The sequence below is a fragment of the Elaeis guineensis genome, chromosome 7 (assembly GCF_000442705.2).
Source record: "Elaeis guineensis isolate ETL-2024a chromosome 7, EG11, whole genome shotgun sequence".
NCBI classification, from domain to species: Eukaryota; Viridiplantae; Streptophyta; class Magnoliopsida; order Arecales; family Arecaceae; genus Elaeis; species Elaeis guineensis.
Window position 1 is genome coordinate 92320754 of NC_025999.2, and position 71149 is coordinate 92391902.

Genomic DNA, 71149 nt, shown 5'->3' on the forward strand with positions numbered 1-71149 from the left:
GAATTTCTACTTGTTCAGTATGGTCACTCATTAAATCACAGTTGCACTCAATTCACATTAATATAGCAAAAAATAAGTCTGAAACCCAAAAATGCATATCTGGATTCTCCACCCTGCTCTTTCTTTCTAATGGTGAAGAATGGGTCCGAGTAAATCGTAACAGTAGCCATGGTAGGACAAAAGACGATGATCCAACATTGCAACACTGTATATGCAGAAGATGTGTGCAGCTGAAGTCCAGCCGAATTCTACTGGATTCTAATTTTCTGCCATGTACACGTATAAGGACTGGTACAATTTGTTTAGTCAATGAACAGACAACTGAAATCAATCAAAATAATATGATCTGTAACCTTCTATCATTCATGCATATACCAAAGCAGGACAATAATTTGCTAGGTAACAATTAAAGCTTCTGGTATTGATTTTGGAGGGTGATGAAGCTTAACAAGGTATTACTACAATGCAGGGTCCTTGCATAGTCAAAATTAGTTGGTCTCTCCACCTACAGACTTTTCATTTAGGTTACATTCAAAGCTCAATCAGTAGAAAGGAAGGGAGAGAAAACCCAACTTATCATTAGAAACAAATTAGAAAGCATTTTTTAGTTTAAAGGGGAAAAAAAAATCCATACAGTTTCATGGAAGATTGATGCAAGACTTGAGCCAAAATTAACTACCTTATTGAGGAAGCCATCATAATGGAAGCTGATGAACAATCAGTCAAATCTACCACTCAAAGATTCCTTTGGATGATGTAACCCCTCATTTATGAATTTATTATATTCAGTGAAGTAGTAAATCAGTTGGACCTCTAGAAGACCCTAAACGATTAGCTGACAAAAGAACATTAATATGCGCATATCAAACATGACCAAGGTTCCTTCGAGACTGAGCAAGGTTGCCTGCATCTGACAATAGAGTCAGACCAGCAATGATTCCCGTCAAGATGAAAGAGGCAAGTTTCATGTTTTATTCACGAGAATCATTGTCAAACAATTTGGATTCATTCCATAAGTCCAGCCAGCCTTTTGTATATTTGAAGTTTCAAGGTTATCCGAAATTTATATTTCATATTAAAAGCTTTGCTGGACATTTGAACAGACAATGCAACCTAATTGGGATCATGAACTTATGGACCATAACTTATAAAAAGATTCTATCAAATAAATTTTTATAGTTTTCAGTAATCATTTATATCCCCCTGCTTTTTTTTTTTTTTAATAATTCTTAAGGATTGCTTTATAAGCACCCTATAAACCTTGAATTACCATGGCCTCTTTTTGTACAGTATTTGATGAAGCCAATGAAAATGCCTAGGTGCTCCTATATGCTCTTTAGGGTCTCCTGCTGAAAATATTTCAAACCTGACCAAGTATGAATAATTGCGTTTCTCCTGGCTCAGACCACAATTGATGAACTACATCACATCTAAATCCTATAGCAAGCTCAAATACACAGCTTCCATTATTCCAATCACTCTTTAAAATCCATCCCTTTGTAGCATGAAGCTTCTACATAGGGTGACATACCCACTTCAGAATTTTTTCAGAAACCTAACAAGGCATTCAGTTCAAACTTGTATGGTCTCTTCCAGGCAAATACATGTCCAGTGTCATCCATAAATAAGGGTAAGAAATTAAAACTTTCATATACTAAAATTGCCCACGTTTGTTACCATAAATATGAGTGCTATCACCCTAAATTGCCCACATTTGTGCATTCTTACCCTCCTGCTGAGAAAAAAGAGATGCACCAGAAGACCTCTTGATCTCTGAATGGAGTCAAGATGGCCTGATCAATATAAATGGATCCAGGTTCTTACAGCTTCTCAAACACCTTTCAGAAGAATCCACTAACTGGTCCAAAATTCATCTCCAGTAATTTTTCAACAGCACACTTTCGAGTCTATGGAGAAAAGCCCAGTACTATCATAGACTACATGCTGCAAACAATCCTCCTCTCCCTTCTTATTTCATTTGTAATAGAATATCTTCCCTTCTGTGTTTCCCTGTCATTCATTCTGAATTTACTTGCTAAAAAACACTTTTCCTCTGTTGCTCACTAGCTTCTATGGCCAACATCAGGAACTCTTTCTCAAAACAGGACAGCTTCCTGGATGAGAAATAAAGTTACAATACTTCCAATACCCCACTTCTTTGCACCTAAGGATGTGATGATAATAGAGACCAGTGTAGTGGGATTATACTAGACTTTGGAGAATTGTTTCAACTTTCAACTGTTGATTCAAGAGGCTGTTCTTTGCAATCAGATGAAGGATACTGAAGTTAATCAGAAACACTGAATATGGAAAAGGGAACCTATTAGGAGAACAAACAAAAGTTCAATCATCTATATGTAGAAAATGCAGAAATTGTATGCACTAATGGATTAACGACAAGTGGTTAAGCTAATAGGTTTGCTCCTACAGAGATGTAGGAGAAAATTTCCCCTATTAATGCTATGTGCTAAGTTGATGGCTCCTACGGGAATGACTGCAATTTCCTCAATAGCATCCTTTTAGTGATTCTTTAAGGAGTCTCCGAATCTTCGAAGCCATATCAAAGAAACTATTTTGGTCCATTACTTTCACAATAACACTACAGAATTAACACCTTTTAAAACAATTATGTGTACGTTTGAAGATTTGCATTAAGGAATATGGGAAGGATGAACATGTACAGTTGATACCAAGCTAGACCTATTATATTCAGTATGCACAGCATCAATCTTAAAGCAATCCCACTACAGTGATTAGCAAAGGCATCAAAATCTGAACCATCCCTCATTTCTTCTCGTAGATGCCTGCATAATATGTGACAGTGTTGAACCTCATGGTTTAAGTATTTAATTATTCGGTCAATGATCAGGGGAAAATTCTGGAAATCTTATTCCTCAAGGTTTCAAACCATCTAGGAGAACTAAAGGGGACGAAATTGTGGATTAGCTAGACCATGACGATATAAGGCACACATCCATTAGCAAAACCCCAAAATTTGAGGGCATTTCAAAGATGATGACTTGGGGGATCTCACACGACTCTCACATGGTTTATTTCCCTGGATCAGGTGTGTCACAACTTAGCACCAAATGTATGTGTTCTTTGGAGGAGCAGGGGATCTATCACAAAACCTTAGTCATGGATCTCAAGATGAAACCCTCTGAGAATCCTACAAGAAAATAAATATTTCTTTGCATTATCCATTTACACCCTATCTCTTGGAATGCCAAGCACAAAAGCAGGTTGTAAGAATGAAATGAATAGAGCAATATACCAACATCTAGCTCTAAAATATAGCATTTTCATTAACATCCTTTCTCTTGGATTGTCAAGCATGAATGTAATCACTCATTGAGTAAAGCCACTCACTGCCTACTTCACATTACTCTCGTGATGCACCCAGAACTGCCTAGATTCTTGGTATGGTAACCAAAATGAATGAAAACCAGTGTTAATTTGCATTAACCATGAAGCCCTTTCACAACCATTTGGGGAACTGAATTTCATCAGTGTGCAAAAAAAAAAAAAAAAATCTAATGTCATCTTTACGTATATCAACGTTTCAAAAAGAAACCCAATAAGCAAGCTGCTCATGGAAAGATCATCCAATCAAAAACAATCATGTAGTATTATCAAAGGATATAAAGCTATAAATAAGAAACACAAATACCATTTTCAATAGGCAATATGAAAATTTCTGAGCAACCAACACCAGGATGACAAGAATATGAATCATGAAAATCCAAGAACATCCATCCATCATAGTAGATCTTCAAATGATGCAATGGCACACTTATTAGAGAATAATTGAGACATGGTAAAAATTTCAGACCTTGGGGAAGAAAAAAGATCAAGCAAAGGATAATGTAGCCAAGAAGTACAGAAGTAAATCAGACAGCCGTTAACATCATGTTACAAAGATCATATGAAGACTTCTGGAAGACAAGAAGGGCAAAACCCATTATCTATGAACCAGCACAAATAAATAGAAGAAAAGCAGCCCAAGAATTATTGAACGGAGAATTTAGACCTCCCTCTCTACTTCTGGTAACGGGCCACCTCGGCGTCGTTGGGGAAGAATCCCATGAGCCGCCCGGCGGAGTTTTGGTAGGCGTACATGAAGCCGCCCATCAGCCCGATCAGGCCGCCCGTCACCATCGAGGGCCCTCGGATATTGGGCTTGATCCCTGCACGAACGAGAGCAATCATAAAACCCTAAGCATTAACCCTGGGAATAAAGATTGGGGAGGAAGGAGGAGGGGAGAGCGGACCGGAGAGGTAGCCGACGGTGACGGAGACGCCGGTGATGGTGGAGAGACGGAGGTAGTCGAGGGCGTTGAAATTGGCGACGGTCTTGGTGAAGGGAGGGTTGCGATCCACCACCGGGTACTCCGGCTTCACGGCCGCCGTTATGTCCGTATTCATCTCTCCTCCGGCCGCCGCCTACCCTTCTTCCTTTCTTTTGCCCAATCCACTGCAGCTTAGAAGGACCTGTTACCGCTGCTAAGTATGCTACCATGTATTATCTACTACATATACCCAGAATGAAGATTGGCATTTTTATGCATCGGATATAAGTAAAGATGATATATAATTATTTTAAAATTTCTTTCTTAATGTACACTAAAAACTTGGAAGAAAAAAAATCATATCTTATACACCGTATAAGATTTACATTAACGATGGCAATCTTAATATGGAAACTTAGCCAATATTCTTCGTTCACCGTATGGATGCCGGTATTAATGGTTGGACTTCTTGTTCAACCATTTAGCTTTAGAGAGTTCTTCGTATGGATATCGGAATTAACATTAGTTATTATTAAAATTCACTCTTTAATATATAAAAAATAATTATTAAAAATTATATTTATTATAATTTGTTATACTGAATTTTGAATATAATTGAAAAGCAGGAGAACAAGTCATATTTATCAGCCATCTTAAAAGTTTAAAAGTTCATTGGTTAGTGTGCAATCAAAATTTAGCTATTAAAATATTTTATTTATTATATTTTATTATATAAATATATTATATTTCTAAAATAATTTAAAAAAATAAGAAAAATTTGTATCACAAGTATCAGATGGATTATGTGCTAGAATATATATAAAATGATGCAGTACTTGATTTACCATATTGAGATAAGAAATTATTGACTGTTATGACTAACTAACGAATAGAAGGTTAGCTTATACCCCATGTGGACACCAATTTTAATAACAAAATATTTGATTTTTCTTATTGGTTAGCTTGATTATTCTGATTAGTTGGCTTGGAATTTGAGGAACTACGTCCCTTCAGTTTTCAAGTCTTGATTCATTGCATCAAATTTGATTCTCTTCGCATTGGCCTCAGCTGATCATTTTTTCTTCCTATGAGATCCGGATCAATCTATTTAAAAAATAATTTTGGATACTTATAAACAAATAGTCTTATCTATTTATAATCTATTATTTTTGATATTTGGACCGTGAATCTCATAAAATTTTGAGTCCAACCATCAAAATAAATCCTAAATGTTATCCTATTTGTTTCTATGAGAAATTCTTTGTGCACTACGGGCGGTGTAGAAAATTCGACTTGGAGCGCACCACTTCATGTGATTAGTTCACGTAGTCACCACTTTTCAACGCATATTTGATGCTTGCAGTTTCATTTTTTTCGTTTAAAAATTTTATATGACAAAAATATTCCTGTCTTGTGAAAAAAATTACGACATCCTGTGGCATATTTTTACTTCCTATATGATGTCATAATATGACTCAGAAAATTATAATATCCTGCATCAAATTATGACTTTTTACATGCATGATGTCATAATATGATCTAGAATGTCATAATATAACCTAGGATGTCATAATATAGAAGGGGTATTTTTGTCCAACTACTTTTCAATGTGTATTTAATGGTTGCAGTTTTATTTTTTTATTTAAAAATTTTGAATGATGAAAATATCTCTATTTTTTAAAAAAAATTATGATATCCCGTGGTATATTATAACATCCTGTGTTAAAATTATGATTTTCTGTACGCAAGATGTCATAATTTTTTTCAAAGAGAAAAAATATTTTCGTCATTCAAAATTTTCAAATAAAAAAGTAAAGCTATATATATTAAATACGTATTTGAAAGTGATGGCTACATAAATCAACCATATAAAGCAGTACTTTTTATATTGAATTTTCTACAGCATCTGCGATGCACAAAGAATTTCTCTTGTTTCTATTGTATCCCTTTGTTTTGCCTGATTAGCTGAGGAATAGTTGGAAGAAGGGGAGAGAAAACCATGCATGGATTATATACTAGTTGCTATTATGTGAGTTTGGTTGGACCAACTTGTCTAGAGCTAAATTACGTCCGAGCGATCGACTATGGTAAACCATTAGCATGTAATCCAGTCTAAGAATATAAAATTATAGCCAATAAGTTTATTCCGTTAGAGTTAAAATAATGATACTTCTCCGTCTTCATATGCAAATGTATGTGGCCCATAAATGTCTCATGCATGGTCATCATACCATGTCATGCTAGCATATAAATTTACACGTGGATATACATAAGAGGGATCATGTAACATACCTGAAGTACTATAACTAAAAAACAATTAAAAAGTACATACACATAATTTTGTTTGTCGAATATTTTTCACAAGAAAGTAGCAAACATTTCTTAAAAAAAAAATCATGGTTATCAACGATGAAGAAAATTATCGAGACTCGGATGCACGATGGAACACTAAAATTTGGAAACAATTGTGCCGTTAACTGCCAATAAAAATGATAATTTTCAAATAGATTTCAAAATTTTTATTGGATTTGTTGAAACGCATATATTTATTACGTCTAATGGTTAATATTGAATCGATTGAATATCGAATTAGGACCGATAAAATATGATCCGATCCATCAATTCAATCCATATTTGATCTATCATAAATAAATTTGAATTTAGATTAAATAGAATTGGATCATAAACAAATCGATTCATTTAATCTATTTAATATTTAGATTGGATTTGAATTTCAAATATCTAATCTATTTAACCTATTTAATATTCAAATCGAATTGAGTCAAATAATTTATTTAATATATTTAATCTATTTAATTCATGTAAAATATATTTAAAATCTACTTAAGCTATTTCTGATTCATTTAATCCCACCTGCTTAATCTGTTTAATCCATTTAACATAATTTAATTTATTTAATAAATAAATTAAAAAAATCAAATCAAATAATTTATTTAATAAATAAATTAAATTTAAATCTAAATTTTTAATATATTTAATAAATATATTAAATTTAAATTAATAATTTATTAATTCGATCTATCCAATCTAATTCAATTGCCACTCTTTTACCGAATCTGTGGATCTAATTCAATTGCCACTCCTGGACCGAATCCGTTTCTATAGAGCTGATAGGCTTTCTCCCGCTGTCGGTCACCTTTTCTTTTAACGTTGCCTCTCTCTGGAGCTCATAAAGGGCAGTGTCGTGCATTCATAGGTGTTGCTTAACTACTGCATGCGGTCCAGGTATTAATTAGATAAATCTCTGAATAGATTCTTGTCAGATTCTGATTCAAGTATGTGGCTTTAGATATGACAAGGGACCCTCTCCTGACGCTAGAATTTATCCAATGTTGCCGTGCCTCCTGGGAGGCTCACCAACTCTATTCAGAAGAGATGGTGCTAAGAGAAACCAGTCCACCTGACAAAAATACGACGGTCACTCGCGCATTCATCGCTGGGTGGGTTAGGTATCAATATTGTATTATAATCTTGTCACCTTTCAGAAAAAAGTCATGTATACAAGCCCTGTAAAATAAAATACTAAGTCTGGACCATAAGCACAAGAAGTTTCCCTACATTCCGCTACTTTGATAGAATATCAGGTTCAAACAGACTTGGGGATGCTATCCTAACCGACTTGAGACTTATGAATGGCACCAAGCCTAAAAGTGTGGCCCATCAGGTTAGGTCTGTTCCCTCGTTGAACTTGGTCTAAAAGAGGCTTTAGTTCAGATTGGCATAAAAGAGGTTAGGGCTATGGTCCCACTTCCTTTTCTCGAGCTTGTTAATCGAAGACCAATAACCAACCCTAATCTATTAGCTGCTTATTGTTTACTGTTAACACTTTAAGAGCTCTTACCTCTAAGCCGGGATCTGCTTTTTAGTTGGAACTAGTGCTGTTTGATCTTACTTCTTTTTACAATACAGAAAATCAAATCAGTCAAACCAACAGCCCTAGATAAAATTTGTAATAACCTCTCAAGACATCTTTATCACATTATAAACATATAGTTGGAACGCCCATATGTGAATAACTAGTTCTATGCATGTCCAACTCATGCAATTTATTCCAAAGGAAGAAATATTTGGTAGAATTTTTGAAAAGAGAAAGCATCTCATAGCTGATTGAGCTTCCATCAATTACAATTATTTGGTGCAAATTTGATGAATTTATGAAATGTGCTTTCCTTCTTTCTTCAAGGGGTCTATGGGAAGTGGTGACTCGAGATACAGCTGACAGAGGTGGTTGGGTGTCACTAGAAGGGAATTCTTCTACCATATCTATCAAACCAAGAAAAGGAGAGGGACAACAATTTTGGAGATCTTAGTGGCTGACATTTTTTGATTATTGGATACAGATTGTGCTTCATTGGGTTCTCATATCTGCAATGAAGGAAATTGTCTTGCTGATTGTTGATTGGTTAACTAAAAGGGCACATTCTTATCATGATCCATTGTTGTGCGATGATAATATATTTTCGAGCTCCTGGAACTAGTTCAAAATAGCCGACAACTTTTTCTAGATTAAATCCACGAATAAAATTTCTACCGCTCACCTAAAAAGAAAAGGAAATGATTTTATACATATAGCAGTTCTAAGGGTCACGAGCCCACTTTACAAAATTTAATTTAATTTGTTCTCTTTTGAGAGTTCTTTTTCATTTTTTTTTTTTTTGTTTGATGAATGTTTTTGCATGTCTAAGATATTATTATCTAATATACAACATCATTGTTTAAATATAAAAAGGTAATAAAACTTTCGTAAGCCATTGCTTGCGGTATGTTTTAAGCTAATAAAGATCCCCAGAATGCATCACAAAAATAAAAATGACAACAGGCTTGAATCTTTTAGCCAAATAATTGTTCTTAAATTCATCATCAGTGGCCTGAAAGAAAGTGGGACTATAGTCTTCATGATGACTTTTAAAACCGTGGTCCAGTCTCACTCTAGAAGCTCTGTTTGAACTCGCTTTATTGTTACCATCCCAAGCTGGTCAATGAGTTAATGCGCCTACAATTTAGGTTCATCAAATTGAACAATTTTCTGCCATAAATATCTTGATATATTTTTGAGGTTCTCATAGTCTCCTGGTTGGAAGTAGACAACTTTTCAACATCCTTGTATGTGATTTGAATGTGTCTTTCCCGCATCATAAATCTCCCAATTGCCAAGAAACCACCGCTAGCGGGAGTCATTTATTGTTTGTTTATCAGTAGTATTAGTCAGGATTACATAAGCAGCAGGGGTAGCTGCAGGAGTGAGGGCTGAGGGGTGCATTTTTCTTGATAGCCATCCTCTCATGAGGTACCATCAAAGGCCGTCTCAATCTCGAAAACTTATATTTTATGTAGCATGCATTATATAGCTATACACGTCGCTAATCATAACTGCTTGTTTCTGTGAAAACATAGGCGTGCACGCTATCAACCACAAATATTTATTCTTGTGAAGATTTGAATGCTCGATGAATGAAGTTCATAAAAATAAATGGCTTTAATTAATTGTGTGCATGATGTACCCACATGTATGCAGTGTAGAATATAATTTCTCTTAAATTCTTAGCATCTAGGCTTTTCTTTTGGGATCCAAGAACGTAGGCTCTGAGCAGTGACACACCAATAGTTTTAAGGACCTAGTACTTAGCTTAGCTTTGAAGTGCATGGCTTCAGATCATAAGACTGATAAACATTTATGGCTGCATATAAACTTAGCGATGGGCTCACCTTCTACATCATCTGCACGAGATTCCATGCAAAATACTTCGTGCCATGAGCATCGACTTAGAGCACTTGAATCCACAATCCTCTTACAACAAGTAAGGCTTCAATCTATTAATGTTATGAATTGTGATTTTTTATTTTCCTCAGAAAAAATAATGGTGGGGTCATCGCATCCCGAGATGGAACGCAGAACAAATTCCCATCGTCATGCACACCTTGTGCTTCCATCAACATAATTTGCTACTAAATAATGGTGGGTTCGTCAAGATCCAAAGAATACGAAAGAGAGTGACCCTTGTCCAATTGCAGATTTCTTTCTAAAATGCTCGCGTAAATGATGCTCTCATATTTCCGTCCAGGAAGATTCCAAATATTTGAATGTCCCACTGCGTTCTTCAATTACTTTTAACCAAAACGGTGAACACTTTATCGTTTGCTCATGGAAATAAACTGCAATGATCGGCAATTTAACCGAACCCTGAATCCATACTTCCTCCGAGTTTATGATTTGGCTCTCAAGAGTTCGGCCATGGACATCTTGCCACAGGGTAGCATACCAAATACCTACCTAAGCAAGATTTTGGTAGCCCCTACAGGTACCTTAGTTACGGACGGCTGAGGGTCTGTATGAAAAATCCAGAAGGATTGAGCTGGATTTCCTATAGAAATTACATATGTTAGTCTGTCCAGCTCCTTTTTTTTTTTCCTTCCTAAAGGTCCATCCTAATCTTGATCTAAATCTTATCTATATGCTTGTTGGACTGCAAAAGATCTTTTTCTATTCCACATAATTTGGATTGGAGAAGGATTGGGTTGATATAGGCCTCATTTCAATAAGCTATAATCCATGATCCAATAGGAAATCTAGTCCAATTATGTTGGATTTTCTAAATAGATTTCGAGTAATTTCGGTGTCTCTATTAATGGAATTAGACTCTCCTATATATAAATCACAAGAATCATCTGAGGGTCTGTTTGATTGGGATTAATCTGATATGAAAAAATAAACCTTATATTAGATTATCATATCTGGTGTAAAAAATAAAAGAGAGATGGTAAAAAAATTGATGGTTCTATGCTTATTTTCTGAAGAGAGAAGATAAAATAAATACTATGAAAGATTGGTATTTGATAAATTTTTTAGTGATGGTAATCCATACTTGACAAAAAAATTTCTAATAGATCATGGATACAGAATAAGATATTGATGACAATAAAAATATCAAAATATAATAGCTCATAAAATAGAATATAAATATATTTATTGAATTTATTTTGATGTTTTTCTAAATTTATTGAATAAAGAATTTTTACAAAAAAATTAAGGTATAAGTAGCATTATGCAAAAGGATATATGATTATATTCTTTATATAAAAAATGAGTGCAGATAATGTAATTTTGATATTAAAAAATTATTTTATATTGATAAATATGTTTATAAATTTCATAATATTTTTATACAAAGTTACCTCCAATCAAATATAATAATTTTTTTCAGTATTATTTTTTAAAGTAATTGTTTCATCAATCAAACATAGTTAAAATTATTTTTTTAATATTTATTTTTAAATAAATAATTTTTAAAATTTATTAAATTATCCAATAATGTAGTATAATCCCAACCACACAGATCCTCAGTCTCCTTAGCAACAAATTACACTGTTAAGCAACTTTTTAAGCCGGGGGACAGGGAAGCAGTCATGTTGATGATATCAATCGCATGTCCAATGCCACTAAAACCGTCCTCCTCTTCTAACCACTCAGATTCCATGCCCCTGGACGTACGCCTAATTAGGCGAGCACATTAAAATACTACGGCGAAGACTCTCTGGTCCAAAATAAAGGCTGCAATGGGTAGTTGGCCGCTTTGAATAAAAAAGCCAGTGCTTCAGCCCAGAGTCTAAAGATAATCCTGACATTCCGAGATTTTGAGGGTCCCAATCCTTTTTCTCGGTACAGCACTCCTATGCCTTTGCTCGGCCGCTTATAAAAGGGCCCCATTCTCTCCGTGACTCCACAGGTATTTGAGCTCAATCCCCTTCCCAAAGCTCTTGTTCTAGCCGATAACTTCGTTGCAAGAGAGATGGCTCAGGGAAGGGGCAGTGCGGTGGCTCTCGGGTTGGCACTGCTGTGCCTCCTCATCCACAGTGAGATCGCCGAGTCGGCCACTTATAACGTGGGGGATAGCCGGGGCTGGACCTTCAACGTCGTCAATTGGCCCAGAGGGAAGCGTTTCAGGGCCGGCGATGTGCTCGGTAAGTGTTCACTCCATAAGACTGCTTTCAAGGACTTCAATTTCCACATCATAACGTTTTGACTTCAAAACTTTGGAATATTGAGAGAGAAATTTTAAGGTCTCGAAAGTTTGAAAAAAATCATAAGATCATAAGTAAACAAGTTTTGTTTTGTTTTTTGTTTTTTTTGTTTTTAATGCTATTAAAAAGCATCATGTGAAAGTAAGTAAGCAGATATTTTCACGTTCATGATACTTGGGTCGTATGAAAGTAAGACCGAAAGTAGTATTATAAAATTGACATAAGTAGATATTTTCACTTGCATGATACTTGAGTCATATAAAGTAAGAAACAAAGTGGTATAATAAAATTTACTTTGAAAAGCATGCAAAATCATAAACGATTTTGGAGTCACTCGCACTCCTTTCGCTTCCTTTTCTTTTTCTTATTTTTTAGAAAAAAGAAAAAAAAAACACCTTCTTTAAGCCTCTTCTTTATTTGTAATATAGCAACTTGCTAGATTGATTTCATCCTAGATCCATGGTGAATAGATGGTTGATGGTTTTATAAGTTGCTGTTTACTTGGATGTAATGGGTTACTTATATTCTTTGTTCATGGTTGGTAAAGTTTTCAAGTATAGTCCATCAGCCCACAACGTGGTCGCCGTGAGTGCGGCCGCCTACAATCGCTGCTTGACGCCGAGGGGCTCGAGAGTCTTCAGGTCAGGGAATGATCGCATCACGCTCGCCAGGGGGACGAACTACTTCATCTGCAGCTTCGCGGGCCACTGCCAAGCAGGGATGAAGATTGCAGTCACAGCTGCGTAACAATTTTAGTCCAGCGTTATCTAATTGGTAGTAGTATGCTGATATGTATGAGAATGGGGACTAGTATTGATGAGGACTATGCTGTAAGACTCTGGGTTTTAATGAAATAAAGTAGTTGCTGGCTCATCAGCTTTGTTTTCTGCTCTGCCTTTCATGAAAATTTATTGTCTTGTCTGTTGGTGAGATTGGACTTGATGAGATTTGTGGTAGCATAAGCTCTACATTTTGTCTTTTCTTTATTTTTATTATATAAAAGGAATTTTGAAGGGAAAATCTGATATTTGAAAAACACATTATTTTATTTAAAAAGTGAGAGTGAATTAAAAAAAAAAAAAGATAAGTGAATTGAGGAAAGAAAAAATAGTCAGATGTGGTTGATTGGGTCTGATCTTTCTTCATTACATTTTTAGTGGATGTAACTGTCAGGACGGAGTGGACTTCTTTTCTGTAGAACAGGGGATGGTGGAAGAGTTAAGGCAGTAGTTGGAGATAAAAATTGCAGGGAAAATGCCTTAGAAATGTACTGTAGATATGACACCCGAAGGTCCCTTGTCTCCTGATGAATAGGGTGTCTTTTTCTTGATCCTGTTTTATGGGGTCTAAACTCCAACTATTGAATAAAATCATATAACTGGATTCCAAACGAAGGGTGAAGGAATTGCTGACATCACTGCTACGGAAGCATGATGTTTAACTGTAATTACTTGCCTGACATCCACTTGATTTCATGACTTATAATTCAATTTTATGACTCCTAAACGGTGATCTCTGCTATACTACTTTATAGAACAAATGTCCTGTGTCGCATGATAACTACAAAATTAAATGCTAATTATAAAGTTAAAAAGAAGGTTTAGGAAGAGTTAAGGATCAAATTACGCTTTGAGAACTACAATAGGACCACCACCACCAGAAGAATAGAACCATGAACTTCTCTTATTTATAGTATATAAATGGCTTATGTCAGATGACAACTATAAAATTAGATACTACTTGTGGATCTAAAAAGAAAGTTTAGGAAGAGTTAACGATGAAATAATTTTTTTGGGAAATACGACGAGGACACCAGTATCAGAATGGAACCTGGACCTGGCGAGGAGTGCCGATCAGCAACCTAAAATTGGAAAACTACCAAAAAAAGGAAAAAAAAACAAGCCAAAATGGGCTGGTTAGCAACCAAATAAACAAGGTTTGTTCTTAAGCTGGCCCAATCATAAGAGCCTTAAACCGGGACCAGGTCATGTCATATAGGATTGGTGGATTTTTTGTTTTTTATGTTTTTTTAAGTTTAAACTTCTCCACGAATCAATTGTTTAGGGTTGGGTCTGACCCAAAAGCTTCTGACTTAGGCCCCTTTTTTTTAGAGCGTAGCCTTTAGGTGAGTCCAATAACCTGTGGGCTCCGTTCCTCCAATAGGGCTCCACCGGGATTTAACAAACTAGAGGTTTTTGTAACCCGGCCACAAACACACACACACACACAGAAAAAGAAGAAGAAGAAGAAGACGAAGAAGAAAAGAAAAAGAAAAAGAAAAAAAAAAAAGGAAAAAGAAAACAGGGGTCTAAAATGCAATAAATTGGTGAATTATGTATGAATCGAAAAAAGGGGGAAAAACGAAATTAAAAAGAACCTCGGACACTGTATCAAATACTATTTTAATTTCAGTTTACATGCCATAATACAACACAAAGCATCATCTTTCATCATCAAATTACGATCACAGAACACCACCAAAACGAGCCACAACTAGCTCATGCTAATCAGTTAATGTAAACCAAGAATGTTGATCCCAAATGAAACGGTGCAAATGGTGAGGCCCGACAGTGACATCAGACCAAAGAATGGCACGATTCTGAGTCCCCTGATACAAGATGAAACATGCCAAAAAATTAATAATAATAATTAGACAATACTAGGGGAGAGAAATGTCCAAATTACGAAGTTGGTCAGGAAAGGAAAGAATAACTCACAGCATCTTCAAACGATTCTCGGGAATTCCACTGGAATAGCCCGTGAAATAGAAGAAGCGAGCGATGGTGTAATCAATTCCAAATCCAGCCGCAACGAGGGGATGCCGAAGTCCCCCCAGGAGCAGCATCGCAAAGAACACCGGCATCAACTCCAGCGAGTTCTGATGTCCCCTCTGTCCAAAAAAGACGAGAATAATTGAATCAAATAAGCCAAATTACTTCCCCCTGGTGCAACCAAATAAAGCCACTTATCTCGGCCAATAGCGAACCTGAACGCAGTTGAAGAGCTTGGCATCCTTGTTTTCGGACTCAATGGCATAAAGGGTCGGATAAGGCACCTTGTACCTGAGGACCAATTAACCGGATTAAATGCTAGTAGAAAAGCCAGACCAGAATGCTTAACAACGATTGAACAAATTAGAAACATTAAGAAAGAAGGAAATTAAGGAATACTTAATCCGGGCTCTGCCAACTTTGGAGGCCATCCAGGAGTTTAGGAAGGTATAGAGGACAAGCACCAGCACCACGTATCCGTATTCCCTGGGCAACTCCATTCCTGCCATTTGGTCTCTCGCTGTAGCTCCGTGTTTGCTGCAGCGCCAACACCTATGGCTTTCTTATATAGTGGGATCACATACTTAAGAGAGAAGGAATTCAGAATAAATTATGTCCTCAGGATGGAGAGTTGAGGTGGCTGCAAAACTGGCTTGCGCTCCAAGGAAATTTGACCAGTATATGGTATTGTACAAGTCAACGGGTCCATAGGAAAGATTTTAGTGCTTGGGTACCTGGAAGATAATTTAAGGACTACAGGCTAGTTTAATTTGTACGGTTTACTCCTGGAGAATTACTTGTGATAGGTTATAAGAATCAGGTGTACGACTAATAATTCAACTGTAGTTGGGAAAAATGACTGTAAACTGAGGGCGCACACATACTTTGAATTGGACTGTTGGGGACTGGCCAACAGTCAATGGAGAGGTTAGGCATGGTTGATCATTTCCAAATCTGACTTTAGGGGAAAAAACCTTTGAGGAAGGTATGCAATCGAAGATGCAAAAGATAACCCCTCCACCAAGGTAGAAAGCAAATAAGAAGGAAGAGAATTATAATGACCCATAACCTCACTCAAAAAGACTGGTCAGAAGATATCCATTCAAATCTAATCATTAGCATTATGATCTGTCAATGGTTAGATTTAATGAGCCTATGCTGCAGCATCCCCAAATTCATATAAACTATGAACTGAGTTCACTTTGATACCATGCAAAGTCTCGTTCCAAAAAAACTAGTCAAAAAATATTATTTGGGATCTTTAGTCTTATATAATTATCTAAATTTTATCCAATACATAATCAATATAGAACTAAATATATATCCGCATAAATCTTGTATATCTATGCAGTGCATGATATAATTGAAATAGCATGAAAGAAAAAATTAATAGGAATCAACTTAGCAATGCACTAGGACCGACAAAATATGATCCGATCTGTCAATTCGACTCGTGTTCGACCTGCTATAAATAGATTTAGATTTAGACTAAATGGATTTGGGTTATAAATAGATCGATCTGTTTAACCTGTTTAATATTTGAGTTAGATTTTAGTTTTAGATATCTGATCCGTTTAATCCATTTAATATTCAGATCGGATTAAGTCAGATAATCTATTTAATCCATTTAAAATCTATTTAATCTGTTTCTGATCTGTTTAATCTGACATGTTTAACCTGTTTAATATGTTTAAAATATGCTTAACCTGTTTTTGATCTATTTAATCCGATCTATTTAATCTATTTAATTTAATTTAACTTGTCTAATAAATGGGTTAAATGGATCGGATCGAATTATCTGTTTAATAAACAGATTGAATTTAAATTTAAATTTTTAATTTATTTAATAAATAAATTAAATTTAAATTGATAATTTTTTGATCCAATCTATATTGGCTACATCCGTAATTCACTCCCATTCAATTGCCATCCCTATAATGACCTACAATGACCTATTTAATGACCAGATCCGTTTAATAAATAAGTTGTGGGCCGTGGCCCTCCTTTTCTCGATGGAGATTCTAGATTTGAATCAGGGTTAGACTTTTGGATCTGGATAATTAATGTACTCCCTCCCCTCTCTCTCTCTCCCCCATCACCGTACCCATACCACCCCCTCTCAAAAAAAAAAAAGTCGCAAGTCTTGTGAACAATATCAAATTGTGATGAAGTTTCCTGCTTTTTCCTTGGAATAAAGATCCACCAAGAAGCATCCTAATTTCATACAGTACATCAAGATAGCTACAGCTTAAAGAAAGTCAAAGAATGTAAGATTGCATTTAAGAGTATGAAAGATTTTCTTCTATAATTTCAAATATATTTTTTATTTCATTCGATAACCATGTTACAATGTGTGTGTATATAATATCAGATTTGATCTTAGATTTAGATCGGGTCTAATTTTTAGACTTGACCTAACCCATGGGTCTTTATATGATTTGGATTTTTTTTGGTGAGGTTGGATTGGATTTGGGATGCGTCAAATTAAGTTGGGCTCATTTTTTATTGATCCAAATTAAATCCAGATGATATATTAGTTTGGTCAGCTGGCCTCCAAATTTAGATTAGACCTAACTTTTGAACCTGACACAATTTATGGGCCTTCAAATATGGATCGGACCGAGTCAAATTGGTAAGATCACGGGTGGGCCTGATCGACCCTATCTTCACACAGTAGTGGTGGCGCTGGCCCCACCTAAACCGCCACTGGTTTCTACGAATCTGCGCTCCGACGCTTGGAAGCCTCTGGAGTCTAAATTTCCTCGCATTTTACGCCCACCTTTTAAACCCTTCCCCACCGTGGATTCGCTTTAGAGATAGGTTGGGGGGCGGCGACAGAGACAGGGAAGACGAAGAAGAGCAGAGATTGCGGAAGAGATGGCAGTGAGCGTCGAGATCCCGAGGGAGTACGGATACGTGGTGCTGGTTGTGGTTCTTTACACCTTTCTCAACTTATGGATGAGCTTCCAAGTCGGCAAGGCCCGGAAGAAGTAATATCTCTCATTTTTTTGGAATTCCCCACTCAAAACCTGCAATCCTCTAATTTTTATGCGTGATTTGTTTTGATTGATGCTGTTATTCGACTCCCTTCAGGTACAAGGTGTTTTATCCCAACCTCTACGCGATTGAATCCGAGAACAAGGATGCCAAGCCCTTCAATTGCGTCCAGGTCGCTATACACCTCCCTCTCTTGCTCGCTTTCCCTGTGAAAATTGATCCATCTCCTAATCGAAGACTATATGTGATGTTTGGCAGAGGGGGCATCAGAACTCGCTGGAGGCGATGCCGGTGTTCTTCGTGACGCTGTTGGTTGGCGGGGTTCAGCACCCTATAATCGCTGCTGGGCTGGGTGTCCTTTATACGGTCGCCCGATTCTTCTATTTCAAGGGTTATTCCACCGGAGTCCCAGATAATCGTCTCAAGATTGGGTACGTGGATTTAACCTCCCCGGTCTCTTCCTTTCTTTCGCGCTGTCATTCGATTTTAGTATTATCTTGGCTTCTGTTCTCAGGGGATTTAACTTCTTGGCGCTGTTCGGGCTCATAATCTGCACCGCTTCGTTTGGAATCCATCTGCTCATCCGAGAAGTGCTGTGACGTGGGTGAGATAGATTTGGTCTGTGCTTTGGTTCGCTTTTTTTAGCTTGTGTTCATGACCTCACCATGGGCGAAAATAATGGAGGCTTGGCTAAACTAGGGGTGTTGCGATCGGTTTTAAAGTATTAGGGGACTGTAGATTTCTTTGGCTTTGCTTTCTGCGTATTGAAGTTATGTTTCAAAATAAATTGCGGCCTTCCATAAGAGCGGATCATTCGGAGTAAAAAATTATTGGCAGTCCTTGCACAGATTTTTTTTTTTTTTTTCCATGTTAAAATGGATGGATACCGATGGCGAAAATCAAACCGAAAGTTTATCCACAGTCGTATGTGGTGGGCTAAAGCTTGTGATGCCGGCCACTGTTAACTTTTTGTCAGGGGGCCCGACTTCTGTTCGATCTTTGGTTGCTGAGAAGACTTGCTTGCGTCCGGCATCTCATGTTTGGCTTTTTATTCGTACCACGGTTAGCTGCGTCCTCTATGTTCATTTCCTTTTTGGAGAAGCTTGGCGTAGTACTGATTCCAGATTTTCCACATGGTCGATTAGGCAGGGTGGTTTTCTTTTCGTTCTCTATTTGGTCGTCCGTATAGGATCCAATGATGCATAAAATTACCGGGTAGCTTTACAGTGCTCGTGAAAATATATTTTTTCATGGACAATGAGCCCTGGATGATTACTCAAAACAAAGACAATAAGCCCTGGATGTGAGGGTATCAAGCAACCTACTAATCTATTATTGTGCCTATATGTACGCTACAAAAGATCGATTGGCATTCCAATATCGTATACCAGTTTGATAGTAGTACGATATGGTATGATCAGTACGTACCGGTACTGATTTTACTGCATTCTCTGGTATCAAGGTTGGCTTTGCAATGAATAAAGGTCTAATAGACTGCATCTGATATGCAGACCTTTTCTGACCCAAGTCTAAAATATTCCTCTGTTACAGTAGGAGCCTTTTGTTGATAGTTTGTATGTGCTTTATTTGTTTTCCTGAGTGATGGATGAAACATTAAATAAATTATAAGCTGTTGAACCCTAAGAAAAGCTTTACCCAATGCATGAAATGAACTTTCAGCAAACATTCCAGTCATACGTTTGTACGTTCCCAATCCCCTGCGTTCAAAAGTCTCTTAGGCCGTGGCTCCTTTTTGTTGAGGGCAAAGTTCACAAATTGACACCTGCAGTCACGGAAGAATGGACTAGTCTATTCTATCTCCAACCGGGCTAATTCTTGCTGAGATAACGGAAAAAGCAGGAAAGTCCAATCCCCTGATTTCATTTCAGCACCGCTAAAGTCTAGTTTGTTGGGCCCGCCTACTTTGCATTCAAGGCAATGCACATTTTGGACAAAGGTAACAAAGTTGCAACGGCAACAAAGATATGCATTAGAACTTTTAGATTTCATAATTCCCAAAAGGGAAAAAAAGTCAAACATATTGATCTATTGATGCCATGGAGTCAACTTTAAAGTCCAGCATTGACAGAAAAGCAAATGAACAATGGATATAACTTCAGATGACGATGAGTCGCTCTCTGCTTTCAGATCTTTGCACATTCAAAATTTCAGTAGAAATGAAAAATAAAAATACAATTCCACAGCAACCAGTGGTCCAGTACGGTCCCGAGATGAAGGAATAAGGAAACCAATTTAACAAGCTACGTTAAACATATCTACTTCTGAAAAGTGATGCTGCAGGGTTGTCACGAACAAAGCAATATAGCCATAAAATAACCAACAAGAATGGGAATATATAATCATAAGCCCCAGTAGACATATCTGGCCTCTCCTTGGAAGAGGTTGCGTTTGTCTTGGGCGGTGGGGATTTAGAGCTGGGATATCGCTAATTTACCTTGGATGGTTCTTCCCTCCAAGTTAAATTACCCAGGTCTAAATCCCCTGCAAGGTAAATAACTAACAAGCCCCTCTTTGCAATTTCATGTTTCTTCAATATGAACATCTACAATAGACTCTATTATGTTAAAAGGGATCCCTTCACATAACCTCCATTCTGGGGACTCTCGTTCCTCTTTTGTAACCATGTTAGACAATGAACCCTCTCATCATTATCATGACTGCCTCTTGCCCTCACCTTGTATAATCTCGCTCATTTTTGCATTACATTACCCTCTATTGCTGCAGATCATACACTTTCTCAAATGTGACAATACTTGACTCTACTCTTCCCAGGTTAATTAAACATCCACTTCAGACCTCAGCATGAGCTGAATTCTTGTAGTCTAACAAATAGACAAATATTTCTGCCAGACATGATGAAGTGTTCTTTTTTTTTTTTTTTTTTTTTTTTTGTGGCATGCAGGGTGGGGTAAATGAGCCTATATGTTCACTATAATAGAGAGCAGAATCCAAAACTTTATCGTCAGAGAAATACATATGGTCTATAATCGCTAAAACAGAGCAACCTAAAGATCCCCTATATGCGCTACAGGCTCAGATAGCCAGAACACTGACCGAATGTGGATTTTGTGCACAACCCAACCATACCAGCTTGGCACCGGAACCCAACCACTTACAACAAATCTAGAGGCTGCTCGTTGCCAAAGCATCGGTGGGAAAGATTGGGACTTCAGTTTCCAAAGATCTCCTTACATTAACCAGAGACTATCCTATCACATGGAATTCTTTTGTATCCTTATATTTTATGGGAATGGCGGCCTGGCAACTCGAGCCTGATTTCTATCAAATCTTATGCGCTCAGCAAGCAACAAGAAGAGGAGGGTGGATGTGAGAGTCCCCAACCAGATCAAACGGAGTCTTTTTCTCCCACTCATTCATTCCCTCAGCAGGAGGCGCGACGAAGGGTTGAGCAAGCATAACTGAAGATTCTGTCGCGGGAACCGGACCACCCTTTCCCATCCGCGAGTCTTCTTCTCCCACTCATTCCTCTCAGCAGGAGGCGCCACGAAGGGGTTGAGCAAGCATAACTGAAGATTTTGGCGCGGGAACCGGACCACCCCTTCCCCTCCGCTTTCCCTTCTCAGTTGAGAGTTGGCAGGAAAGATAAGTCCCACAAGGACTACAAAAAAATTATTTAATTATTAATATATGTTAGGTGAACAGTAATCGGTGTCAAGTCCAAGGGTTCCCTCTCCTTCTCCTTCCTTGCATCACTTCTTGCATTTGTTATCTCCGTGCTCAGCATGATCAAGAAAATGAAATGATGGAAAAATTAACACTTCAAAGAAGAGGGTCTACAAGACCATAAGCACAGGCAATGACAACCCTCACCCCCAATTTGTTTTTCAACATAAATTCAACCGGCTTTCTGCAGCAAAAACTTTAATGAAAGCTAGAAAGAAAAAACATCCAGCATCTGCCTTAATTTGATCGTACTTATTTCATAAAGCGAAAGCGAAAGACGACAGAAGTGAAGCTCTAATAAAAGCTATAAAGAAAAACATCTGGCATCTACCTCAATTTGATCATACTTGTTATATAGAGCAGAACAAGAAAGAAATGGTAAGCTTGTTACCAAAATAAATAAAACTGGTGCCCGCGCTGCTGCTTGTATTTATTTTATTTTTTTAACACAACAACGCGTACTTCTTTTTTTTTCCCAAAAGATAGCCTTAAGCCAGGCTGACTAACTTTTACTAGCTTAGGCTACTCAACCCTTCTAATCCTCGTCGGCCTTGCATCCTTTAAAGCATGTCATTGCCACAAAATAATTGGTATGCTAATAATTAAACCACCAGGATAATTACACGAGCACAACTATACTACTTCCAGTGAGAGTAAGACAAATGAAACCAGCAATGACAATACTAGAGTCAATAACTGTTGGCGCGTCCTGCCCTTGGAGGACGTTCGGGATTCAAATCCTGGATAATTTGCTAACCTATTAAATCTATGAGGGCAATGAAAACACAAGAACATACAATTACACCTGAAATAATGCATAATATAACCAGAAAACAAATGACATGTAGAGAAATATCTACCAACCAACAAACTCTGAAACACGCCCCCCAGCCAAAAAAGGGTTAGCAACTTCTGATGCGCAATTCTGACTCAGGCAGCAGTCTAGTAGCAGAATATTACAAATCTCAATTAATATAATAACTTCTTGAAGGAACAAACGACCAATGCCATCCCCTCAGCTATGGATATCCCTGCTTGCAGTCAGTGCGTATCCCCTCCCCCAATCATTCACTTCTAATACTTGGAGATGTTATAAAGGAATATTTACACATGAAGTTAAAAAGGGCTTTGGGAAGGGACAATCAAAACCAACGCCTCCGTGAGTGATTTTTTTCTGTGATCCAACTGAATTAGCCATGAAATGAAGTTCTGAATTAACTGGTATTTATAATGACTTTATCGAAGTTTGCAGCCTGCACAACAGAAAGCTGATTTCAGTGTCCTGCATTAGTTGGGTACACCATCTGGCTGATGAGGCGGCACCACAGGATGCCGTCTTTGCCGTTCACGGAGGTAAAGGACAGCGAGGAGGCATGCAAAGAGGGTTAAAATAGTTGCATTGCCTTCGTCCATGAGTACTTCCTCTACCCATGCTTCAACTCTTGGATAGACCTCAGGGAGTGAATCAATCAACTTAACCTGAAACACAATAAAAATTCCTGATAGCCTACGAGAACATAGAATGGCCCTTGAAGCACAAGATACACCACTTCCTTTCCATAAAAAGAGAACTGCACAGCTACCACAGATGCAGATCAGCACTACTTTTTTGCATCTAATAATGAAATTAATCATAAAAGATCGAAAAGTATATAAATGCATTTTATTTTAGTAAGTGAACAGCTTTTTTGGTTCTCAGAATATTTTCTAGTTCCTATTGAAAAGTGAAGTCAATCCCAACCATTAAACAAATGATTTAACAGCAGCACCAAAACTACTAAAACTACTCGTACACGTAACTACATAATGTGGCACTTTTCAAGCACGAATCTCTGATTGATACCTAATTTTCTGCCAGTACACAAATGGGCACAATATGACAACTCAGAGTTGCATTGTCGAGTTACATGTCTTTGACATTCAATTATCTTGCTGAAGGCCGATACAAACTAGGAATCTCTCAAGATTCACACAGAACATGCAAATCTAAAGCCAACCTGAGCTTTACCTAATGGTGATAACAGAGATCCATTAAGATTTTGGTTCCAATAAGCAATAGTTGGTCTACTGAAGTCCAAAACCCAACCAACAGTCCAGTTTCTTAGGTGAAAGACAGACCTAGCATCCTTTCCTTAAGTAGCCAAAAAAGGGCAATTATATAGTACTACTTCTAAATCGAACCAAGAAACATAGACACCTATATGTTAATAAAAAACATAAGCTCCTAAGAGCTTTTATAAAATCATATCCAGATGACCAATGGTACCAGTCCTTGACTTAAGTAGCTAATTGCAGAGGAGGTTCAAAAGGTGCAACAAAAGAAGCTTACCAGGAAGCTGTCAGCATGGTTCTTTCGTAACCACAAGCTTGTAAGTGCCAACATAACAGGCAACTTTGCTGCAGGATCAACCTCAAGGGCCTGATCGTAGTACCTTTTTGCCAAATGAAGATCAAAAGGAAGTCCTTGTCCATGCTCATGCATGTATCCCAGATTGAACATAGCCTGAGCATTGGATTGTGACTGCGCATGCATGTATGCCTCTGCTGCACGTTCATAGTCTCTCTCAGTGCCCTGCAACAACCAAAACAGAGAAATCAGAGATGAAAGTCTGCTGAATATCTGATAACAAGTTGGTACTATATCTATTGCATATCCCACTATACCACTAGATTCTTCTGATTGGGGGACTGATAATTATAGTGCAAATCTTATATCGGAATGAGTGCTCAGTCAACAAACAGCTTTTCAATGGATTTGGTCCTGTTATCAGAAGAATCAGTTTTGCTTGGAAATGACAATAGTTTAGGGCTAAATAACAAACGGCAGGTTGCAGACATGGTTAGAAAATAGTAAATTGAACTAGATGAAACTGGCCTCAGACCCAACCAAGCCAGGCCTGTCAGGGGTTACGTGCATGTCTGAGAGCAAGCAATTCAGTAGCGATTAGGGCTGAGTCTGGACTGGACCTAGTTCATCAAGCTTATGTCCCATCATACTACATTCTTTATCTATGAGCTTAATCATTAAATTAAGCATGAGCACCACAGCTAAAGTACACTTCCAAGCCTGGGCCATGACAAGCCAAGATTCAGTACCCAAAACCCAGAAACCGCAACCACTGGCAGCCACAATAAATATGAAATTTAATTATGAAGCATTTACTATTCCTCAGCTAATCTGATCTCACCAATGTGATTCTGGTACAAAGCCCATTCAAAAGATGATATATAGACAAGAAGCCTGTTTCACATATTGTTAACTATGGACACCAGCCTTCATATTTATTTATTCAGCTGTAACATGGCTTTGGACCATGTAATTAAAAAGGCACTTAAGCACAGTTGTAATGAGCACTTCAGAGCTAACAAGGCTATGTCAAGTGAATACAACATTTTACACAGACCATCTTAGGAAAGCAAGAAATTATATTAGCACTCCTCAAGTACATAATTTAATAACCATTATCAAGCAATACATACCCGGCCATAGTAGTAAGCATCCCCAATCAACAAAGCAGCATGTTCATTACCCTGCTCTGATGCTTGCCACCACAAAGAATGTGCATGGAGATGCCTCTCTGAATCCGTACAAAAGCCAGATTCTCCCATGCACATGCTTTGTTCCCCATATTTATCAAGGATCCAAGCAGCGTTGCTCTGTGCCACCTCATATCCCAGCTCTGCCATCCTAGAATATAACAAGAGCGCTTTTCCCACATCACCTTTCAAGTATGACTCTAGGGCCCATCTTGACAAGGCGCTCCAAGGTCCCCTTTCTGCTACCGTTTTGTACAATAGTGTAGCCTGGACCCAGAGGAAAGAAACAAATCAATGATGTAGTACACTAAATCAAGAGCATGTGTCACAAGAAGAAAAATCCACAACTGTGATTGGTGGGAGTTGGGAATAATTTTATCTTGCAACAAGTCAATATCAATTGTAAGAATCACAAATAATGGAGTAATAAATAATTGATAAATAAGAAAATATTTCATATATTAAATCTATTTTTTCTTGTCTAATTCTATCAACAATTTCAAACATTAGATTGAAGGAACTGGATGCATGTTATCCAGTACCTTAAACAAAGATTAAAATTTTTTACTCTTGTTTTTCAAAACAAATATGAAAAAATATTAGACTCCAGGTCTTCATAATTCTTCAAAATATGTCACTTCAGTGCTACAACTACGGATGACAGCAGCACCAGAATTTGATATATGAAAAATAATATGATGGTGTCATTGCAGAGGGCATTTAGTAGCTGACATAACATTCCATCTAAAACAGTTACATCACATCCGCAGGAAACACATTTCCTCATCCATAGTTGTCCCCCTTGAATGCACCAGGAATATCAATGCAACTGGTTTTCTTGAAATAGAAATTCTCAGAGATATTTCAAAAACTAATGTCAAACATTTGCATTTTTTGGGGAAAAAAAAGATGAATGTAAAAAGATGGTGCATTCATGATGTATTTTAAGTTTTTAACAAAACAAATCCTAGATTTAAATCTCCACTGTTTGTTAAAAACAAAAGTAAAACCAAATAGGCAGCCATGTACCTAAAAAATAATAACAACAATAAATTTTCAGAGATTGAATTGGTAACATATGTTAATCAAATAAACCTAGACTTAATTTGCACCATTAATTCAATTAAATAAATCCTAGTACTCAAACTTAATTTATAACTATGCATTTTTTTAAGAAATGACAACACAAACCTAATCCTGTCTTAGCTTTTTAACTTGGTCAAAACAAGCCTACTTAGTGTATTGATACATTTAAAAGATGCATCACAATGCTACAACCAATTATATATAATCTAGTTGAAGACATGTAGGTAGCCACAACACCAAAACATATAGCTTTATTTAGTTCAAAGCTGAGGAAAAAAAAAATAAAAATGAAATCGTAAACCTAAGGACTCATCTAACTCTAAGCTACTAACCAACCTATGATACATCTCACAGGACCAAACTTCCAGGTCATATGTACACAAGTTTAGAATAAAGCATTTGGTTTCATTTATTCAACAATTTAGGCAAGAGCTAAAAGGCAATGGAATAATTATGTCCGATCAAAAACCAAGGATCATTTCTTATAAAAGTAGATTTCAATTGCTAGAGACAAGTCTTTTTTAAAACAAACAAGCCTAGATTGAATTGTTAATATATTAAAGACCTTATTTTTGGTACATGCAAAAATTTGTATTCTGAAGAGCAGAGGGAAAGTGTTCAAGGAGCCATCTCAGAAAATCAAATTTGATGTCAGGCTTGATGTTCGATGCAAATATAAGACCCTCTTCCACCATCCTTTTGCTCCTTTGTTCTTGTTGAATAAAGATGTGTATTCTTTTGATCATTCATACTTCTCAGTTTGATGGAAACCGAAGAAAAAATAGAATAAAATATAGATTGATGTCCATATTGGTTTAGGACATCTCCTACCTAGAGATCAAATTTGAACATAAATGGACACTGTCAGTAGGGCTAATGCTGACTTTGGTGTAGCAGCAATTGAAGATTGCTTGTTGCATGCTAAAAGAGGATGCAATGGATGAAAGAACCAGTGCATAAGGCTTTCCAATGGTCAATGCAGGCAATACAGAGCTGAATATGAATGATTGGTCAATATATGGCAGTGTAGTTGGTCCACATCCATCCAATCAATGAATATAAGGAGCAAGTTGAAGCCTAAATCTGCTTAAACAGTTCAGATTTAGTTTAATCTTGAGGCTTTTGTATCTAATTGATTGTGGCAGCAGTTTAAGAAGTCTTTTATTTTAAAAAGGGGTATTTACTGTCAGCACTATTCATGCTACAGTTCAGTGAACAACGATGTCCAATGAAAGCCTTTTCTTTACTACATTAGTGTTGTCCTGGTCTACATCAATTAGTCATGGTTCAAGTTGTTTAGTTTTCAAACAAAAGTTTAGTTTTATTTGGCTTACCAAAGAAGTCTAGTTTATTTGAATCCCAAGATTGTCTGAGTCTAAGACCCCAAAATAGGAAAGGACAGGGATTGGCTGGCTTTGGAGTTGAAAATATTAGGCTTCCAGAGCATTGTAAGCAAGATGTCATTGAGATTCTTTTTATTTTTTAAAGGCCCAGTATGGCAACTATTCCTACTCTTCTCTTAATTCTTCTTATTCTCTTATTTCTTCTCCTCATTTCAACTATATTTCTCTATTATCATCTTTTCTACTTGAATTCTTTTTTTGCAGGTTTAATTTGCACTTTAGATCAAATCTTTGCAGAACATAAAATCAGATCTGTTGAAGCATCTTCCTTCTCAATTTCATTTATTTATTGACTGCCATTATTTCCTCCCTAATATCTGTTAGTTCTGTGCTGCAATCAAGCTTGATCTGATCTAAATTACTCTTTTTTCACTTCTAATATCCTTGAACCTAAACATTGATTTCTGTCCTTAAGTTCACCTAATTTGACATTCTCAGAGCCCTCGTAACCTTGCCATGTTTTGACAGCTTCCTATTTACACCATAGAAACCCTAGTACAGCTACACGAGCTATCCTTATCTCTTCAGATTAGGAATCTATTCAGATATGTGCTTTTCCCAGTTTAAGGAATCAAGCACTTATTTTTAATCAAGCCTCAATAAATCCTCCTCTTTTTGGCCTGCCAATGCTTATATGCTTGAAGTCCTCCATCACTACGATCTAGACAAGAAAAATATACGAATTAAAACATAATAGACCCAGATGTTTGTAAACCACACATGATAATAGCACGTTATATCATGCCATGAATTCCATCCATTTTTGGGCAAAATTGCTGCAATAGGACTGGACCTGCTGAAGCTGCCAAACTAAAACTCATATGGCTCGGCCAAAAGCAAAAACAAGCATTTGAAACCTTGGAGTACAAAAATATGGCAATCTTATTAGATGCCATATGTTAAGGCTTCAATCACAAGAGAAACCAGAAACCAGTTCTATAAAAGTTAGCCAGAAATTGATTGCTTTGTCAGTTGTCACCCAATAACACAAGGACCATGATGACATCTCATTTTAGTGAAATTTAACCCATAGTTATAATTGCACATGACAATAAAGAAAATATTGCAAAGGCTTGATGAATTAACATTTTCTTTTTTGACAAACCATTCCATCAAGGGGGTGTTTGGCTCGCGACCAAAATTGGAATCAGAATGGATTGGAATGAGAATCAGAATGGCCATATCCCCCGAAGTGTTTGGTTCATGCCTAGAATCAGAATCTAAATGGAGACTTGAATCCTTGAAGAAGAGCTAGGATTGGGTTTTAGGAGCATTGGGCCATTCAGATTCTGCCTTGCAATCGGAATCAGAATAGAACTCCCTCCAACCAAATGGTTTGGTTGGAAAGGGAGTCACTCATTTTCATTCCCATTTCAGACCCCACCTACCCCCAACCAAACACCCCCCAAGTATCCATCACCCTATCCCCTAATGCTATATTTTGAACAATCTCCACTACACTAATCCCCAAGTATGTGATGTCTGTTGCATGCATGAGATCCAAACTGATTCATCCAACTGGTCTGTTCAGTTGACACATGAAGTTCATGATACAATTGTATTGTGTATTCGAGTTTAACCTATAGCTTTCAATGAAAGACACCTCACACTTGGGTGATAACTTCCAGAATTTCAAGTGCCAGTCCATGCAAGGCCTATACCTACATCTGGCACAGGATGGCACAACATCTATTAATTACTTTTATCTTAATTATTTTTTATTGAAAAATGGTTGTAAGTGCTTTTTAAACTTTTTCTCGGCATGGCACAGCATATTGCCCTGCAAGCAGTGGTTGGCATGCCCTCAGCACCAGCACTTAAATCTTGATCACTCATTATATAAGCAAACTAAAGACACGAAATTAAGTCTTGCTACAAATCAACCATACTTTCTTCTTTCAAATAATAATGGGTTTATATATCATCTAGCTGGCTCAGCTTACTCTAGCAAGCAGTTTTTACCACCAATCAGGATTGATGCTACACTAGACCAAACACAATTCTCTAACCCATTTTATCCAAACTGGTCCATCCTGGTCTTTAAAGATTGGGCAGAAGCACGCTAAAAGACAATCGACAGAATGAAATGAAAGAAAAGACATAATCTAGCATAATAGAATAAGCACATAAAATCTCTAACCAAAAAAAAAAAAAAGAACAACATAATTATACTACTACAAATTTAGCACAAAGCTAGAGCAAAGCTGCCTCATACTGTATAACCTGTCTCAGGTATATTTAATAATCTTTTGAGTTAATAAGATTTGTGCTAAAGCAAGGAAATTTTGATCTAACTACAAAGGATGTAAATATTATACATATATAATACAAAGCATGTAAGAAAAGCAGAAATAAAAGTGAATGGTGAGACAGATGGAATAGAATGATCATGCAAAATATCTAAAAGTATCACCTAAGCTGCTGTCTTTAAGCAATTTGACTTTTAATCGCCAAATTATCTAACATTAGTTTCATATGAGGCAAGAAATCAACCCAGTATATATGCATGTAATATGAAATGCACAATACAGTAATAAAAGTATCTTAAGTAATGCAAAACAGTAAGGAGCTTCAATTTATATCGGCATATATATTGCAATAGAAGCTGAATATATTTTCCTTGAGAGAATCATGGGAAAAAAAAAGAAGGCAAGGGATGGTTTAAGGCTACAAGCATTAGCAAGCTAGTTGTGTATGAACAACCACAGTGTCCCCTTGCTTCACAACATTGCAAACAAATACATATTTCAAAGTGAGATTGCAGGATGGAAATAAAAAGTACAAGCAACTAATGCATGAAACAATAAATAAACATTAGTATGTTTTTAGAGAAAAGTATACCATCTGAAGATTCTTCTTAAGGCCTATGCCTTTTTGGAACATCTTTGCCACTTGGTAGAGGGCCTTTGGCTGACCAGCATTAGCTGCAGTAAGAAAATGCTTGCAGGCTAATGTGATATCCTTTTTTACACCCATCCCCTTAAGATACAAAACACCTAGGTTATAATGTCCTCCAGGCTCTTTATTTTCAGCAGCTTTCTCAAAATATTCTTTTGCCTGAAAGTGACATTAAGAGCTGAACCATGAGTTTTTCAAAGTAATTAGCCAACAACTTTCATTGCAGCACAAGTAGTTTGATAAAACTAACTATATCAGTAAACTGAGCAAGTATGAAGCATGGATACTTCTTCAGAGAAGCAGTGTTTGAAGCCAATATATCATGGATACCAGTACATCTAATATATGTTCAGGTACATTCTTATGTGTCAAATACTTCCTCCAAATATCCATTCATAAGAAGGAAAATTGGTTTCATATACAGTGGGTTACATTCTATATACCTCTCAAACACTTTGACAATACTTTTGGACATTGTTCTATTCATTCATGGGTCAAGCTGATTGGGCAAGCAACATTTGAATCCACACTCATTTAAGATAAGTAAAACCAACATCGATCTTCACCATTATGTCTTCCTCGTTGGAGAGCCATGGAGACTTGGAAAGCTTATAAAAAGAGAGCACGAGGACCTAAGTTGTTGATAAACTATAAATATTTATGATAAAAATATTGTTACATATGTATCTCTCTATGTATGTTTACACGCATACACATATATGTACCTACATAGATATGTGTTTGTATATTATATGTAGCCGCATCCCTGCCACTGTGCCACATTTATGTCCTATTTCTTCATGATTCAGTATCATGTTATACCTGCATCCCCTTTCCATACCTATGCTTCATATATGACCAAGCATGAAAAGCCTATGTACTTCAATTCAATGTCTCACGTCTCTAATGCTCTATATAATCTGAGATATGTAAATGCTTTTTTTTTTTTTTGGTACCTTTGGCTAATTCATCAAACCTTAATTGTGTTGAACAGAATAGAGCCAAATCAGGAACTGTTATAAATGAAGTATTTTGTGGAACATGGCATCTACTATCTAATAATGTTACAGCTAAGTAAGCTTGAATGCCCCATGCAAAAATGGTTTTAAGGGTACTAAATATACTCTTAAAAAGCATATATCATAAGCATAAATCACTGATCCATCAGTTTACAGGCATCAATTTCAGTCCATTGACATCAATCCTTCCAATCAAACCTCCATCCTTGAAAAATGCATTTGAAAAGGCATAAAAGAAGGGGAAAAAATTCAAGGATTTTCTGGATCTCTATAAACAATAATTCCAATCAATTAATTTAATCTCGTCATTTGTATTTGATGCATAATCAGAAATTATATATTAAGTCTCAGAGCCATGTGGCACATACATCAACCTTACAACAGCTCACTACTTAGAAAATCACGTTTAGCTATGTTAATTTTGTCTGTCTACTATAGTTTGATAAATCCAAGTCAGCAAAAAATATATATATAATAATAAGAACACGAGGGAAACTTTTTATGTGCCTAGTTCTCACTCAGATATCGTCATATATTCTGTTTTAGTCATAGTAACTACTAAATACGATACTGCAAAGCTTTTTTGGCTTGCTAAATAGCAATCTGCATTCAAAAACTAGATAAGTAGATCACAGATTGGTTTTCGAAGAACTTACTTTGGTGAAGTTTTTCTTCTCTACTCCATATCCTTTGACGTGGAGATACCCCAATCCATTATATGCCGAATAATACTGCTGCCTGGATGCGAGCGTGAGCCATTCAAAAGCCTTGGTATAATTCCTCTCCACTCCAGCACCTCTTGCATAGATCTCCCCGAGTAGCTCCATCACCCTCGGGTCCCCCTTCTCCACAGCCTTCGAGAACCAATAAACAGCCTTGGCATAGTCGCGCCTCACCCCTCTCAGCCCATAGTAATACAGCAGCCCCATCCGGCACATCGCGACGGCGTTACCCTTGTGCGCCTGGTACTCCGTGATATGGAAGTCCTCATTATCCTCCCCTCGGGACTTCCTCAGGCCCTCCTTGTTCTCCTCGGTCCCGCTGTGGATCCGAACGGCCTCCATCACCGGCGGCTCCTTCGAGATCAAGAAGCTAGCCACCGCCGCCTCCGCCAGCTCCGCATACAGCTTGACCGCCTTGTCGTACAGCTGCGCATACACAAGATTCGACGACAATTGAAGAAATATTAGGGTTTGTTCGGGATCCCCAAAAAAATATTGGATTTTACAAGGTTTTCGAGGCGCTTACGTCCTGGCGGAAGTACGTATAGGCGAGGACCATCTTGGACTGCATGTTGCCGGCGTCGGCGGCGAAGTGGTGGTAGAGGTAGGACTTGGGGCGGCTCTGTGGACGGACAAGGCCGGCGGAGAAAAGGAAGGCGAGGGCGGACTGGGCGTTGGGGTGGCCAGTGGAGGCGGCGGCCTCGATGTCGGAGGCCGCGGAGTCCATAGCGGTGGGGTCGCCCGAGGAGGCGGCGGAGACCATGGCGCGGATGCCGGAGAGGTAGAGGGCCTCGTGGGGGTCATCGGAGGAGGAGTTGGATGAAGTGGAGGGATCGAGGGCTGGGCGCCAAGAGCCCGGGTCGTAGTCGTCGTCGGAGCCGGAGGCGGGCCCGGGGTCGCCGAACTCGTCCCATTCGGGGGAGTCGTCGGGGGGTCGGAGTCGGGCGAGTCTTTGAGGTCCTCGCTCGTGAGGACGAGGACGATGGGACGGAGGGCGGAGGCGATGGGGAGGAGGGCGAGGAGGACGAGGAGAAGAGAGAGAGCAGAGCTCGTAGTACGCCGAGGCATCGAGAACTCTCGGGGACGGACCGATTGCGAGGGAGGAAACGAATGGAGGACAGCATTAATAGTAGATGAGGAGAAGTTGTTTCGACCCTACACGTATTTCTTGATGGAACTAAGAGGAGCGAGATCTTACTTAGCTGTGACGTGGCAGCTTAGAACTGGGAGTGACGTGCGTACACCATCAGCGGGCCAATCATAGCAGGACAGCTGAAGATGACTCGGATAAACTCGTAGAGGAGAAAACGTGGTTTTCTCTTTTTTTTTTTTTTTAAGACCCATCCATCTGCCTATCTATTTTGCCACCCATCTACCCATCTGTTTTTTTTTTTTTTGATACACTATCACATCATTTTAATATAAATACAGTTTAGAGAATCAGAATATAAAATAGATCCGTTTATCTATCTATTTAAGTCGCAAGGTCACGCTCTTGCCAGTCAACAAATTAAAAAAATCCCATATCACTTATTGTTAAACTGCATTGTGTCCCATGCTCATTTGATAGCTGAAGGTATCGTCCATCCTTCCTCAATCAACAGGATTGGTGAGAGGAAAAGAAAATAAATTTATGGCTGACACCATCATGAGTCATCAAATGGTCCCTCACTGTCAGCTATTGACGCCCTTTTTTTTTTTTAGTTGTCATAATTAGCAAAGTATATGTAAATTTTGAGTTGAAGTGTGGAGTTGATACGGATGCCACTTCTCAGGTAAATAATATGAAAAAGAGAATAGACTGGTAGATGTTTACTTTATAGGTGCAAGAGTAGTATATATCAACTGTATATAAAAATCAAACTTCTAAGTTCTCACGAACTAATTGAAGATACAGCTCTTGAATAGTTTTAACCATCCCAATAGCCCCTTCATGCTTCTGCAACTTTCTGCTATATGCTTTAAGCCTGTTGATATCAGGAAGGTTAAATGGTATTCAGTTGTTTTTATTTTGCTCATTATAATGCAAGCCTGGAGTTCCCATATTACCTCAGATTATATTGCTTCTCAGAAGGGCACTTTCATGCTGCAGAGCCTTGCTTATCAAAGTTTATATCTTCTCAGTTTGGCACTGCTGACTATTGAATGGGTAAATACAATATCTAATATCTTTCAACATGTTCCTTCACTTCGGTTTGTTAGTTTTGAAGTTTGTATATGGCTGTTCTGCTATTTCTGTATTAAGATTTTTCTTGTTTCTGTTTTGGCCTAAAAAAAAAAACTATATTTTGGATCAAAAAAAAAACTATTAAACGCAAAGAGATAGTTTAGATTTGAAATTATAAAGATTATTTAATAAAGATGGCAATCGTTAAAGACAAGTCAAATACGAGTTTGGATAAATATGTCAACTTAAATTATCCATTTACCAAATGGATCAAAAATCCAAATCCAAAACCAAACTTTCTTATTAAAGGCCTGTTTGACCAAGCTGTGAAAATTAACTTATTTTAAAATCACATCTTTTCAAATTGAGTTTCAGAAGAAATGCTATGAGAGAGAAGTAGTTTGTATTTTGCAAAATTATTTGATAAGCACTTTTATCAGTATTTGAGAAGCAATTTGTGTTTGACAAATCTTTTAAAAAAAAAATATTTTTGACTATCAAATTACGAAAAAGGATATATATTTATGGTAAATAATAGAAGGGTTAAGTGAAAATAAATAAAGATAGTTATGAAAAATAATGATTTTGAGTAAAGATATTTTTGTTTTGAAAAAATTAATTTTCTATTTCTACTTCTCACGACAACAGAAAAACTACTTTTGCTATCACTCAGAAGTAGATTATTTTTTAAAATAAACTTGGCCAAATATCTTTTTTTCAAAATAAATACTTTTTTGAAAAATAAATAGCTTCTTTCTCCCGAAAAGCTTGACGAAATAGGCCCTAAATATGTAACCCAAAGCCATCAATATAACTTGCTTAATAAACAGGTGAAATCATGTCAAATAAGTTAAATTGATTTTAATCAGGTTAAGCATGTTGTAACTTGGTTAAACATGTTGTAAATAAATTTAATTACGACACACTCTAACTACTAAGTGCATTAGAACTATTTAAACAAACTTGACTCTAAACCTAACCTTGACTCATTTTATAAAGTGTCAGGTTGGATCGATCTATTTATAGTCCAAAACTATTTATACCAAACTTGATAATGGATTATTTGCAAGTTGAATTGATGGTTTGGGTCATAAATTACCACCCCAATCATCAATGATTCAAATAGTTTAATTTTCAAAAACTTGATAGACATAAGATGGAGCATGAAAAGCCTAATTTGTGCTTTAGGTTGGGCTTGATTAGTGGTAGTGGTTTGGTTCAACTAAAGGTTAAACAGTGGTTGCCAATTGAGATAGGTGAAACATGTGTTGATCATAAGCTAGGCTTGCATCAGTTAAGGATTGGTCCATACTTGGAACATAAAACCACCTTTTTAATTGAAGAAGACATTATTGAGTATAAATGCAAGAGGGATGTCTATAGAGATGGATCGTAACACGAGGGCTTCAGCCATCCCGTGTTCTTCTTGCAAGGAGGGATGGCAATCCACACAAACCCAAACTACCCCTCTCGCTGAGGAGAGGGATAGCAATTAGAATGCAGAATGGAGTGGACTTGATGCAAGCTTTTTTCCAAAGCTTCAACAATAATGTGCAACACTGGTATTGCAATTGCTTGGAGAATGGATGACAAGAGGTCCAAGATGGTAGTTGAAGGTTCTTATCCTTCTAAGCTGCTTTTGCTGATGTCAATTTAGATCAGCTTAAGAATCTCAAGACAATGGAAACCCTTGATTTGATTGGTTGGAAGGGTTAGCAAGTAGGACTGAGCTCCAACATTTTTGAGGCATGGAAGCAAGGGGGATGGGGAGGGATCTACTTCTCATCAAGGTTGGAGAGGAAGAGATCCTCAAGACCATCTTTATGTGAGAGGAGAAAGCAAGTGACCTTAGCAATTTGATTATATTTGAACTAATGGTGGAGGTGAAAGGAGTGGAGACCTCAAGAGCATAATAGAAGACGAGTGAGTTGGTAGACGACATCAATCTATAACTAGGTGGTTCCCAACCTAGCATATAATAAAAAAAAGATTCTTTTCATGAAGGTACAGATTCTAAAACTAGATTCTAAGATAACTGCATCAACAAAGGATTGGAGGTACTTGAGTGAGAGAGAGTTATGAGAGGGAGACACCTATCTATAGGATGGCAATTGGTTGAATATGAGTCAAGTAGGCTATCAGTCGAGTCTCCAAGCAGATCAAAACGAGTAGAGTTATATAGGGTAGGTTGGATGGTTTAGATCGGATAAAACTATCAAAATCTTTTTATTTTACATACAAAACACTTTTTTCTTTAGTCTCAGACAAGGGATTTGTGAATATTTATATACACTTAGATCAGGTCCAAGGTTGGTTTTTTTACCATAGTCTATATCTGCTTCAGATCCATTGCACATCAGGTCAAGTCAAATACTTGATTCGATGGGATAGAGTAAATTGCCATCCCTATCCATAAAAACATGAACTCCAGTAAATTCTAGCATATTGAACGCAGCTGCATGAATTTTGGATATAGAACACTTATACAATATAGATTGACACGTCCAAATACCACAAACTCCACGGATACACATGCAAAATAGGTCCACTAGTCATGTTGAAACCATAACCATACAAGACTACCAAGCAGAAGTTCTATTAAAAGAGGGAGCTATAGTGCTCCTCAGATTGGCTAGAGAAAAGAGTGATCATCTAAGATGTTTTCAAGCACCCGTTGGTGTAATGGACACCCTATCCACCATAGAATTTGGGGAGGTGATCTCATTGCCTTGCTTGAGCGGTAGGTCTGCTGCATAGTCATTGAAGCATTCGTCAATGGTTCGAAATGAGATATCAGGGTAGAGGCAAGTAATCTCAACATCCTTACACCCATCCATTGAGAAGTTGACTTGGCAGCCATTGATGAATATGTCATGAGTCAAAGCAGCAACTATGCTTGCCGGAATGCGGTTCTCTGCAACCAACCCAACAAAAAAGAGACAAGAATCACCAGTGTTAAACTTGTAAAAAAATTGTGATTTAGTTAGTCTTGAGATTTTGTAGATGTTATTATATGAGATATGTTGCTGAGAAAATTGTTAGTCCCACACAATTCAGTGTCCATTTTCAGTGCTTTCATTGGACGTTGTCCCTTCAATCTCCAGTCTGTAATATGCTTCTAGCTTAGCTAAATGGCATGGTTTGTGGCCAGGCCGGCTTACTACTCAGGAATCCGGCTCAAAACCAAACATCTATTTGGTATGAGAGAGAGGTAGAGAAGAACAGATAGATGAGGGAGAGGGTGGATGGAAGATATATTTGATAAAATATGGAAGGATGAACGGAACGATTTCCTCCTTTGTTTGGTATACAAAGAATAAAAGAAAGCATGGATGATTTTTATAGCATTTTTATTATACAATTTTTCACTAAAAGAATTATTATTATCAATTTATAACACTTACTTATACTAAAGAAGTAGTGAAATATACAAACTTATAATCCTCAAAATTTATAATTACACAAAAATTAAATTTTAATTTAATAGATAATTTTGTATATTAATTATACATAATTTATTTATATATCTTAATTATATAAATAAATAATTAAATTATAATTTAATATTCATAGTTAATTTAATTTTATATAAATAATTAACTAAAAATAATAAATATGAATAGAAAAATAGAAGATAAATCTAATTATTTACTTATAATTATGAAAATACATATACTAAAATTAAAATAACTAGTAATAAAATTTAATAGTATAGAATTAATAGTATTAATAAAATAAAAATATATACAAATAAAATGAATAAAAAAATTATAGTTTTGTCAAAATAATAATAAATGCTAATATTGTCAATATAGAAATCCAATCCTAACATGCTCTAACTATTTTTTCTTATATTTTTCAATTTCGTAGGATATAAATTGATGGGTTAAGATAGATGAATAATCCTTTTTTTCATCCATCCTCTTCAGAATATTTTGAACCCAATAGTAAACAAAGACCATCCATTTTTCCAACTCCATTCATCATTCCTCTCATGACTCCAACCAAATACAGGATAAAAGCATTAGACCTAGACTTAACCTACACTAATCAATGCCGAAACTAAACCCATGGATATAGGTTCTTCAAGGACAAACCAGGCTGGGTTTGGAATGGCGGAGGCTTGACTAAGCGCCCATGAGCTTTATAATTGTTATGTACTCCTCTGTTTTGGTGTATGACAAGATTTTAAATAAGGAGTGTTATTTATTTATCTTGTTATTACAAACATTTTATAAGGGGAATAATGGTCACTATTTGTCATTTTTACTGTTTATTTGCATCAAAAATATTTTTAAATTCAAATCATCTTGTCAGTTAGAAACTATTTTATTTTTTGAAAAATAACAAAATGAATAGCACTATTGCTTATCTATTATTGCCGATTATTTCATGTTATGCCAGCTGTTTCATAGTAAACCCAATTCATAATAGGGAGTAGAAATATTGGCCATTTTTATTCTAATGGATGATAATGGATTTTGGAGGGGAAAATTTATTTGAGGAAGCCAGCATTATTGAAATATCAGAATGTGTGTAGTTCTAATTTTTAGGCTTTTAGGAATGGTCCATTTAAGCTAACTAGAGGTGGCAATTGGGTCAGGTTAGGTTTAGGTTTGATACGAGTTAGGTTGGATGTGGATCAGATCAAAAATTTGACAATCCAAAATTCATCCATCTATCAAACATGTCGAAAATCTATATATAAATCCAATATGTTTGTTAAACAGGTAACTTAACTAGGCCCAGATGACCATTATCTAAATGGTCCCATTAACGTTAAATGAGTTAAACAACTTAAGTGAGCTTAAGTGGATTTTTAATAGATCAGATGAATTTAAATACATTAAACAAGTAAAGTGGATCATGTTAAAAGGGACAAAAACTAGTTTAGTAGGTTTTAAATGAGTTAAACAGCTTAAACATTCTAGCTCATGATTTAATTATTAAAATAATTTAAATGGGTCAAAGATCTAAAATCGAATCTATAATTATTAAATAAATTTAAATGGATCAAAATTTAAAATTGAACTTGTTACGGTAAATAAAAGATCTAAACAGGTTGATTCATTTACAATCTGAATATATTTCTACTAAACAGGAACCTACTTAAAGTTAGCTGGTTCGAGGTTGAATTGATGGATAGGACCCTACGTTACCACCTCTAGAGCTAACTGGCCGTGCTTGGTCCACTAACACCCCAATTTGTGCCAGATTAACTTCATGCTACGAAAGTCTAAAATTATTATGAATTATTGGATATCTATAGATGGAAAAGGCAAAGTTTGTTTCAAACCTTTTGCCATGGCAAGCAAGTCCTTCTCGGTCAAGGTAACTCTCGGCAGGGTCCGTCCAATCTTACTCTCCCACAGAGAAGCCATTTCGTTCAAGCTAAGACAATTGCAAGCTGGGCGGAAATGAACGATTTTGTTGAGAGTGCGGGAGTCATATGCTGCTTTGATTGTGAATTTTCCAATGTCACTCCCAGCAACAAAGAAGGCTGTAGGACCGAGGAAAAAGAGTTCAGCGAATGATTTTATGTATGCACTTATATTAAGTCGGTAACAACTAAAACTATATTGATAAATAGAACAAAAGAGATCCAGAAATATTAAATATATATATATATATAGAGAGAGAGAGCACATGCGCGCAGGAGATTAGAATTAGATCGATCAGATTTATATTTAGATTTGATTAGATCACGACTCTATAATAAAAATCCTACGTCAATAATTCAAATCGATAAATATAATTTATTATTTTAAAATTATTTATATAAAAAATTATATGATTTAAAAAATTTTAATTTATACATCAAATTATTAAAAATTAAATAATTTAAATAATATTGAACTAGATATATTTTTTGATTATTTGATGTATAAATTAAAAAATTTTAAATTATATAATTTTTGATGTATAATAAATTTAAAATAATAAAATATATTTAATTATTTGAATGGTCGAGTCCGTGTTATCCAATTTTTATACGATACAATATAAACATAAATTGGTTCAATTTTATCTACCAACAACCACCCCGCCGCACCCCCCTCCTCCCCCCACCCTTCCTCTCTCTCTCTCTCTCTCTCTCTATATATATATATATATATATATATATATCCCATCATACTAGCCCTGCGGGAGCAGCTTGAGTGCAACGTTTCTAGTTGAGCTAATAAAAAATTCAAAATAAATAAATATATGGATAAATTATGCACTAGTAAACAAAAGTTACGGACCGCTTTCAGTAGATTTGACAGCGCACTTGACAGCCTAATTTCACTGGTTGCAAAGACCTGCTACAAGTTTGGCCATCATCACGCACACGCACAAGGTGCGCCAGCGTTTGCACGTTGAAACATAAACGCCCATGGACTGGTCTTAATGGCTGAGCTCATATTTCTCATTCTTCTATAGCCGCTGGCCCAATTCTTGTGAAGGTGGGGGGGGTTTGGCGTGGGCCATAAAACTTTTCTAATTTATAACCTATTTCTTTTTTGATAAACTTCAAATTACGTTAACAGTTTATTATAAATATATCCGTAAATATATTTTTTAAACTATATATTATATTTTTTTTTTTTTTCTTTCTTTCATTGATGGTTGAGTGAGGCTTAGAAGGCAGCCACCTGTCCTTTATTATATATTTTCTTTTCTTTCGGCTTCAATTGGATGTGCTGCGTTGTCCGCTGTGATGACTTCCTGTCCCATGTTCATTAAAAAAGAAAAAGAAAAAAAGGACTTTCTGCGCCACGTCCTTCTCAGTGGCGTGGCCCTAAACGGGGTGTGGAGAAGGAGCCGTAACGTGTACGTAATTCATTGATATATTGTTTTTACTATATTTATTTTTATATTTCCTCTAATAATTTCTTTTTTGTAATCGCCTTTACATTTTTTAAAAAAACATATTAGTTTTATACAGCGGAAACTCCACTCTTTCCGCTACATCGTTACTCCTGGTTTTCTTTTTGATTGACATTATATAAACAATGGTATAAAATAACTATAGTTTTAAAAGTTTCCTAGGCGTTTTGCTAATAATATAATAAATATCTAAAAATAAATTATATTTTTGATTTCTTTTTCTGATGTAAAGGAAGGAAAAAGTTCATCCAAATTTATTAGCAAAAAAATGATGCAAAAAGAAAGAGCATATTTTTTCTGAAGTTACAGCATATAGAATTTTTTTCTGGACACTGAGACTTTATTGATTACCTATCAAACTTGGGCATAAGATCTCCTCTTATTCAGCCAACTTCCAACCATGCAAAATCTTAGTTTTACAAAATTCCAACTATGAAAGATCATCCCTAATTTTTCTAATTTTGCTGATTTATAAATTGGACATTTTTATGATTTTAGGATTGAGTCAATCCCACCAGAAGACTTGTATCCAAATTTAGTAAATTTTCGATATGAAAATTGTTAAAAATACCAGGCCGGTGAAAGATCGGTAGGTTTCCAGTATGGTGGAAACACTTTTCTTATTGGAGTAAAATAATTATTTCTTGCTTGCACTGAATATTTGGATGGATGACTCGTCATATACTTATGTTTTTTTAAATGTTTAATTAGATGAAGATTGTGATATGAAAGCAGAAAATTAAATGCATCAACTTGCATCGATCCAACCACGATCAACTATGACTTGAAAGAAAGAAAAAGACTCGGCAGCAAGAGACAAGCAGCATATCCCAAGATATCACTTTTTATTATTTTTTCCCCCCTACCTTTAACGTTGCCATCACCGTAGATCTGGAAGCGGTCCAGTGGCGGAGCAATCTCCGACGGGTGGGTGTTATCGTGGTAAGGCCACCCGGCAATCGAGTTGCAACAGATATAGGTGTAGGGGATCCCTGCAGCCTCGATGGCACGACGGACTTTCCTCTTCTCCTTGTAGAAACTCTGGCCAGGCTCCACTGGGTCAGCCTTATCGATGTCATGACCGAACTCTGATGGCAAAAACCTCTGCGAGGAAAGAACACACTTTTTGTAACATATTAATTAAGGTAGGCTAAATTCTACAAGTAGCATCAGCTATAAGCATATAAAAGGAGAACATGTTATTAGCTTTAGTACAAATTAAATAACGATTGGTTTAAAAGAAGTTAGATGAAGACGGACGTAAATATATAGCTGGGACAAAGCTTAATGATCAGGTGCTACCTTAATGGAACCGACGGCTTTAATGGCCTCGAGTAGGTTGAGCTGGTCCAGAATTTGAGCACCGCCCATCACTGAAATAACCACCTCGATGGCTTCCTCTCTCAGCTTCCTCTCCACGAGGTCCTTATCATTTACGGATCCCTGAAAGCTTCGTACCACCAGGTCAAGTACTGTGGTCTCTGATGTCCTCTGCATGTATATATATAACATGGTTCTAACTAAAAGAAACAGCAGGGTTTCACCTCCACGACGATGGCGCCTTTCGCTCGGAGGGCATCGACGGTGGCGGCCCTTGCAGGGGACGCCGAGCCCGGGCGGACGAGGATGTAGGTGGCGCGCCCACTCTCAAGGCATGCCTCCGCCACGAAGCGGCCGATGTAGCCGGTGGCGCCGATGACAAGGGCCGGCCCCATGCTGCTCGCGGGTAGCGGGGTGGCGGTCATCCTTTGCGGGAGGACGAGTGAGGTTTTCTCTTGGAGAAATGGTTCAAATCCAATAAATTGAGCTACGTCACCTCGGGGTAATATAAGGATACACCAATCTGCCAACTGGCTTGTCCGGACACCACGGTCAAGCCGTCTTGGTTTGGACCCTTGCTTACGGGTGCCAGATCACCTTCCATGTTTACCGCAGAAGCCGGCTCCCAGACTGGGAATGGTAGTTGGGCTCCCCTTTTTCTAGCCTTCAACGTGATGGGATCTTATTTTAAATATTTATTTATCTGTTTATTTTTTTTTTTACTGATTGGTACGAAAGGTTAATTGATTGAAAAAAAGATAGACGAAGAAAAAAAAAAAAAAAGAATGGATCTCCCATCCATCTTTTCATATATTTGATAAAACATCGAATGATAGGTGGAAATGATTTTTTTTTACGTTGGGTTTAGAAAGAATGAAAGAAAAGATGAATAATATTTTTATAATATTTTTATTTGATTATTATTTAATAAAAATATTATTTTTATTAATTTATAATATTTATTTTATTAAAAAATAAATAATATATAAATTTATTATTGTAGCGTAAAAGAAAGGATATCATTAATCCTATATTAGTTGTAATTCTAGGAGAATTCTAGCTTATATAGAAAGGGATCATTCTTTTCATGTGAGGGACCTTCTAAAAAGCAAAATCATAAGGTTCATGGATCAGAGCGGACAATACCTTACATGTCAAGCCATTAACTCTTGACCTAAACACTTGTAATCTTTATAATCTATAGTTATACAGACAATTACATAAATATTTAATTTAATTTATAATTTTATAAATTAATTATTAATTATAAATATTAATTATATAAATAAGTAATTAATTTATAATTTAATTCAAATAGATAATTAATATTATACAAATAGTTAATTAAAAATAGCAAATAAAAATAGAGAAATAGAAGATAATTCTAATTATTTAATTATAATTATCAAAATTATGTATTAAATTAAAATAATTAGTAATAAAATTTAATAATATATAATTAATAGTAAATATAAAATAATATATAATAATATGAATGAAAAATTGAAGAATTATTATAATTTTGTCAAAAAAATTAATGAGAAGTAATTTTGTCAATGTAAAAATCTATCTACCAATAATTCATCAATTCTTTTTTTCATCTTTCTAATTTCAGAGGATACAAATTAGTAGGTTAGGATGGATGGAACAACTCCTCTTTTTTCATTCATCATCCTATAACTTTTTAAACCAAGTGATGGAAAGAGGCTATCCACCTTCTCATAACCCCAACTAAGTGCAGAGTTAAGTTTTCTCTAGTCTTGGATCTTAAGCCTGAGTTCTTTTTCTGAAAAAAGTGCGGTCAAAATATTTTGAGGGCTACATTGCTCAAGGTTCCAAGAGTTCGGACCTTCAACTATTATTGCATATAAGCAAGAAAATTCAGCTATTTGTTGGTTTGCAATATTTTTTTAGGGCCCATTTGGTTGAGATTAATCTAATATAGAAAAATAAATCTAATATTAGATTATCATATTTAGTATGAAAAATAAAAAAAAAAATGACAAAAAAATTGATGGATCCTATATTTAGTTTCTAAAGAAAAAGGGTAAAACAAATATCATGAGAAGATTGATATTTAGTCAATTTTCAAGTAATAGTAATTTATATTTAAAAAAATACCTCTCAGTATATTTAATAAAGAGAGGTGTAGAATGATACATTGATTATAATAAAAATATTGAGAAAAGCTCTAAAAATAGAATACATATGTAGTTATTGAATTTATTTTGATATCTTATCAAACTTATTCAATATAAATTTTTTATAAAAAAATAAAAATATAAAAAATATTATACAAAAGTTATATGATTATCATCATATAAAAATTGATTGAAGATGATAATTTCATCCTGCTATTAAAAATTTATTTTGCATTGACAGGTAAATTTATAAATTTGATAAAATTTTTATATAAGATTATCTCAAATCAGATATAATAATTTTTTTCATTATTATTTTTCAAAATAATTTTTCTATCAACCAAATTAATAAAAAATATTTTATCTATAATAAATTTTTTAAATAAATAATTTTTAAAAATATGAAATTATTCCGTAACCTAACATACACCAACCACGATGTGAAGGTTTTCTTACATGAACATAGCTATACGAGAATGCAAAGCTGCAGCGATATTGGCGGAATTAAAAAAAAGGCCACACCGGCTGGCACAGAGCCTATAGAGAAGGACCAAGTAGTCCTAGAAGAAAACCAAAAAGGACCAAGGGGACATTCAATTTGGCCAAGCAGCACGTGTGGCGTGGCATGCAGCGTATGACAAGCTCCGAACCTTTCCGGACGCATGTTTTGCATGACCGAGAGCTGTGCAACTTTGGCTAGCTGCCGTATCTCGACGATGGACAAGTGACAACAATTGCCGCATGCCATATTTGCCACCCAACACAATACACTCCCTTCCTGCAACACCTAAGAGAAAATGATCTTAAGGTAAATTTGATGAAAGGAAAAAAAAAATAGAACTAAAGAGGGTATGTCTTCCTATGTCTTCCAATGTATCTTCCATATCATTATAATTGTCATTGGTTTCAGCACTATTATTGATGCACAAGTTCTACTTTGACTATTACTTTATTGTTCTTCATCAGATGCTGCTGTCTATTTAATGATGCCACCGGACCGTTACAGGATGTTCTTAACGGCAGTAGCCTTGTATGTTGCAGTGCCATTTCATGACCTCCAGGAAAACTTCTTTGCTACGTACAGTGTTGGATTCCCTTTGCTGCTACCATCTATATTCTTAATTTCCACGATATTGCTTTCATGTCTACAACTTATGCTGCTTCAGGGCTTCTTCAAATGGAGTTTTTAGTCCTCCTTTAGATCCAAGTTTTGTTCTTTTGGAATTTATATGTAATGTTATTATGATACAGAGCTGGGGTTGTGTTTTTGTCTGCACAGTGTAGGCCCTACCCTATATCACTAATGTATTTACACTGCCTTTTATCAATGAAGTCTATATGCTCTTTACCCAGAAAAAATAAAAAATAAAAATAAAGATAAAGAAGAGGATCTGCCTTGTTTTATGGACTAATTTTCGGGTTAAGCACGCGGCAAGTGTCTTTTGCCCATGGGAAATTTTTTTATGCATCATAGGCGATGTAGAAAATCTGACGTAGAGTGCATCGTCTTATCCAATTGGTCTACATAGTTATCATTTTTCAATACGCATTTAATATCTGTAAGTTGATTTTTTCATTTAAAAATTTTATATGACAGAAATGCTCATATTTTTTGAAAAAATTATGATATTTTATGTCCATATTATCACTTTCTGCATGTAGAAAGTTATAATTTTTGTCCATGAGATGCCATAATATAACGCAGGATGTCATAACATACACGGAATGTCATAATTTTTTTTACAAAATATAGGGATATTTTCATCATTTAAAATTTTCAAATGAAAAAATAAAACTACAGGCATTAAATGTGCATTGAAAAATGGTTGGATAAGAATGCCCCTTCCATATTATAATATCCCAGGCTATATTATGACATCCTAGATCATAATATGCTATAGGATGTCATAATTTTTTTCCAAAAAGCAAGTATAATTTCATCATACAAAATTTTTAAACGAAAAAATCAATCTGTACGTGTTGAAAAATGATGATTACATAAATCAATCGGACAAGATGATGCGCTTCACGTTGGATTTTCTACACCGCCCGTGGTGCACAAAGAATTTTTCTTTGCCCATGTCAAATTCCTAACATTGTGATCGGGGACAATCCTATTTGGTAGGGAGCCGGAGATGTTCGTTTTTCCTAGCTGAGCATGATCCGAAAAGATTCAAATAGGAAAACTGAGAAACAGAAAAGAGCTAAATCTAGGCTTCATCTAAGCCAAAATATTCACCTCGATCGGAGGACTTAATTAGCCTATTCGGTTACCTCAGATCAGAGTATTAGTGGTTACCTCAGTTCGGAGCCAAAATATCTACATGCAAGCTGATGTGTGGTCCATCTAGCATATGAGCTTTCTCTATTACCTCGGCCGTCAGTTTTTTTGTCACTTGCAGATCTCCTCCTTCGTGCGTGATGCTTGATACCAAGAGAACCGCATCTGAAATGCATTCTATTATGTTCTATTTTATCTGTTCCGAAGTATGAGTCAGATGTACATCTCTGTTACAATTCTGTTTATTCAAAGTCCCAATAGGGGATAAGCTTTATTTATACAGGCCAAGACTCTCGATTAGGGAGGAGTCTTTATTTTTAAATACCAAAATTGTAAAGAATAAGAACAGAATGAATGATAGAAGAGTTTTCGTGTGTTTTCTCTTCTATTGTTTGTTCTCCTTGAGCTTGGTTCCATACGAATCAGGTTTTTAGTATCAGAGCATCGATTCTAGACCGTGTATGGTAAACACGAGGTCCATGTACCAAACAACCGGCAAATCTCCTTCCATCTTGATGAGACATCGCCGACCACCACACTCGAAGATGAGTACTCAGGAAGAGACCAGTTCGACGAATGAGTTGGCTGAGCAGATCAAGAGGATGGGAGATTTGATGACAGCCATGATGGCTCAAGTGAAAAATATAGAGAGGAACCAACAGTGGCTGCCTCCTCTACCAACGAGCTAGCGGTAGCCATAGAAGATGAGGAGGTGCGTGTGACTCCCATAAAAGGATTTTCATAGAACCATGCAAGTACATCGAGGAAAGACTTCGACATCGACACTATAGGAGCAGACAAGAAGCCATTGCCATTTAGGATTGAGGCGAAGATTGACATTCCTTCCTTTGATGGTGCAGTGAATACTGAAAAGTTGGATGCCTGGATCGACTAGTTGGAGACATATTTTACCCTATGTGGGTATGATAGTGAAGATCGGATGGCTTTTGTCTGATTAAAACTAACCAACCACGCCTTAGCATGGTGGAATGCATATCTCCATTCCAATGGCGATATAGAGATTGGGTGGAATGCATTCAAGCATCTTTTATGCCAAGAGTTTTACCCTATGGGGTACTCTCAGAACCGGTGGACATGCTGGCACAACTTAAGGCAAGGGCAGAATCAGTCGGTGCAAGATTACACCATTGAGTTTCGGCACCTAGCGGTGGCATTGGGTATTTTCTTTGATAATGAAGATGTCTTCACAAAGTATGTTATAGGGCTACATCGGTAAATTCTAATAGAGCTTTCCCTATATAAGGTGATGGACATCTCCAGTGCCAGTACAACAGCCATGGCCATTGTGTTGAAGAATAAGCCTACGAGACAAGGAGATGCAGGAGGATATGCCAAGGGATCTTCCACTCACGCCAAAAGCATGGCAAGAAACACGACAAAGGTAACTCATCCTCTGCTTCGGATAAAGTAACTTGTATTGCGATCATTGTAAAAATGCAGGTCACACAAGGGACAAGTGCTGGAAGCTTCATCCGAAACTACTGCCGAAGAGGCTAAGGGAGAAGGGTAAGGCCAAGCACATGACGGCGGCTGTGTTGACAGGTGAAGGTGAACGGCTCAAACCGATCACAAAAGTGGATTCGAGCCTATCTCTGATGGTCAGTCTGAAGGATGTAGGCTTGTGTCCATTGACTGAAAAGGATGTCGTCGAAGAGCTCTTCACCCTCAACATCCAGGTCAAGAATGAGGTCATTGGCGCCATCATTAACACAGGCAGCCAAAAGAATTTGATCTCGACAAGCCTTGTGCAGAGGCTGGGCTTGGAGACGATGCTATATCCACGCCCCTATTCGCTGGGGTGGATCATAAAGGATGTCGACCAGATAGTTGATCGACAATGCAAGCTTCGCTTTGCTATCACTAGGTGGTATATCAATGAAGTGGTATGCGAGGTGGTACCCTTAAAAATCTATCAAGTGATACTGGATAGTCCGTTTCTATATGAACAGGATGCTCATTTTCATCGATGAGCATAGGAGTATGAGCTCACCAAGGATGGGTAGAAGTTCATAATCAGTCAGGGATGAACACACCAACTAGCAGATCTGGTGATAGCTGGCTAAGCGAAATGGTTGGTGAATGCTTGTCAGAAGTTCGTGCTGCTGTTGATCCGTCCAGTAACTCAGATTATCGAAAGTGTCCCTGTGTTAAATACAATTTGTAGAGAAAAGGAGGATAGGATGTCCCATCTCCTCGATAAATATTCTGAGCTTTTTGAAGAGGCTTAGGAACTACCACCAAGATGCGCAGTGGAGCACGAGATCCAACTCGTTTCAAATGCGCCACTGCCTAACATTGGCATGTACCAAAACTCTGTGATCGAAAATAAGGAGATCAAGTGGTAGGTGACCGAGCTACTCGAGAATGGTGTTATCAAACCAAGTAGCTCCCCTTGCGGTTCACCAGTGGTACTGATACCGAAGAAAGATGGGGGATGATGGATGTGCATCGATTATTGTGCACTTTTTACTAAGCTAGATTTGAAGTCGGGCTATTACTAAATGCAGATCCGACAGGAGGATACTTGGAAGACCACTTTCAAAGCACGGCAAGGGCTTTACGAATGGCTTGTAATGCCGTTTGGATTATGTAATGCCCCAGCTATATTTATGCGGCTGATGAATTATATGATGCGACTTTTTCTTGATGACTTTGTCCTCGTGTATCTTGATGACATTATGATCTTCTCGACTTCCTGAGAGGAGCACATGGGGAACGTCGAGAAGGTCTTAGAGATGTTGAAGCAGCATCGATTTCGATTGAATCGTAAGAAGTGCGAGTTTGGGCGATCTTCTCTGGTATACCTCAATTTTGTGATGGGAGACGGTGAGCTCCGCATTGACCCTAATAAGGTAAGAGCAATTTGGGAGTAGCCAACTCCTCGAATTGTCATCGAAGTACGAAGCTTTGTAGGAGCATGCCAATATCTCTGAAAGTTCATTCAGAATTTTTTTGGTTCTAACTACTCCTCTTCATGCTTTGATGAAGGCAAACAGCAAATTCGAGTGGATGAAGAAATGTGAGGATGCCTTTTAGCTTTTGAAGAAGAAGATCAATGAGGCACCTGTTCTAGCCTTGTCAAATCTACAGCGGCCATTTGAGCTTGAAGCATACACATTGGGTTATGCTATGGGGGCTGTCTTGCTTCAGGACGGTCTGCTCGTGGTGTATCACTTTGAGATGTTTCAGGGTGCTTAGCTCAAGTACCCGACGTATGACAGAGAGCTTCTTGCCTTACACCAGGCGATGAAGCATTGATGATGTTATCTTCTTGGGAAGGAAATGGTGGTGCATACTGACCACCGACCGCTTCAGTATCTCCAAATATAGATCAAGCTGCAGCAAGCCCGACATATGAAATGGATGACGTACCTGCAATGATATAACATCATCATCAAGTACAAGAAGTGGGCACAAAACAAGCTTACAGATATGTTATCTTGACCTCCTATTGCCTCCTTGTGTTTATCAGCTTTTATGCAGATCCAACCGGTGTTGCACGAGGAATACACCGATATGTACAGGTTGGATCTAGAGTTTTGAGGAGTTTTGGAGAACGTTGAGGCGAGAAGATCCATGGAGTTTGCCTTGCGAGGTGGGCTACTCTACAAAGATGCACAGCTGTGTGTATCAAAAACTGCAGATCGGATGAAGTGGATGCAGAAAGTGCATACTTCGAAGGTAGTAGGCCACTTCAGAGTAATAAGATAGTGGCGAATCTTCTTCTCTACATTTACTGGCCCGGGATACAGTAGGACATGGCCAAGTTTGTGAGAGGCTGCATGTTGTGCAGCTGTTCCAAGCCGAGCAATCAAAAATTGGGGCAGTACAGACCTTTGCCGGTTCCAAACCGACCTTGAGAAAGTGTTTCCATGAACTTTTTAGGAGGACTCTCGAGGATGCGGTAGGGGTATGACTACCTATTCATGGTAGTTGATCAGTTTTTGAAGATGGTGGTACTAATTTCATGTACGAAGATGATCACGGGAGAGGAGGCGGCACGACTGTACTTCAGGAATGTCTGGACTCACTTTAGACTTTCGAGCTCGATTGTTTCTGATCGTGACAGTCAATTTCTTACCACTTTTTGGGGAGCTTTGTGGTCCATGATGGATGCACAGTTACAGTGAAGTGCTTCTTATAATCCTCAAACTGATGGACAGATAAAAGTCGTCAATTGTACAATAGTCCACCTACTTTGTGGCTACAATACTCGACATTCCAAGCCTTGGGACCAGAATTTGCCTTATCTGTAGTTTGCATTTAACAGGGCAGTGCACAGTTCCACGTTGAAGTCTCCTTTCGAGGTCTGCTTGGGCTATTTACCACAAAGTCTATTTGACTTGAAGTTTTCGATGAGCATTATACCGCAGACTACCAAGGAGGAAGGAGCCATTGTAAAAGCCCAGTGCTTCTTAGAAGGAATTCAGCAAGTGCATATTCAGATGGAGCAACAACTGCAGAGAGCCCAATAAAAGCACAAGAAGCGGCATGACCGACATCGAAAAGAGGCGAATTCCAAGAGGGTGACTTGGTATGGTTACACCTTGAGAAAGAACGATAGAGAGAGTCGAGAGGAAGCTGAAGCCTATCTGATATGGCCCCTTCAAGATTATTCGAAGGATTGGTGACAATGCTTTCCAGTTAGAACTATCAGCTTATATGAAAATCTACTTAGTTGTCAATATCAATAACTTGAAGCCTTTCGAGCCGTCGATGCTGGATGACGAGCTAGAAGAAGTCCTACCATCAATGGATGACTTGATCATTGATCAGGAGATGACATTGGCAAAGGATACCATTTTGGAGAAGAAGGTTACCCAAACGTGCCGAGGGCAACGTGAAGCCTTCCGAATTGGATGGAAGGGTCAGCGATCCAGCATAGTGAAGTGGTTCAATAAGGAGATCGATCAAGCCAAGTTTCCTAATCTCCAGTTTTAGAATCCTGCAAGAGCTGGTTCCTTTGTAAAAGGGGGAGCTATGATCGGGGACGATCTTACTTAGCATGGAGCTAGGAGATGTTCGTTTTCCCCAGTCGGGCATGACCCAAGAAGATTCAAGTAGGAAAATTGAGAATCAAGAAGGAGCCAAGTCCAGGCTTCACCTAAGCCAGAATATTCACCTCGGCCAGGAGACTTAGCCTATTCGGTTATCTCGGATCAGGGTGTTAGCGGTTACCTCAGTTCGGAGCTAAAGTGTCTGCATGCAAATTGATGTGCGGTCTATCTGGCACGTGAGCTTCCTCCATTACCTCGGCCATTAGTTTTCTTGTCACGTGCAGATCTGTTCCTTCGTGCGTGATGCTTGATATCAAGAAAACTGCGTCTGAAATGCATTCTGTTATGTTCTGTTTTATCTGTTCTGATGTATGAGTTGGATGTATATCTCTATTTCAACTCTGTTTATTCAAAGTAATCCCAATAGGGGATAAACTTTATCAGTACAGGCCAGGACTCTCGGTAGGGAGGAGTCTTTAGTTTTAAATATCAGAATTGTAAAGAAGAAGAATAGAACGAATGGTAAAAGAGTTTTCGTGTATTTTCTCTTTCATTATTTGTTCTCCTTGAGCTTAATTCCATACGGATCACATTGTTTCTTCGCAATTGCATCTTGGACTGGGTTAATCCAAACCCATAAATTGAATTATTTTGGCCGAGATACTGGTCACCAGCTTTGAGTTTAGATTGATAAATATCAGTTTGAGCTACGGTTGGACCAAGTTGAGTTGAAGGCTTGAGCAGTCTAACCCAACCTAAAATTGATCTGATTGTAACATATTGTTCCCTCAATCCAATCGAACCCAAATTTGCCCTTGTCATTGTGAACTCAAAACAACCCTTACCCATGATACAATTATAGCACAACTTGACCCGAATTGATCCAACAGAGCTTGATTTAACTGACATTAATTGTAATCTAATTAACTTTAACCAAGTTATGTTTCTGTAAGAAATAATATTTTTTTTTCTAATTGGTTAAGAAGGATTTGGTGGTAGGTATTTTAGAAATCAGTTTGAGAAAATCTGACCTAATAACTCGTGTTTTCCCACTACCACCCGGTATTAATTTGGTAGTAGGTAATAAAATTATCCATGAAGCTAGCAAATGGAGCCATCAATATCAATATCGTCACTATCATCAATATCAATATCGTCACCATCATCAATATCGATATCGTCAAGAAAATAACCTTTAAGTTTGTCATCCATAAACTTATTCGAAAATACCATAATGAAAGGAACATAGGAATTTATCGTTAGGTATTTGATCAAACACTCATATCGATAAAATGATTTAAAATATTTATTAAAAAAATGAGCATCCTGTTCTTTTTTTCAATATCGAATCGATGACCTACGTAAAAAAAAAATGTGTCTGATTGTTTACATGATCAAGTACCCTCATGCTAGGATCAAGTGTAACATATTTCATGATTAAACTTCCCATTTAATTTAGAAACTTAATAAACTTTGCTATGAGATAGTCATCATGTCCTACAGTAAAATGGCCATAATGCAGAAACAATGTACTTCATAGTGGAGGGTATGACAGTCTTTAGAAAAAATATTATGGAATTATAATGTTATAATGGTTCACAAATCAATCAACGTGACAAACCTTGGCTTAGAATTAAGAGCAAAATAAGACAGAAGATTTGGACCCGAATGCAAAGCCCGTAAAAGAGCAATTTCTAAATATTAGTTTGAATGCATAACTCGACCAATCTCCTATAACCGGCAAGAAGAGCAAGACCGAACCTAGATCTGGGTCATACATGGTAAAATTTGAGGCACAGCCTATTAGGAAAATAAGAATTAATATATGAAAGTTCTTTAACAAGATTTGCACACATGCTACTTCTGAGAGAAAAACAGGTGGAGATAAATCTCGATTCTTTGGATACAGATATAAAAACCAAATATCCAAGATCCATTATTAATATATATCCTACCGTTTTACTGCAGGAAATAAGATCCCCCCGATATAGGGGTATCTTGACATCTTAATCCTCTTCTTTCATCCCAATCCCAACAAGTCCCTTTTTGTAAAAACACAATTAAGATCCGACATTTTGTAAATAAAACAAAATAATCCCAATTGTCTAGTTAATGACTAGTATACTGTTCCTTTAAAATTAACAATGATTGACATCTTAGTGTATGCTATTATCATCACCCTAAGGAAAGTGAAAACATGGATCATCAAAGGAGTATGTGTTGTTACAAATAAAATAAAATAAAATCAAAATAAAAATCCATTTATCGTTTAACTGAAAAATATTAAGAGAATAAGCCGTCAGGCATTCTCCCATTAATAAAAGATACTCATGGTCGTAGTTATCCCTTTTTAAAGGGATTGTTCTGGTATTGGGCTAAGAAAAAGCGAGTAACTCATTAAAATTCCCTTTATTATTTAATATTTTTGGTATGGGCATATTTTTTTAATTTGTTAAAAGCTTTTTTAAAAAAAGTTTGAGTGAAAATAGAAGCTTAAAAGTATAAATCTACATATGCACAACATGTCAAATACAACTTGAGAAGCTTATCCATAAGTAAAGATTATAGATAGCTAGATTTCTTATGTAAAATTTGTTTTGATTAGTAAAATTAAGGGACTTGTATATAGTTCAAGGTTTACCAGATGGTTGTATGCAAATTCCTCAGGATAATTGATGCTGTGAAGAGGATCTCATATTATTCCACTATCAACCAGAACATAGCCTGATATCATGTGAAAAAAGAGTAGCCTGGGCAGAGAATTTCCTAATAATAATAATAAGAAGAAGAAGAAGAAACATCATTATTAAACTAAATAAATAAACATAACCTAAAATATAACCACAAGAGCTGTCATCTTGTGGTCAATAATACAAATGCCAGAATGCTAGCTAACACAACAAGTTCAGTGTACTGCAATGGAAACCCTGCATTCTCCCCTGCTCCAAGCAAAATCATTTAAGTAATAATATGTAGGTAAATGTGCCGTGACCTGTCATTCTTGAAGCTATCAGTTTGCACCTGAACTGCTTCAATAATGAACCAAAGGAAATTATAGCGCACAATAAAAAAATATACAATCGAAAATGAAAAGGAATTGCTTGGGGCCATTCAATGCTAAGAAAGGTTGCTGACTTCACAGTGGCAAAAAAGACAACTTTGTTTCAGAAACTAAGGTGTACAGAAGGATGTCCTGGAACCTTGTTTGGTTCTGGGCTACCTTGAAGAAGAGCCGCTCTTTTAGAATTAAAGAGCAGGAGCTGTTGCATGTCCTTGGGAAGGACATTGAACACCATCTGCAGGTCTCCCTTCAGCTTCTGGCATGCCATTGCTGAGTCTGGACTTTGACTTCCAGATTGCTGTGACTGAAAAAAAAAATAAAACAAATAAACAAAAAACTGGTGTGAGCATATTGCTTGAGGCAGCCACCAGGTATCAAGGTCAGCCAGGTTACAGTAACAAATTGAGCATCCTATTGTCTCAAAAAATAGCTGACATTGCTTAAATAGAACTGGAATGCCAGTTAAACAAACAATTACGAAGAAAATGTAGTCGGACATGTAAAATGTTATTAAAACTATTTCAGTACAGTGACTATCTACTGAGCTCCAGAAATCCTATTTCTGTACAATGATTTCAACCAAGTAATTAGATGATACAATTTATATTATATGCTGAGCCTATGCAATATGTTGAACTCAAAGAGGTCAGAAAATATGGCACAAAGAAAACTAGATGTTTGCATCAGGGATGAGCATAGCACTGTTGGAGGATGATGTGGATAAGCAGAAACTTGGAAAGCATTTTAATCCTGTTGAATTTGGCCTGCAGGGATAGGTGGTCATGTACCAACTAGCATCATAAGTAGCATCTAGGGTTAATGATGTTAAGTGGGTATGCTGGATGTGGCAGTTGTATAGAGGTTGGGGGTTACATCCAGGTGCTTGATGATGCAAGTAGTCCAATGATGGAAGTAGTCTGATGACCAAATTGCTTTCCCAAGAAGAAGAAGAAGAGTTGTGACATTGTTTAAAATAAGGTTGACAAGTATCAAGAAACTGAGGCACAGTGACAACGAAAAGAACCATTTTGATCCAATATAAGGAATTTAACGAGCCAAGGAAAAGACATTCAATATATTGGATCTACTGACAACACTGCGACAATAATAGAGGAAAGTAAGCAACATTACAACCACGACAGATTCTAGATCCCCATCACTAGCTTCCTGCTGACAATGAAGTACTACCATTAGAGTGCACCACACAGGCAATGTGAACTTTCATTTATCAAATGCATTAATTGATGGATACACTAGATTTATAATGGGATCCATAAAATTTTTTGTTGTTATATCATCACTTTTAAGTAAACGTTAGTTAAGCATGGCAAGTTCTTATTGATGATGTTATTACAATCTATTAAAAACTGTTAAAACTGAATTGGTCAATGATAAATTTGAACCATAGAAATAACACATTGGAGGACAAGAATCTGAATATTGATAGTATACATGCATATCTAATCATATGCATGAACACATGAGCACAGACAAATAAAATCCAATCAAAATCTACATCCAGGGAAAACCAAAAACAGCAAGACATACAGCTCTATCAAGCACACAAATGGGAGCCATAGAATCCCGATAAATCTATAATTTCGTGACAAGTGGATATGTAAAACAAATGCCCATGAAAACTGGGATAAACTGATTTGGAGCCCTCATTTAATGCCTTCTGGTGATGCAAATGTTTCACTCATCACTAAATACCCTTCTTGGTAAGTTTCAGTTTCAATGAACACACACCATAATTCAAAAGATCAGGCAAGTATTCCTGGACAAATATTCAAAAATAAAAATTCACTTTATTCTTAAAACCTAGACATGACTTATATCAACCAACAAGAGTTTGCAGCATCATAGAAGCAGAATTTTTAATCACCAATTCACAACCATGATATCCTTGAATTTAGCCAGAGTTTGCGGTGAAAAAAGTATCATTCTTCAAAACTATCTATCCTCATATGCTTATTTATCAATATTTGTTTTGTTCGCAGCATATTCTGGTCATGAAAATCCAGTTGGAGAAATCATATACTGTTCAATCTAAATTCAAGTCTTTTCCACATTGACAATACAGAATTGAAAATTCTTGCTGCTCCTTTCTTTTAGTTTCCCCTTCACACCTTCAGTTTTGGAACAACTTTATACCATGGGTATAACTTTCTGACACTTATCAAATTCCAATATAGATCAACAAAATTCGTGAATTCATCTTCCTCAGTCCAGGCACTGAAAAATTCAAAGGACTTGGCCATTGATTCAACTTTCAGAAAAAATGACCATTGAGTTTAAATCACTCAGACTAGATGGTTATATTAAAGGAAAAAGCTTAGATAAACAATCTCCAAACACTGTTAACTAGTCTCCTCTTAAGCCTTTCAGGTTTCTTCTTTGCTTGTAGAAGAACTACCATATTACTCAAAGACCCATAAAATAGAATTTTAATACATGGCTTAAAGTCCATCGAATCACAAAGAAATAAAAGAGTTGCCTATTTTGTGAAGAAGGATACTATAATATTGAATTCACTGGCAACAATCAAAGGTTTTGGATAAGTTGGCTGAAGCCCTCAACCATGTTCTCACAGCTTCAATTCCTGCTTAAGGTAAGAGCCACTAGGTAAATTTTCTGGCCAGTTCTAAAATATTTACTTTCTGAGCTGGCACACCACTCCAAATCCTGGAATTCTTTTTCCAATGCCAACTTGATTTCAATTTCAAGAAATACAAATGGTGTTCCAAAATTCCTTTTCACAGTTGTGGATGGTAACATAATGTATCCATTCATAATCTGCCAGAAACACATTTAAACGTACAATTGCACCTCCTGTGTGCTTTTTTCCTCAAACAGTAAAATCACCATATCAGCAGCCAAAATTCAATTCTTACTACCATCTTCACTGAACTGGTTTCTCTTGGCATATTTAGCTAATCGGTCTACAGCAATGTTCCAATCCCTACATACCAAACAGATAAAGGCACTATGTCAGCAGCCAGAATTTAACCAAGTTCAATATTCTCACTACTGTCCTCACCAAACTGGTTTGTCTTGGCATATTTTATAAACAATGTGAAAGGCTTCAAATTCCAGACACATCCAGACTTTGAGGCCTCCTGCATGAGGATGGATTTTAAAAGCCTTTGCCTTTTTCTAGCAATTCTGTGTTTCCTAAGAGTTTGAGGAATCCCAATTAATAAAAGAAATCAGGCTTCTGATTCCACTTTTTCCTAAAATGTGTCACTTATGTCCAAAGAAGTTTTAAAATAAGTAAAGAAAAAGGCATTTCGGTTTCTTCAGCCCAGCTCTAGCAAGATGTTGAACTCCAATGCCTTCGCATGGATATTTGCTAACATTAGCCTTTCTATTGTTCTATTAAAAATACAGATTATTATAAAGTCTAAAAATCATGTGTATGAGGGGAGGAGAAGTTTCCTATGTGTACCTTACCTTATCAAAATAGAAAATAGGAACTACTTATAATAATGTTTGAGAATCACAACCAGTTGTCATGCATGTCACATGTCACACTCTAATTATATTATTACTGTCCAAATACTAAGTACATCAGACATCACACTTGGTAATGCTGTCAATATAAAGGTAGAAAATCAATTAAGCAAGTGAAAGTAAAGACTACTAAAATGTTTTAATGAGTGTCCAAATAGCTAAACGAATATTGCTTAAATTATTAAGCACTGTATGGTTATCCAAGAATCTGCTAAAGCAATTATGCAGTCAGTTTTGATAACTTTAGCATCAGTTAAAATCCTTTGTACCCATTGGTGGAAATTAGCATGGCCTTCATCTAAGAATTTCCTAAAACTGCTAATGCTAGGACAAGCAATGACACAGAACCTAATGCTAATCATATATGATAAAATTTACCAAGAGTTTAAAGATACCAATATCCCATTAAAGCTAGTATTTAGAATCACAGAGCAGAGAAAACACAAACCGAAGAACCTAGAGTTTGAGGAGGGTGATAGGCAACACTCTATGAGATGAACTGGTAAAGAGGCATTACTTGTGAAATGAGTCTTCCAAGGCTCTAAGCACTTGCAAACTGAACAGATCCATAAAAAGGAAAAAAAAAATCTCAAAAGGAAACTTACCAAAATAATACTTTAATCAAAACATCCTGTCAAAAGCATGATCAAAGTAAACAAAGATGGACTGTGCATTAGCGAGAGACAGCACTGGGTGTTATTTAAGTTTCAAGAATCAAGATAGCTCAGTAAAATGACAGGACTGCAATCTCATAAATTTTCTGATAGAGAATAGGGCTCAGGGTCAAAGCCACAGAAGATAAAGGTATGGAAGGTGAATAATTGAGAGAGAAAGAAAAGGAGACAGTAAATAAGAAAAGGAAGATAGCACTGCAAAATTTTGTTGCTGGCCAGTTGGATAAAGAAGCTCAAAATCTTCTTGAAAAATTTTCTCGTAGTTAAAAGAACATGAGATGTCACGGGTGAGACCCACTTTACAAACTACATATCACACTAACTCCCATAATCTTAATTAACTTCCTTAAAATTAGAATGCAATGAAATAAAAACAAACTGCTCCACTAAAATGATTTAAACCTCCTTAAATAATTTTCTTTTACAAGTCACTATTGATTGCACCACTTAAACCAAAAAAAACCTAATACACTCAAATGAGTGGATACAAACCCTCTATAAAATATAGACTAAATACATTATGAACTTCACATGGAATTGATATACCAGAAACCTGTACCACTATATAAAGAAAACTCCAACCCCGCCCCAACCCTAAGATGATTAACTTGGTTGAAAGTGTGATAGAAAACTAATATTTCATCTTGGGACCCACATTCTAAATACACATAGGAAAGCAAAGCCAGACTCTTGAAGCAAGAAAGCCAAAATCTAGAAGTCTCTACAACCTTTTTACCCTTCTCGGAGAAAAATCCCCCAAAACTTGTCTCTCTCCCTCCCTTTTCTTGACAGGCACATAGCATGTGCAAGATGCTTGTAGGGATAATAAGATCACTAATGCCAACAAAACCTCTAACTTCTAATCATACTCGAGCCTAAAGCATCATTCTTCAACTACCTACTAAAATCGATTCAAAAAGAAGCCAAATTTCATATTATGTAAATTTCCATCAAAACATCAGTGATTGGATGGATATCTCCATCTAAAATCAATCGAAACTTAAATATGATGCAACCAGTTAGTACTTGTAATAGCCCTAACCAATAAGGTTTTGGAACCTGGATTTAGAATATCAACTCATGGTCTTGAGTGGTTGACAGGTGGTTGTAAGAAGTTCTAAGACTTTAGTCATCCATGCTCGTATATTGCTCAGTATTGCTAATGTATACCTGCCAGACTCCATGCTCGTATATTGCTCAGTATTGCTAATGTACACCTGTGAGACTCGACAAGTACAACATTTACTACCAATTCTTGAACCCTAGCTCCAATTTAGTTATAAAATAGCTAACATGGTCATAAAGCATGGTTCTCTATTTTCCCTTTATATGTACCACTATTATCTTCTTACTCTCTTTTTCATACTCTTCTCCCCTTCTTTTTCTCTTCTTCCACTTTCAAATTTCTTTAAATTTCGCTCCTCCCTCTTACTTTTTAGTAGCTTTTCCAAATCAAATAATCATTTTTTTCTTCTTCCTTTTTTGGTATCTTTTTTCCTTCATTTTTCTTCCTCTCTTTCCCCTTCTATCCTTTTCTTTTATTTCCTTTTCTGCCTCTTCTCCATTCCTTTTTTTATTTTCTTTCTCTACTTGAATGGTGGACTATGTCAAAACCTTAGTTGCCAGAATTAAGAATAGATACGGAAGCGGTTAGGGGTGCAGGTGCACGAAAATGGACTTTTAAGACACATTTGAAGTTGGAAGAGCTTCGGATGGGCATGGGTTTGAGTTTCAGGAGTTTGTGAAGTGGATATGTTACCCAAGGTAGCAATTTCCTGCTACTAAGACCATGTCTACCTGGGCTTTCAGGAGTCCCATTGTCTAGGATCAGGTGGGATATGTTAATATTCTTCACCAAATTCTGTGAGCACAGCATGCAGTTAAGCAAAATTATTGCAGGATAAACTCAAATCAACACAGGCTTACTGCTCCTATGACAATAATGCAATATAGAAATTGTTTTATCCACCAAAACATGGCAAATATATAACTTGTTTTACCCTTTAAAGTATGGAAGTAAGAGCATGAGAGGAAGCCTGTTCAGGCAGAAGACAAGCATGTCACAACATGGGTATGACACCCTAACTTGGTGACTTTTGTTTTAATGTTTTTGTGACATATTCATTCCTTGTTTGATGAAGAAGATGAAGCAAACAAATGACAGTTCATCAAACATTAAGCGAGGTTGGTACCTATACCTCTCCAAGCAAATGCCGCTCTATAGCATTAAAGGTATCGACAATTTCTACTTCAGACATTTGTGGTATAAGCTCGCGTATGTCAGTGTTTATCCGAGCCTGCCTCCACAGTTTACGTTGTTCTTGTTCGACAGCAGCACGCCTTCTTCGGAACCATGGCATGAAATTGTGCCCTTCAAGAAAGCGCCTGAAATAAAAATGATCCACTAGAACCAACATGAGATCAATGAGCCATGCCTGGTACCAACTAGAAACATCCAAATAAATCCACTTGAGTGAATCCCTTCCAGCCATTAGGGTTCATACCTGTACAAGTCCAGCCAATTGGACCTCATCCTTTTTGTTAAGAACTTCCCCGGACCTCTTTTGGCCAATCCATTGAGGAACTCATCAGCATGGAAAGGAGGCAGAGATGGCGGCTCTACAAAAGGAGAGCTTCCCTCTGAAGGAGTGGTGGCTCTCAAGTATGGCCCGAAGGGGGCGAGGAAGTTGGTCGTCAGCTCCAGGAAATGCCGCCGCAGGATCTCATTATTCACAACCGACATGGACTCCTCGACCCTCGCAGATGTCCCTGCATCGAGGAGCCTGTTCAGAATCGCAGTGTCCGGCTTCGTCGTCGCCGAGTAGGTGCTCCAAACGGCTTCCTTGTGCTCCGTCATGAGGGAAAGAGGACCCTCTCTCCTCAGCTTCATGGCATTCAGCAAGCTGGAAGGTGCAAACTTGTTGAGCGAGAGCTGCTCGAGGTTGAGCTTGCCGTGCCTGGTGTTCCTCCCGGTGCCCGCGGAAGAGGAGCGCGAGGCCACGGGAAGCACCCGCGTGGAACTAGGGCTCGGACTCCCGACCGAGATAACGTGAGGGATGTTCTTGAGGGACTTCAAGAAGAAGAGATTGGTGACACCGAGGACCATGGGAGGGAAGCTGTCGCCCTCGCGGAGGGAATTAAGGCGGGCGAAGTCGGGGTCGTGGATAGTGAAGTAGGGGCGGAAGTCGGCGCTGCAAAGGAGAGGGGCGACGAGGCTGACGAGGGCGGCGACGGCCTCGGAGCACTGGGGAGGGGTGGGGGCGACGACGAGGATGGGCTCGCCAAGAAGCATGAGCTCCCAGAGAGTCCAGAGGTGGAGGAGGAGGCCGCGGAAGGCGGCGAAAAGGTCCGCGTCGTGGAAGAGGCCGTGCGGGACGGAAGGGTTGGCGGGGGGGAAGGGGGCGGCGGCGAGGTCGTCCGGGGAGGGTGGAAGGTGGACGCGGAGGGCGGAGCTGCCGATGGGAAGGTCCATGTGGGAGCCGGGGGTGGGGGGAGGCCAGGCGGCGACGTAGGAGGCGACGAGGTCGAGGGCGGCGCTGCCAATGTCGAAGCACAAGGGGGCGAGGATCTGGAGGAGGGGCCGGAAGACGGAGGAGTAAGGGTAGAAGGAGAGCACGACCACCGACTTCTGCTCGCCGCCGCGGGGGAGACGCGCGTCCTGGCGCTGCCGGTTGAAGACGTAGCCATAGATAAAAGAGCCGGCGCCGGCGGCGGGGAAGCGGAAGGAGAAGATGGAGTCGTGGATGGAGGAGCGGTGGCGTGGGTGGTGGTGGGACATGGAGTCGGGGAAGGAGGAGAAGGCGACGAGGAGCTGCTGGTCGGGGGGGAGGGAGTCCGGGGGGTAGCACTCCTCCACCGTCTGCCCTTGCTCCAGGTCGAACCGGATCACGCAGAAGGCCAGCACCCATCGCCGGAGGGCGCTCGGGTTCGGGTTCGCTTCGCGCTTCGCCGACAGGGATGGGGACCGGTTCATGGATCAGGATCCCTTCGCTGGTCCCTCTCCAAAGCGCCCCTCCTCCCACTCCCCACCGCCAAAAGAAACGTCAAAGCTTTCTTTCCCCCTAATACTTGTCTCCACTAGAGTTGTACAATGAGAATTTGAGGAATTGCTTGGGATGGAGGATGGGAGAAGAGGGAGGGAGAGGGATGGAGGAATGGAAGAATGGGAACTGGAGAGGGTTGGAGGGGAGTGATATGTTGGTCCGGGCTGCTCTTTGGTCGGCGCAATGCGTCATGAGCTTGAGGGCATTGGGAGGGATCGTGTGCTGGGTAAAAAAAATTGCGAACTGGGATATCGGTAGCTTATGACCAGGCACCTGACTGGATGACAAAAAAATTAATAATAATAATAATAATAAATAAGTAATTTGTGGATAGCGTTGTAGTCCATCATTTCTTTTAAAAATTCATCCACCACTGTGCGTCTGCTGGATTGATTTATTTCTTGGTGGAATTTTTGTTCAAATTTTATTAATCTTAGTTGCCTCTCTTCTACTTATTCTTACTACTATAAATAATGAACCATGACAGTCTCAAGCGCTCATTATTGATTTATCTATTTCAAAAGCTAATTATTGATTTATTGAGAAATAAATATATAATCTATTGTTTTATTTACCCTCTCTGTGAATGCGTGCTGGACTCATTTGCTTTTGGATTCGCATCCTCTCCAGCTGGACATGAATTAAAGTGGGCCAATCTTCCTCATGATTGTCAATGATTGTTAACCCATACAATTAGCGGAGATGCTATTCCACATATGGCACATATGCCATGGTAGATCCTATTCAATCATGACCACAAGGCCTATCACGAAACATAGTGGTGTTAGAAGATCCTTTGCCTTTAAAAACATTATGGGCTGATGAATGGGCTTTGCCAATCTATGGTGATTGATTACCTATTTCAAAAGAGTTCAATAAGCTTAGATATTAAACCTATAGAAGGAATTCCCGGCCCTGCCAAAAATCCTTCATGCGTTCATTGTCTGGTGAAAGTTTATTTGGAGTTTTTGAATTTAGAGATTGAGGTAAAGAATGACCAAATTGAAAGAGGTTGCAGGATTTGTCTTCTCATTTTGGGGTGTGATGCACCCATGTCGGGCATCGCGCTGTTCTTGCAAGGACGCTTTAGCTACTATGTACGAGCAATTTACTGAGGCATGCTTGAAATCAAAGAGAACAAGTGAAGCAATCTAACTCGGATACTACAAAGTTATTTTAATATTAATGTCCATAAAGTTTGTTCTGGAATTGGGAAAATATGTAGCATTTCTCAAAAAATTACAAGGGCTTAGGGATGAATTGTAGGGAAAGAGGCAAGGTTTCTTCAATTTTTGGCTCCAGGAAAGTCTGCAAGTGCAATTGGGGATTTGAGACAGGTTGTCAGTTCTGATCTTAGTGTTTCTTCCTTCTTTTTGGCACTTTCATTCTCTTTGATCTGAGTGCCTATCCAGTCCTGATTATCTCATGTGAATTCTCACTGAAAGGATATGGTCATCAATGGAAAACAAAAAGGAAGAACATTTACCATCTAATTATTCCTGAAATCACTATGCTCAGCTATTGGATACCAAAACTATTCTGTTGCAGATGTACAGCTTCCTCAACCATGTTGTGGGCTCAAATCTGACTTCACAAATTGCTAAGCTAAATACTTGAAAGTATTCATTTTCAATACTTGTTCTCAATCTACGTTTGATCTGCCAAAAAAATATATGTTTCTTTTTGATGAAAAAAAGGGAAATGTTACTATTTTTAAATTTATGTTATTCATTTTTTTCATCTTTGAAATTTTAATTTTTCTAGATCTTCCACTTTATACTTACGCTGCTTATGTGTTCTTGCCCCTGCTGAATTACCAATTATCTAGCAACCACTATGCTCGACAGTTTAAAGGCATGATATTGTAAAAAATATAAATGTCGAGGGCAAGCTTCTTTCTAGATGGATCCTACCTCTCCATAGTTATATCCAGGGTCAAAATGGAGCCACCTTGAATCATTTTCAATATATTTATCACAACATGACGTGAAAAGATGGCAAAAATTTTATGAAAAAATAACATTAAAAGTTTTATCATGTACTTATGAAATTATATGTCTCCAGTACTTTTTGAGTCCTTGTCCACACGTAACATAAAAATTTTTGCATCTTGAATGTGCTTCTCCTCTATGCAGTTTCCAAATGTGATTTTTATTTTAATAACATCTATATACATCACATAATGCAAAACTTATTATTTTTATTTTTTACTTCAGAATTTATTGAAATAAATAGATCTACTCCCCCTCGATTCGAGATCGGCCACTTGCTCCACACCTATACAAGAAAAGCCAAGAGATCCCAAAAGGAAAGGTTTTGAAGAGAAGAAACTTCCATGATTCAGCTTTCATGAGGTGAGGTTCTAACACCTTTACCAGTCATCCTATTTTTTTCTAAGTCTGTGGTCATGAATGACCATCATGATCGAAGCAGCATCTTCATGACTGAAGCAGCATCTTCATGGTCGACTGATCATCATGGCCAACTGACCATCATAGCCAAAATAGCATCTTCATGAATGACTGAGCTTCATAGCCGACTAATCATCATGATCAAAGTAGCATCTTCATGACCGAAACAGCATCATAATGATCGACTGCCTAATCTACGATCACAATACCACAATCATGGGTAACGACTGTATACCACGATCATTAGTGGACATAAACTGTCCACTAACTCCATGATTATAGCCCGATAATAGAGATTAACTATCCTTTAGTGCCATAAAAATTGAGACTCTACGTGTTCAACGGTTATACCTGAATTACCTATAAAGAGGAGGTAAAGAGACAGCAATGGTAGGAGACTTTTTCTGGACTAAACTCTATCGGGATTCTACTTTAAATATCTTGTTCACCACTCCCTGCTGACTTACGCATCGGAAGATCCCCACCAGATAAAAATTCGATCAGTGGACTTCTTTTGCAAGTTGCTCTTCACTGGAGTCAGACGCGCTCGGAGATTAATCGCAATAGATTGACGTACCAGGAAAGAAAAAAATCTAATCATCATGGCAAAAATGAGAGCCCAGAACATTTTCATCGGCTTCGTCTGGTAATCTTTCTACCGGAAAGATCTCTCACCTCCACCGATAGAGCTCATATCCTCGCATCCGGTCATCACCGTAGATGCTCAATAATTTGCTGCTTTAGTGCAGCAGATGAAAATACTGATGAAGATAGTGCACAGCCTCCAACCTCCAGCAAACACAACAACAACAGCAACATTTATTCTCTTCTTGCAAGACAACGATCTCAGAATATCTGATCCGAAGTCGAAATCAAATCGAGGTAAAACTCAAGACTAGGGTGAAGACACTCAACAAAGCTGTTCAGTCTTCAACAGACTATAGAACAGTGACAACAGCAACTGAAGGAGCTGGCGCCACAAGCTGTACCTCTAAGGCACAGTCATCGTGCCCCACTCCTCATCGACACTACTCTTGGCACTTGCAGCGTGCCAACTCCTAGCCCCTCAATATTCATGACATGCCAACTCTCGACATATTCGGCATTCACAACATATCAAATCTGAAGAACAGTGATCCCCTTCTCCTCAACAAGCACCAAAAAAGTTAAAACGACCACGTTCTCTCTTTAGGTCTTTTGAGGAAGATTTCACATCTGGATATTTTCATCATCTTGACGAATCACAATGGTGATTCGATGACTACGACCATAATGAAGTCAAGTCTATCAAAGAATTTTTCATCTACAACATCATATTGAAAGAAAAATGATGAGGAATTAACAAATGATTCGATGACAAATATGAGCTCCAGCTCAAGCTCTGAAGGGCCAAAGCAAAAAAATACCGATCTCCGGATCGAGATGAGTCCCAAAGGGATCTACATGCCAACTTCGGTCGGTCGAATTTACATATCGACTCTAGTCAGATGACTCTACATGCTGACTCCGATTGGTCGAATCAATATGCTGACTCGATTACGGTCGGATGGAATAATATGCCGATTCAACTATGGTCGAACAGAATAATATGCCTACTCGATTACGATCAAACGGAAGATATGTCGATCCAACTTTGATCGTTCGAAGGATATTCGATTGCTATTTTACTAAATTAGCAACAGTCATCAACGATGGATAATGATCACATTCAGAAAGAGAATACTTAGAAAATTTTCTTTCATTATCAACAGAAACAACTATAGAATCGAAGCTCGAAGTCATAGTAGAAGATATGCTAACTCCCATCGTCTAACGTGTTATGTCACCTTGGACTTGAGAGTGAGGGGCAACTGTTGAGATAATTGGATCTACTCCATTCGATTCGAGATCGGCCACTTGCTCCATATCTATACAAGAAGAGCCAAGAGATCCCAAAAAGAGAGGTTCTGAAGGGAAGAAACTTCCACGATTCAGCTTTCATGAGGTGAGGTTTTAACACCTTCACTAGTCATCCTATTTTTTTCTAAGTCTGAGATCATGAATGACCATCATAGCTAAAGCAGCATCTTCATGGTCAATTATCATCATGGCCGACTGACCATCATAATCGAAATAGCATTTTCATGGCTGACTGACCATCATGGCCGAAACAGCATCTTTATAGCCGATTGATCTTCATGGCCGACTGATCATCATGGCCAAAGTACTATCTTCATGATCAAACCAGCATCATAATGATCGACTAACTAATGGCCGACTATCTGATGACCGATTGCCTAATCTACAATCATAATACCACAATCATGGGTAACGACTGCATACCACGATCGTTAGTGGGCATAAACTGTCCACAACTCCATAATTATGGCCTGATAATAGGGATTAACTATCTTTTAGTACCATAAAAAGTGAAACTCCACGTGTTCAATGGTTACACCTGAATTGCCTATAAAGGGGAGGTAGGGGGACTGCAATGGTAGAAGGCTTTTCTTGGACTAAACTCTATTAAAATTTTATTTTAAATATCCTGTTCATCACTCTCTGCTGACTTAGGCATTAGAGGGTCTTCACTGAATAAAAATTCGATCAGTGGACTTCTTTTGCAGATGGCTCTTCACCGGAGTCAAACGCACTCAGAGATTGGCCGCAATAGAACCCATGAGATTTATGCTCAATTACATGGATTATGGTTGGTGTAGGTGTGATTGAGTTCATCGAAAAGTGGTGCAAAACAACTGAGTAACAGCACCACCTGCATTACCATAAGAAATCCAAAACTTTTCTCAATCATGTTGATTCCTCAACTTCTTGCTTGCTTGGATGGTCATTTTTGCTTTCGTTGTATTCTGGCCTTTTCACTTAGATATTATTGGATGATTTGAGTGTCATTTACAATGGTTCCAATGCCATCACAGAGAAGTTCACTTCTAAGAGAAAACCAGTGGCAGTAAAATTGAAAAATATTAGGAGAAAGAATCGAGATACCTCACTGCAGAGGCAAATATCTTTGTGAAGAGGAAGTGTGCAGGTCAAAGAAGCTGACTTCTCCTAGAAGGAGGTCTGCTATCATTTCATTGTGAGTACATATAAATATCAGACCACAGAGCAAAAAATACTGTCTATGAGGAGTTATATCTTTGATGAGCTTGCTGCTCCATGTTCGACAAGCATAATCATGCTTATGTTATAGTTTTTCTAACCATATTTCTATCATCAGTACTAGTTCAAGTTTTGAGCAAAAGTATCTGCTGGGATAGTGGATCCTGTTCCATCCTTTTGATCCGAGTATTATTTGTGCGCTACGATTGGTAGTTGCGGATCCCATTGTGTGGTCAGTGGATGGGGGGTCAAGGGGGATAGCACCCTCTTGCCGAAAGGATCTAAGGGGGTGGAACCTCATGTAGAGGGTACACACTGTGGATGGCTATGATTCTTCTTTTCTATCTCATTAGAATGAACGACAAATCTGGAAACACCCCTACCAGTTGTTACCCCTAATCCCTGGTGTTGGTGCTAAAGTTCATGGACGTCGGATTTGCTGGAGTTGAAGATGTGAACAAGGCCTCTGGATTGTATCCCTGCAAAAAATTCAGACCGAAATATATTTCGATGAGGACCCTCCGATGCTCAATTTAGCTAGTAGAATTAATAGATAGAAGAGCGTGGGGCTTAAAAAAAATTACATACCTAGGGTTCTTCTTTTTGTCTCCTTTTATAGATGGAGGTTGAAATCATAGTTGGCAGGTGGGCTAGCACGGTTATGCGAGATTTGAGATAAATTTTGTATAATACACTAACTGTTCGAGAGATTTCTGTGTCATGGAGATCATGGTTGCCTTATCTGCTCCCTGATAGTTGTTATTTGATTGGTGCAAGCTTTTTAAATTTTGATTTGGTCGGTTCAGACCGATCAGGGCTCGATATTGATCGATGATGAGTCAGAACTGTATGTTGGCCGATTAGAGATCAGATGCAAGATGATGATTGAGATTCTATACTGTTGCCCAGCTATGCAACCCAAGAGGGGGGGTGAATTGGGTTTCTAAAAAAAATTTTAAGCCCAACAGATTACTTATGAAGAACAAAATAAAGACTTTAATTCAATATTAATTCCCTAAGGCAGGAATGCAAGAATATAATAAAGAAATAAAGTGAAGAGATAAAACACACCACAAACACAAGGATTTATAGTGGTTCGGTGCTAACCTTGCACCTACATCCACTCCCCAAGATCCTACTTGGGAATTTCAATCCACTATCCTTTGTATTCAACCCGAATACAAAACGTCGGAAACTCCGACACTAGCTATCCCAAGCTAGATCACTTGTTTCTCGGGTACAAGTAAATCCAAAACACTCCGATTTCAGGTTCGGATCAACCTTTCCTTGTTTTGGAAATCCTCCAAAAACAAGAACAAAAACTCACAAAGAGTTAAAAAATTTTGAGCACAAATTAATACAATAACAGCTCCTTAAATGAGCGAATATAACAATAAAAGCTTTACTCAAATGAAGAACCCCTCTTTCGGATTTTCTCAAAGTGGATGAACGCTTGAATGCTTGAGAAGAGGTTGATTGTTGATTGAAGATCTCTTGAAAGCTTTGAACGATCTCTAGATCAAGGTTGAAACACTAGGCGTGAAGGATTCTCTCCTTGAAAGCTCTTGCTTTTCTCTTTCACACTCTCTCTGGTATATTGTGGATCCTCTCTCTTTTTCTTTTTAGATTTTTCGTTGATCTCAGACTTTTTCTTGCAAATTTCGGATCCTCTCTTCTGTTCTTCTCTCTTTGATCTGCCGATTGATCTTCTTCTTCACAGATGTTTCTCTCCAATTTGATCTGCTATTTAAACTGCAATTTCTTTCACCATTTCAAGCATTTTGTAGCATTAGAAATAAGAGAAAATAATTTAGGTAGATAAAGAGCCGTTAGAGCAATTTTAGGTAGCATAAATGGCAATTAAAACAGGCAAAAAAATAGCCGTTGCTGATATTTTCCGTCGCAGGGGTCGACTCATGAGTCGACTCATGCATCAGGAGTCGACTCATGAGTCGACTTCTGTTGCACAGACCAGAAGGTCTGATTTCTGAATTTTTCGGCTCAAATCAGCAGAAGTCGACTCATGAGTCGACTCACAGGTCGTGCCAAGTCAAAAATCCAGCGTGCCATGAAAATATTTTGCG

General features: G+C 37.6%; 7 protein-coding genes across 9 annotated transcripts; 2 read left to right on the plus strand and 5 right to left on the minus strand.

Annotated features, from left to right (window-relative positions):
* Positions 1-3777: 3777 nt before the first annotated feature.
* Positions 3778-4524, minus strand: LOC105048523 (uncharacterized). The gene is made up of 2 exons (XM_010927846.4): positions 4272-4524; positions 3778-4187 (listed from the first exon to the last, which is right to left on the minus strand). Exons 1-2 carry the CDS (start codon positions 4423-4425, stop codon positions 4039-4041), a joined length of 303 nt encoding a protein of 100 aa, XP_010926148.1. The 5' UTR covers positions 4426-4524; the 3' UTR covers positions 3778-4038.
* Positions 4525-12013: 7489 nt separating this feature from the next.
* On the plus strand, positions 12014-13216 carry LOC105048524 (chemocyanin). The gene is made up of 2 exons (XM_010927847.3): positions 12014-12269; positions 12877-13216. The coding sequence occupies exons 1-2, from the start codon at positions 12098-12100 to the stop codon at positions 13074-13076; spliced, it is 372 nt and encodes a 123-aa protein (XP_010926149.1). The 5' UTR covers positions 12014-12097; the 3' UTR covers positions 13077-13216.
* A 1479-nt stretch (positions 13217-14695) lies between these two features.
* LOC105048525 (uncharacterized) lies at positions 14696-15656 on the minus strand. Its single transcript, XM_010927848.2, has 4 exons — positions 15500-15656; positions 15316-15391; positions 15047-15219; positions 14696-14937 (listed from the first exon to the last, which is right to left on the minus strand). The coding sequence occupies exons 1-4, from the start codon at positions 15607-15609 to the stop codon at positions 14841-14843; spliced, it is 456 nt and encodes a 151-aa protein (XP_010926150.1). The 5' UTR covers positions 15610-15656; the 3' UTR covers positions 14696-14840.
* A 2173-nt stretch (positions 15657-17829) lies between these two features.
* On the plus strand, positions 17830-18900 carry LOC105048526 (uncharacterized). The gene is made up of 4 exons (XM_010927849.3): positions 17830-18090; positions 18194-18269; positions 18356-18528; positions 18612-18900. Exons 1-4 carry the CDS (start codon positions 17978-17980, stop codon positions 18694-18696), a joined length of 447 nt encoding a protein of 148 aa, XP_010926151.1. The 5' UTR covers positions 17830-17977; the 3' UTR covers positions 18697-18900.
* A 3804-nt stretch (positions 18901-22704) lies between these two features.
* On the minus strand, positions 22705-33583 carry LOC105048527 (ERAD-associated E3 ubiquitin-protein ligase component HRD3). Its single transcript, XM_010927850.4, is given in 7 exon segments — positions 22705-23281; positions 24132-24374; positions 25283-25606; positions 30670-30885; positions 32402-32893; positions 32994-33400; positions 33403-33583. Coding segments are annotated over 7 exon segments (2007 nt in total). The 5' UTR covers positions 33536-33583; the 3' UTR covers positions 22705-23089.
* Positions 33584-37096: 3513 nt separating this feature from the next.
* On the minus strand, positions 37097-43304 carry LOC105048528 (leucoanthocyanidin reductase). 2 transcript variants are annotated; one of them, XM_010927853.4, is made up of 5 exons: positions 43049-43303; positions 42807-42947; positions 42371-42608; positions 39931-40134; positions 37097-37548 (listed from the first exon to the last, which is right to left on the minus strand). In XM_010927853.4, the coding sequence occupies exons 1-5, from the start codon at positions 43247-43249 to the stop codon at positions 37298-37300; spliced, it is 1035 nt and encodes a 344-aa protein (XP_010926155.1). In that variant the 5' UTR covers positions 43250-43303; the 3' UTR covers positions 37097-37297. The 2 variants fall into 2 exon arrangements, with proteins under 2 accessions (XP_010926155.1, XP_019707296.1); XM_019851737.3 differs by lacking the exon at positions 39931-40134 and having other exon boundaries at positions 43049-43304.
* An 11871-nt stretch (positions 43305-55175) lies between these two features.
* LOC105048530 (uncharacterized) lies at positions 55176-63787 on the minus strand. Of its 2 annotated transcripts, none has more exons than XM_010927854.3 (3): positions 62017-63787; positions 61711-61897; positions 55176-55629 (listed from the first exon to the last, which is right to left on the minus strand). In XM_010927854.3, the coding sequence occupies exons 1-3, from the start codon at positions 63483-63485 to the stop codon at positions 55429-55431; spliced, it is 1857 nt and encodes a 618-aa protein (XP_010926156.3). In that variant the 5' UTR covers positions 63486-63787; the 3' UTR covers positions 55176-55428. The 2 variants fall into 2 exon arrangements, with proteins under 2 accessions (XP_010926156.3, XP_073116302.1); XM_073260201.1 differs by having other exon boundaries at positions 55407-55629; positions 61705-61897.
* Between the last annotated feature and the right edge of the window lie 7362 nt (positions 63788-71149).

What these genes read in the sequence shown, in the direction of transcription:
- LOC105048530 (XM_010927854.3), bottom strand. Translation starts at nt 63,485, where the DNA reads ATGAACCGGTCCCCATCCCTGTCGGCGAAGCGCGAAGCGAACCCGAAC. An exon ending in AATTGGCTGGACTTGTACAG is followed by an intron (nt 61,898 to 62,016) that starts GTATGAACCCTA and finishes TTTTTATTTCAG; the next exon opens with GCGCTTTCTTGAAGGGCACA. An exon ending in AGCGGCATTTGCTTGGAGAG is followed by an intron (nt 55,630 to 61,710) that starts GTATAGGTACCA and finishes TTTTTTTTTCAG; the next exon opens with TCACAGCAATCTGGAAGTCA.
- LOC105048526 (XM_010927849.3), top strand. Translation starts at nt 17,978, where the DNA reads ATGGCAGTGAGCGTCGAGATCCCGAGGGAGTACGGATACGTGGTGCTG. An exon ending in GTCGGCAAGGCCCGGAAGAA is followed by an intron (nt 18,091 to 18,193) that starts GTAATATCTCTC and finishes GACTCCCTTCAG; the next exon opens with GTACAAGGTGTTTTATCCCA. An exon ending in AGCCCTTCAATTGCGTCCAG is followed by an intron (nt 18,270 to 18,355) that starts GTCGCTATACAC and finishes GATGTTTGGCAG; the next exon opens with AGGGGGCATCAGAACTCGCT.
- LOC105048524 (XM_010927847.3), top strand. Translation starts at nt 12,098, where the DNA reads ATGGCTCAGGGAAGGGGCAGTGCGGTGGCTCTCGGGTTGGCACTGCTG. An exon ending in CAGGGCCGGCGATGTGCTCG is followed by an intron (nt 12,270 to 12,876) that starts GTAAGTGTTCAC and finishes TGGTTGGTAAAG; the next exon opens with TTTTCAAGTATAGTCCATCA.
- LOC105048528 (XM_010927853.4), bottom strand. Translation starts at nt 43,249, where the DNA reads ATGACCGCCACCCCGCTACCCGCGAGCAGCATGGGGCCGGCCCTTGTC. An exon ending in AAGGCGCCATCGTCGTGGAG is followed by an intron (nt 42,948 to 43,048) that starts GTGAAACCCTGC and finishes CGAAGCTTTCAG; the next exon opens with GGATCCGTAAATGATAAGGA. An exon ending in CGGTGATGGCAACGTTAAAG is followed by an intron (nt 40,135 to 42,370) that starts GTAGGGGGGAAA and finishes TCGGTCCTACAG; the next exon opens with CCTTCTTTGTTGCTGGGAGT.
- LOC105048525 (XM_010927848.2), bottom strand. Translation starts at nt 15,609, where the DNA reads ATGGCAGGAATGGAGTTGCCCAGGGAATACGGATACGTGGTGCTGGTG. An exon ending in GTTGGCAGAGCCCGGATTAA is followed by an intron (nt 15,392 to 15,499) that starts GTATTCCTTAAT and finishes ATTGGTCCTCAG; the next exon opens with GTACAAGGTGCCTTATCCGA. An exon ending in GAGAATCGTTTGAAGATGCT is followed by an intron (nt 14,938 to 15,046) that starts GTGAGTTATTCT and finishes ATCTTGTATCAG; the next exon opens with GGGACTCAGAATCGTGCCAT.
- LOC105048523 (XM_010927846.4), bottom strand. Translation starts at nt 4,425, where the DNA reads ATGAATACGGACATAACGGCGGCCGTGAAGCCGGAGTACCCGGTGGTG. An exon ending in CACCGTCGGCTACCTCTCCG is followed by an intron (nt 4,188 to 4,271) that starts GTCCGCTCTCCC and finishes TCGTTCGTGCAG; the next exon opens with GGATCAAGCCCAATATCCGA.